Consider the following 72,089-nt stretch of genomic DNA (forward strand, 5'->3'; position numbering starts at 1 on the left):
GTGCGCATCTGTGTGGACATGCGTCTCCCTAATGCTGCCATCAAGAGAGAAAGACACCTGACCCCTACGATTGATGACATTTTGGGAGAGCTCAGTGACTCTAGGTGGTTCTCAAAACTGGATCTCCGATCGGGATACCACCAACTGGTATTGGCCAAGGAATCCCGTTATAACACGACTTTCTCTACACATGTGGGGCTCCGAAGATATAAACGTCTGAGCTTTGGGGTATCCAGCGCTGCAGAAGTGTTCCAGAATGTTATCCAGGAGCTGTTGGTGGGGTTACCTGGAACCATCAATGTCAGTGACGACATTCTCGTCCATGCGCCTACCATTGCAGAACACCACTCCCGGCTACAGAGGGTCCTACAACGCATTCAGGATTCTGGACTCACACTGCATCGCCAAAAGTGTGAATTTCTAAGCAATAGAATACAATTTTTCGGCTACGCATTTTCGGCTAGTGGGGTAGCCCCTGATCCAGCAAAGGTAAACGACATTAAGGAGGTGCCCCCTCCTACCACCATCACCGAGGTCAGAAGTTTCCTATGGATGGTAAGCTACTGTGGCCGATTTATCAAGGATTTGTCCAACCTGACACAGCCTGTAAGAAATCTCACCAAAGCCTCTGAGCCGTGGAAGTGGGGGTCTACTGAACAAACGGCTTTTGACAATATCAAAGAAGCATTATCCAGCGAGACTGTGTTGAGATATTGCGATCCAAAAAAAAATACCAAGGTTGCTGTTAACGCTGGGCCAAAAGGTCTAGGTGCTGTTTTGCTGCAGGAACAAGGAGAAGGAATGTGGGCTCCTGTTGCTTATGCCAGCCGGTCACTCACTGAAACAGAACAGCGTTATTCTCAAATAGAAAAAGAAGCGATCGCTGTACACTGGGGTTGTAAGCACTTTCATATTTACGTGTATGGTCGCCCATTTATTGTGACCACCGACCATAAGCCGTTGCTTCCTCTGTTCAATGGAACCGCTTCCAAGCCACTGCCGAGAATTGAGAAATGGATGCTACAATTGCAAGACTATCGGTGCCAGTTAGAATATCGCCCGGGATCTGAAAACCCTGCTGACTATTTGTCGAGACATCCCAGAATTGCCTCCGATGTGGAGGTTGAAGAAGCGCAAGAGACTGAGGAGTATGTCAGATATGTCACAGATCGATCCCAGCCTATGCCCATGACTATGGGTGAAATCGTACAAGTGACCAAGACGGATGAGTGTTTGCAGAAAGTTCTGGTAGCCATCCAGAATAATCAGTGGCACCGTATCAAGGGGCAATTGCCTTTGTTGAACACTGAGTCTCAATGCGTCATCAGGAGTCTTTATCATGTGAAGGACGAACTCACCACTGATTCTCAAGGGTGTCTGTTGAGGGGAAGTCGGTTGGTTATTCCATCCTCCCTCACCACCAAAGCTGTTGAATTGGCCCACAATGGCCACCAAGGGATGGTCAAAACGAAAAGCCGCCTCAGGTCCAAGGTGTGGTTTCCCCTTATGGACGAAAAGGTTGAGCGCCTGGTAAGGTTGTGTCGTTGGTGTCAGGCTACTGGTGAGTCGAACAGGCCTGCTCCCATCGAAACTGAACCGTCCCCAACAGGTCCCTGGGTCTCAGCTAGTCTGGATTTTGGCAGTTTGCCCGATGGTCGCCATACTATGGTCATCATTGATGATTTCTCGAAGTATCCCGAAGTAGAAATCATTCCTGCCCTCACGGCCGACGTGGTGATTTCCGGGCTCGAGAAAACGATGGCCACTCAGGGTCTCATAGCCGAGATTAAGATCGACAATGGGCCACCTTTTCAAAGTAAGGAACTGGCTAAGTATCTGAAGATTAAAGGCACCTGTCATCGCCGGATTACCCCGCGTTGGCCTCAAGCTAACGGGGAGGTAGAGCGGTTCATGCAGACTCTGAATAAGGTGATTAGAATCGCGGTGGCAGGTGGTCAAGCTGTTGAATATGCCATTTTCTCATTTCTAAGGAACTATAGACAGACGCCACATTCCACCACGAGCCGAGCGCCAAGTCATATCGCATTTGGGAGGGCGTCTATTGATGCTATTCCTCATCATTCTTCCGGGGTTCCTCCAGATATGGCCCGAGATTTGGTTCAGGAGAAAAGGCGAGTGTCTAATCAACGGGTCAGCCGTGCTCGACGAGCGACTGTGTCTGACCTGCAAGTCGGTGATCAAGTATTGCTAAAGCAGACCCTGCCTGGTAGTAAAATTCGTACGCCTTTCTCTTCGGTCCCGTGGAGAATTGTCCAAAGGAACGGATCTGCTGTTCTTGCCCAACGTGGTAGGGACACGGTGACCCGCAATGTGTCGCTGTTTAAGAGGTTCCACCTTTTAGGAGATACTCGAGAAGAAGTTTCCTGTGACACTGATGATGGTGGTCCTTTGTCTGTGGGGCCGGAAGTGGAGAGTTCAACGGTTGATTCTGAGGATCGAGGTGTTGGTGTTCCTGTTTCTGCCCCATTGGAACAAGTGAATGGTGGGCCGGCCCCCGAGTTGCTGTCACAACGCTCTGGGTCTGCCAGATATGGTTTGCGGAGTAATCCATGTCCCTCAATACGCCTACGTGATCATTTGTGCGATTGATGATCAACTGTTTTGTGTGGTATTTCAGTTTTTGTATTTTGTGGAGCAATGTAGTGTCGCTGGCCGGTGATGTAACCGGCCAGTCGACACTCTGCAGTGAAAAGGGGGGTTTGTAGTTATGTAATGGACCTAGGTGAAATCCCCGGATGTTCCGAGGGGTTTCACCTTCCATTGGTGTGTGTTTGGTTTGCTTCGTGGACTCCGGCCTGGAGCTATAAAATAAAGAGAGGCGTGGCCGGGGCAGGGACCAGCCGCGCTGTGCAACGTCGGAGACCCGTGCTGCTGGGCTCTCCTGACTAACAGGCCTCACCCGGCCACGCTGCCTCACACCACCCTATACCGGTGTCGTGTGCATTTATTTCTGAGAGCGTCCGAACGAGCGGTGAGTGTCGCAGCCCTTTTTAGGGCTTTAGACACTACAAACTCCACCAAATAGTGTCTTAAGCATTAGTAAATCTGTTCTCTTACCTCAGGCCCTTTTCCTTATCTCTCCGTTCCTCTTTTTCTCCCATATCTAACCTCTCTGCAGTCTGCTCTATGCTGGTGAGTTCAAAATTACAGGTGGTATATATATTTTTTTTCTTTAAGATTGGTTGCGTGCACTGTGGGCAGTGAATTTGCCAGACTCAGCAGGTTGACCTTGCACATCCCACGTCTCTTAAGTCCAGCACAGTACTGGTTTCCCATATGCCAAATGCTTTTTGTTAGCCAGACCCTCTTGAACGTGTTGTGTACGTGTGCACTTGTGTCTTTACTTCTACCGAATCGTGGCCCTTTTCATTGCTTTTGAGAATTGGGCCCACAGAGTGTATCAAAAGGTGGAAATTTGGGGCCTCAATTTATCGTACTTTTAAAATTTCTTCAACTAATTGAAACTCTTAAGTTGCATTTGCTATGTAGTTTTTAGCGTCTGCTCGACTCATCTATTACTGTTTCAGGGATTATTGTAATTCCTGATGTCACCTTATGCACTCCTGGTCCTTGGTCTAACAATATTTAAAACATTATCATATGGCATTGATTGCTAATGTCTACATAATTCCAGTAAGGACAGTAACTCGAGTAACTGCTCCCTCTAAATTCCATGATTCGTGGGAAGACAGCAGGGCCAGAGTTTGTCACCCAAACACTTCTACTGCTGAAACCAGCAGAAATGTCTGGGTGAAATACCTATGCGAAATGAGAAAGAACTGGATAAATTGAGAACGGAATTACTGAGTACAGTGTCGACTCTTCATGTTTTAGAGGATGCTGAGGGTCCGACACATGATATCGAATAATACCCCACTCTGCCCAGAATTATCGATGCTCTCGGCATCGGCAGCTTAGGCGAGACACTCGTAAGGAGGCCCTATGATGTCTCTCCTAGAGTAGCATGTCGCTTGATGAAGCGGAATTGCTGTTGTATTTGATTGAATTATTAATGGTATATTTTTCTATATATAACAGGAAAATTGTATTTCTGTGACAATTCTTAAGTGTACTTACTTTTGGCCTCTCTTGAGCATGATGCTGGGAAATGATGTACCAAAAGGCAAACCTGCAGAGATATCCTGCAGAACCAACTTGACTGGCACTGCCATACTTATTCTCTGTGTCACGCAGAGCCCAACATAATATACATACATAAATATAAAATATACTGTAGAGGAAACACTGCAGTATTTGTTAAATTAACTAGAAAATGCTAAAGAAAGAATTGCAGCATTCATTATCCAAAGACAGCAACCTATTTTACAAATTTAGGGAAATAAAACTACTTCTTAAAAGAGGATGCATTAGGTACTGTTTGTAAGTCTGTCGTTTTATAACAGGCTACATAAAAACGCAAATTACCATTTTTTGCATTATCAGCTTGATGTAGTCCCTATTCAGCCAAGTTTCTAATTTCTGAATATGAGGCAATGCAAATGTTGCATTTCATATTTAATCTTGCAAATAAATTAAAAATCAGCAACAACATTATGGTTCTATGTTACCTGTTCATGTGCATAGAATGTACGCAGACCATAATCAAATATTCAGGTTTTGAAAATGTGTTATTTTAATAGTCTATATTTTGCTGTTCATATTAATGACATATTCTCGGTGAAATACATCATCTTGCTGAAAAACCATCAAAATGTTTTTAAGGTTGAATGAATGCAGTCATATTCTTGATTTCCTTTTTAATACAATGACCTCTTCCTCCTTGCTTTATTGTTTTACTTACAATGAGCAACACTGCTTGATGTGAGCTAGTGCGTTTCACAATCAATTTTCCCTTGATATATCTATCTATCTATCTATCTATCTATCTATCTATCTATCTATCTATCTATCTATCTATCACAAAATCAGTAGTAACAATTGTGTATTATGATAAAATCACACTTTACAAATTTAATGACTCACCTTTCACTAACCACTGTCGCTTTCTTTCATTGGATGAAATTTAGTAGAAACTCAGTGGTGCAACTCATGTTTTCATTTCAAATCAGCTGCATGGTTATTGGTAGCGTGGGACTAGGAGTTACTTGGGTCTGGTGTTAAATCAGCTCAGTACACCAGCTGACATAAAAACTCAACACAATACAACAAAGCAACACAATACCACACAGCAGCACAATAACACCACCCAGTCAAAGCAAAATACAACTCAATAGAAAGAGTACAACACAAAATTCAATACAGAAACACACCATTTAAAATAGTATACAACACAGCAACACCTACAACAAATGGTTAACACCATATCACAAAACCTAACACCACAACAGCCAAGAACATAACAGCACACATACAGTATTCAAAACACCACAAAAATAACAAAACAAGAATTCAACTCAAGTAAATCTCCATCCGCCACCCATTCACCTCAACACTTATTGACTGGAATGAGCTGGACAACCACTAAGCAAATTTCAATTACATTATATTCACTGCCTGCATTTTTAAATGTACATATGCACTTTTTGAAGTTTTATACCTGAAATATATACTGTGCATTCTTTGGCACACTAATCACATATATTCGCATCCCAAAGCCTCAGGCTGAATAAACACTGGGACCTCTTTGAAATACCGGGGAATACTCTATGTTGAATTTTAGGCCAAATGTTATAATTATATATGAGTATGAGAAAACTATCTCTTTGACAAAATTGAGAAGAAAATTACTAAAATGGCTGCTTAATTGGAGCGACCTCATCAAGCTTCTCCACAAGTTTCAGTCTTTGGCTAGGGGTGGGTGTAACTTGCGTAGTTCTGTGTAGCGTAATCATTGGAATTACTTGGAATTCTGAGAGGTTACACCGACTTATGTGAGAAGAGTAAAGTGCCCCCTCACGCCAAAATGAACGTGAGGATGCATTTGCGCAAAGAAAGTGAGCTAAATGCAACAGAATGTAAATTAGTGCTCTTGAGGTCGGATTTTTCCCTAACTTTCTCTTGCCATTTAGCACTAGTTTCTTACACCAAAATGCACCTTAACGTCAAAAATGGATACAAGGATGCATTTCTGAGCGAAGAAATAGTGCAAAATGCAGCAGAACAGTGCTCTTGCAGAAGGGTTTTATCCCCCCATTTACTTGAGCAGAATTAATTTTGCTTTTATCAGTAATTCGGCGCCAAAGACTGAATGAAGAATTACCAGAATTACTCTGATTAATCTGGGATAATTCAAATTCGACCCAAACCTAGCTTAAACCTCTCTTCAGCCATCTTCTAAGGCCCGATTTTGGCAGTCTTTCTCCTGATGAGAACACAAAAAATGTCAGAAAACCTTTTCTGACTCTGAATATTGCATTATTATATACCAGAAATGGTCACAAATGCAGAGTATGAGCATTAAAGACTATTAAAATGTTTGCATCTCTGGCCCCCGAGAGTGCTAAACATAGCATGAACCTGACCCACTCTATACAAGTAATCTCCACATGTAATGCTCCTCCATAACCCTCTATGCTCAGTGGCAGGATCGCTACTCACATATTATTCATGGACGTATTTATACTTTTTTAGCGCCGCATATGCGCCACTTTTTAACGCAAAAGCAGCGCAAACTTACAAAATACAATTGTATTTTGTAAGTTTGCATCGCTTTTGCGTCAAAAAATGACGCAAATGCGGCGCAAAAAAAGTATAAATATGGGCCTCAGTGTCTCTGATAGTGAACCCTATCACTGACTCCTTCATCACTCCTCTCCTTCTCATTCCAAGTAACTCTCTTCGAACACCAGTACTTTTATTGCCAATCATGTACTTATTCCTCACATGATTTCCAATATCCCAACAGATCGCTCTGCTCCTGTACCTCATGTCTTCCTCACAGTACATGTATGCTCTCTCCTAATATTTTGGCTTTCCTTTAAGTGCATTTATTTACCCACCCTGTATCTCTGATCATCTGCTCAAAAACTCCCTTATCATAGTAGAGGAGAGAGTGATATGAAAATATTCTAAACTTTAAAATTTCAGATTGAAGAGTTTGATCTGGTAAAAAAAGATTGGTATGGAAACACGCCAGAATGACCCAGAGACTGTCATTTTAAAGAAATTGAATATTTATGAGCTAAATAGGCCCTATCTATTAATAAATAAATAATTAAGATTATTGTGAGTAAACGGATCCCATTCTCTCAAAACTTCTGAGGCCGAGGAAAAAATCCTTGGTATCCTTAATTTTTTTCAAAAATTCCCTCGCCTGCCTAAGTTCACTATGTTGATCCTCCATCCAACTGATCTGTGATAACTTCAACACATCTTCATCTTCCAAAGACAATTTATTGCAGAATAAAAAAAAAAAAATACCAGCTATTTGTGATAATGCTAATAAATAGATTTTACAACATACACTTTGGATCACTGATCCTTTCAGCAAGCATAATACTCATTTCAAACAACTACTTTCTACCGGATTTAAAATTTATCTTTTTTATTGCAAGTAATCTCAGAGACATAAGGTACTAGTGGTGGAATTTTGTGCAAACATGCTTTAACCAAAGGGGTATAAGATAACCCTCCTCGCATCTTATCAAATTCACAGGAGAAGCTGGCTGTAAAAGTCCTCTTGCTTTAATAACTCTAACATGTTAGTCCCAGGGTACGTTATTAGAAAAGGGCATACCTAAGTATTAATAAATTCTTACTTCTTCTAATTTTCCATTATCTAAAAAAACATGTAAAGTGTGTTACTTTTTTTTACCAAATACTAAAACTGATGTTTTTTCTCTTATTTGTTTTGACATGATTTTTATTACAATGATCTTTTAAAATAGCATTTTTTTATGAAGGCCCCTTATGTTCTTATCTATTATAACCAAATCATCTGCATTCATTATTCATCATCATCAATTACTTTATTTCGGTGAGTAAAAACAAACCATTAAAGTACAATACACAACAAAGAAAGAGAGGACTTCTAAAAACAGGGAAATACTAAAAAAAAATACGATAAAAGTACAGTTAAAAGGGACAAGACGAGTTTTAAAAACAAACAAGGAATAAGCAGTCAGATAAACATCACTTAATATAATAAAAAGCAATACCCAAAAATGAGAATAATTCTATGAATCAGCACTAGTTAAAAATATAATACACCAATATCTGTATACTATGGAGCAATCACACATCCAATTTGATAAATATAAATAGATAAATCTAAAAATTAATTCCCCACTCTTGTGCCTTGAAATTGCTGATCTCAGAGTTCAAATAATGCAAGAATTTTACCCTTTTTCCCCCCATTAAAAAACTGTCTGGGTGGGTGATTTTCGCTTTCAAATTCTCACAACATAAAATAAGGGAACAGTTCCGTAGGTCTATGAGTAATCCATAAGGAACCAAATCAAGTTCCATGTCCTGTACAAAAAAAAGCAAGCTACAATAATACATCCAAGACAAATAAATATTCATAGATAAAACTAAACAGTAACTACACCATTTTGTCCCTGAAACTTGCTAATCTCAACCTCCAGATAGACTCAAGAAAACTTGCCACTGGTAGAGCTATCTGGACAGATGGGTCGCATTTTAAAATTCTCTCAGCATGGAGACAGGATCTAAGAGCGGGATGAGCCAAAGTGCTCTTTGTTTGTGATATGCTTGACAGAGGAAGAAAATGTGTGGAACAGTTTCTTCACTTTTGCAACCCATCGGGCAACCTTTAGATCTATTAGTTGAACTGGACCATTTGTATGTAAGGCAGCACAGAGGGAGAGACCCAATCCTAAACCTAATAAAGAGGGCACGAGCAAATGGAGATAACTTTGCATCCAAAAAGGGCTCAAATTCGTAATGGCATTGAACAAGTAAGGAATTGTCGGACATAGATGATGGAATAGAACCAGCAAATTGTCCAACCTGAACATTATGCCAGTAAGCATCCTTTAACAGCTGTGCAGCATTTTTAGGAATAGAAATAGGATCATGCCAATAGGAACCTAACCCAGACGGGAAAAAGATTGTTCAACAAAAACACACCATTTAGGTTTAATACTAGAATCACGGCCCACCACATTTAGGAGGCCACACTGAAAAGGGGTTAGGGCATCAGTTGTCCACAGCCGAATCCAAAACAGCAGGGGCCTTAGGGCAGCAATCTGTGAGATTGAAAAGAGATTTAGGTCCAGGTGAATGGGCAAGGATGGGGTACTCGATGGAACCTTTAGCATCATTTTTAAAAACTGGTTTTCCGCCCTAGCCAGACTCGCCAGTTTACAATGGCCCCAAAGTTCGGCACCATATAAGGCGGCCCCCCTAGCTTGAGCCTTGTATATTTCCAGTGCAGGAGATATTGGAAATTTCGGGAAACTAGAGGCAAATCTGACAATTCCACCCGCCCTCTGCTTCAGGCATAATAAAGATTTATGGCGCTGGGCATGCCAAAGATGTGAATCTTCCACTTTGATACCTAGATAATCAAAGGTACCCACCCTTTATAAAGGGACATCATCTAAGTATACAGGCCTCTTCATTTTTTTCCTACTATCTCCAAAAACCATGTATTTTGTTTTTGCTGAATTAATTGATAACCCATGGTCAGTGCAAAACTCCAGAGCAGCTTAGAAAGGCCCATAGCAGTACGTGATAGCAATAGGGTATCATCTGCAAACAGAAGACAGGGGATCTTCTGCCCGCCCAGGCTAGGGGCATCACTTTGACAGTCTAAAAGATATGGCAAACAGGCATTGATAAACAAGAGAAATAAAGTGGGCGCCAAGACACAGCCTTGCCTCACGCCCCGTGCAGTTGGGAAAGCAGGGGTCAGATCGCCAATGTTACCCCAACGGACTTTAGCACAGTTATCAGAGTAAAGATCCTTGATAATATTGATCATGGAACCCGGAACACCGGTGGTACTAAGGACCTCCCAAAGCTTGGCACGCAGGACCAGGTCAAACGCAGACCTCAAGTCAACAAAGGCCACAAATAAGTGGCCTTTATCTGCATCTACGGACTCCCACTTGATGGTGGTAAATCGGAAGATCTGATCGATAGTGCTGATCTTGTCCCTAAATCCTGCCTGGAAATGGCTTAAGACCAGATTTTTCATTATCCATTGTTTTAATCTAGTTAGCAACTGGTACGAAAAGATTTTCTGCAAGTTGTCTAATAGACTGATAGGCCTATAATTCCCAGGGGAGCTCTTGTCTCCTTTTTTATGAACGGGGACAATAATCGCCATCTTCCACGAGAGCGGATAGGATCGAGATGCTATGGCAGTGTTTGATACCCTGTTTATATAACGGGTCCACACAGATAGGTCTGATTTGTACAACTCCGAAGGAATACCATCTTGGCCAGGGGCCCTACCAGATCTTTGAGCACAAATTGCCATCTCTGTTTCTTTTAGGGTGAAGGGCGGCATTTCAGGCTGGCACAGTGCGTAATCTATGGGAGTATCATAAAGCTCCATTCGGGAGCCATACAATTCACGAAAATAAGAGAGCCAGGTTCCTGGGTCAATATGACATTCAGTAGTGGGTGACAGGCCTGGATCGCTCCGCGCAACCAAAGTCCAAAAGAGCTTGGCGTTGCGAGAGCTAGCAGCCTCCGCCAGACACTCCCATAAATGCTCCTCATATTTGAGTTTTGATAAAGTGAGAGTAGACACATAGTTCTTTCTCGCATGTGTAATGTCTTCCCAGTTCTTTGCCTTTAAGGCTTTAGATAGAAGATGCTTGGCCACCCGGCACTCTTTGTCAAACCATTTGCACCTAGGAGCAGAAGATTTTTTTGGGGATTTGGAAGGTTTAGTGAAAAGCTCCTTAAGTTCCGCAAAAAACCCCACATGGGCGGACAAAATTTCTGAAGGAGATAATGCAATGGAGTCCTCAAAAAGTTGGTGACGGGTCATCATAATGCCAAGCTTGTGGTTCAGTAAGTCAGATTTAAAAAATGAGGGCCACTTTACCGCAAGCTTATTGGCGGAAGATTTTGACAGAGCACTTCGGCCATCCAAACCAGCAGGTAGATCAAACAGAGCTACATTATATGCAATTTGCAGGGGGGCATGGTCACTAGTGCGGGGAAGACCCACCTCTACATTAGTTATGAGGTGCCAAACTCGTAAATCCAAGATGACATAATCCAAGCAACTACTATAATTACCTCTGAAAAAAGTGGGCCTAGCAGGGTTATCATTAGGAAATCGGCCATTTCCAAAACGGAGGCCATAGGTAAGTGCAAGGTCTATTATCTGAGATACCCTAGGGGAAGGAGTGAGTGGTGTAGGATGAAATTGGAGTGGGGGAATGTTCCACACTATGTCCTCATCCTGAGTGGACTCAGCAAAAGCAGAGCCAAGCTCAATTTGGGCGTTAAGATCACCAGCAATAATGACTCGATATTTAGAATGGAATTCTGAGAGAACATTATGCAAGCGATAAATGGTATCCGACTGTTGATTGGGGGAGCCTGGACGATTATACATATTAATACACATCACAGGGGTACTAGCCCTAGGCTGTATTACTATGGCTAAAATATCACAAGAATCAACAGCAATTTCCTTGACCCTAACCATCTCAGACATCTTGACCCAGATACATAGACCCCCAACCGCCCTTCCCCTAGGGGATTGAGTTGCCTTTTTTATGAAAGAACGATAACCTTGCCTGTACACACCACCCACTGCCCAAGTTTCCTGGAACATGCGGATAGAGTAAGATTCCACAAAAGCCCCCCACTCCAGATCAAGCAGTTTACTCTTAATACCCGCCACATTCCAGGACAACAAGTACCCTTCAGAAGTTGGAGTGTTGCAAGTGAACGTACCAAGATCAGTATCCGTAATTAGTTTAGAATTAACTATAGGAGTACAGAGAGAAGCACTTGTGCTGGGGCCACCTGGGCTAATTAAAGGTCTTTGGGACAGTACAAGTGAACCACAGGGTATGCAATAGTTAGGGAAGAGTAGTCAGTCCACATCAGATGTATCCCCTGTAGTAGCGGGATCATGAGTACCACTATGTTTAGGATTGTGAACCAAAGCAGCCCCATCAGCAGGGAAAGGCAACAAGCCAGACTTAGGAACAGGAACTGGAACACTGCAGGGGCTTCCCTTAGGCCTAAAAGGGTGTGCGGGCAAGATCTTGTGGCCAGTAGCAGGCAAGCGTTCGCGGAAATGTATATCAAGATCAGTTCTTAAAGTATTGCGGGCTTCCATCTGTAAAAGTCCCCTAACTAATTCGGGGTTAGTGAGGTTAATTTTGATGGAATCACGGCCACCGGGACAACCACGTACTCGAGAAGCAAAAACAATGTCAGAGTGAATAATAGAAGCACAGCCCCTGGTATGACGAATCCTATATGCCACCTTGTTGACAAGGGAGGAGGTATCTTCTCTACTATGGAATATAAGAGGAGGAACATTGCACATATAAATACAATTTGAATTAGCCACATGAGTAGAAGGGGCCACAACTTGGCCAAAGTCAAAAGAGGAGGGTGCTGAACGTACTGCTGAAGTGGCCGGTTGGATCCTATGGCCTAGCTTATTAGAGGGGCCCTTATTGTGGACCTCACTTGTTGAAGAAATAGCAGGCGGAGCAACCGGGACCAAAGGACAAGAAGATTGAACCGGCACAGGAATCAAAGTCTTCTCCTGGAGGGTCACAGGGAGTGACAACGTTTGAAGATATCGAAAGTTGATTAGCACCCACTGAGTCAGCCTGGTCTAGCGTAGAGAACCGATTAGCGCAAGGGATGCCACTGAGAATGAGATCGTAAGAGGTGGCATCAAAGTTATCCATTAGACCTGGGGGAGTCAGAGGTTTAGGCAAACCCAACTGACTAGGCGATACAGAAGCTTGCACAGGGGAATTCAAGGGCTGGGGATCAATAGAAAGGTTAGGGGCTGCTTTTAAGAACGGGAGTAAAGTCCCTGATTTCAGTCTCTTGCAAGCCTTACTCTCCTTTTCCTTAAGAATAGATTCCACCTCCTCAATCAAGTTGTCAATTTCTCTTGAGACACAGTTTGAGTGGACTTGCGCCACTCTATTAAGTTTTAGGTTTTTAGATTTAGCACCTGCAGCATCAGGACTGGTGCGCGCCTTACGCTTCCCCATGCTTAGCAAGGGAAGTGGGATAGGTAGGGCAGGGAAAAAAAGAAAAAGGCACTCACTACACTCTTGTGAGAAGCATATACAAAGAATTTGAAAGAGAAAACCAAGGGGGGTGGCCCAGCCCAGCCTCTTCCGGGCACTGACGGGCAAAGGACGGGCCCGCCCTTGGCCCGGGCGCGTCCCGCGAAGCGGGCGCGCTCTCTTCAAGTTTAAAGGGCTCTCAGCCCCGCCCCCAGGCTCCAGGGACTCCTCGGCTGACTTCTTTGCTTCGGCAAAAGGCGCGACCCGCGAAGCGGGCGCGCTCTCTTCAAGTTTAAAGGGCTCTCAGCCCCGCCCCCAGGCTCCAGGGACTCCTCGGCTGACTTCTTTGCTTCGGCAAAAGGCGCGACCCGCGAAGCGGGCGCGCTGTCTTCAAGTTTAAAGGGCTCTCAGCCCCTCCCCCAGGCTCCAGGGACTCCTCGGCTGACTTCTTTGCTTCGGCAAAAGGCGCATTCATTAAACATGGTTCATTGGACATTCACATCTTAGTAGGGAAGGATCTGGGAATATCGAATGAGTTTGGCAACTCAGCCACATATCAGCTCAAAAGAATCAGAGTGAGGGCACATCCCTCAAGGAGTCCATTTCAACTTGAGTCAACTTTGAGGTATGAAGGGCTTGTATTAAGTATAGCAAACCATGTACTACATTCTAGGCTAACAATTTTTCTCATAACCTGCCTTGATGAACAGAGTCAAAAGCTGTACTGAAGTCCACAAAACAACAACACAATTTCTTATTTATTTCTATGGACGTCTTCAAAATTGCCCCCAATGCAAAAGAGTGATATATTGTGGAGTGGTCTGCCTGAAACCCTCTTTGCTTTGCTGGCAGAAGTTTATTTACAGAAGCCCATTCCTCCAAATTTCCCAGCAGCACTTTAAAGAATACCTTTGCGGAAACATCTAAAAGGCTGATGAGCCCACAGCTGGCAGGATTGCTTCCATCCCCCTTTCTAATAAGGGTTCATAAATAGACACTCTTCAGGATTCAGGACTGTTTCCTGTTTCTACTATACACTGAAATAAAAGTATTCGATTTTCCACCCACCATTCACTATTTACCTTTATATTGGCTGCAGGTTTGTTATCAGGCCCAAGGGCCCTACTGAAATTGGATGATACAATTATGTTTTTTTAGATATTTTTTGGGGTTAAAAAAGATCAGCTAATGCAGAATCTGTTCCGTACCTCAGTTTTGAGATATAGGTGGGGGAGGGCCTTAAAGATTTTGTGAAAAGTACGTCAAAGCATCTTCTGTCATTATGTGAGATGCAGACCTACCATGTGTACCCCAGAATTTCGTTGGGCCCCACATCTGTATAACTTTCAACATCTCTTTCTGTCTCTGGTTATAAAAGGACTCCTTCATGCTTTTAATAAGGTCTCTGTACTTTTTTCAGTTTGCTTATCTGAGCAGAAATGACCAACCGTATACCTCTTCTTAGAGCTGGCTGCCTTCTACACACTTTTTTCTTAAGCTCTCTACAACCACTGCCTAACTATGCCAATGATTAATTATTCTTTGAACAGTGTGGTCCCATTATTCCTGATTGTATTAGACTGGATCTGTATGCATGCAAACACATTATCACTGAGGGAAGAGAACCATATATGTTGTTTCCTTAAAAATGAGAGGGTTGTTATATGGTTGGGAACCGACTTGTAGTTCAATCCAGGCCTTAAGTTGTCTACCCACTAAACAGGTTTTTAATCTTCTTGGGAAATTAATGTAAAACACCATGGCTTTGTCTCTTATGGCTACTTCCTCTAAAGTGCCCAATGATCACTTCTACCATAATGCTCTATATAGAAATCATTAAAAAGATTGAACATCTCAGAGGATGCAAACACATAGTCTACTGGGCCTTGATAAGGTCTTGACTCGAATCACTTTCAAGCCAGTTTATCAAAATTAAAATGCTTAATTAAACTTACTAGACCACTTCTACTAAGCCAGTCACCCATAACATTTGAATCATTACAACATAGCACTATTGGAAATACACCATTTGGGATATCATACATATCAAGCATGTCAAATAATACATGACCAATCTTCATTTGATCCATTTTCACATTGAAGTCACCTGCAATAATCAGGATTGCATCCGGGTTTTCTTCCCTGAGCTCTTGTAAATGAAATTCAAAGTCTTCCAGAAAAATGATCAACCTTTGTTTTAACTCTTTATGAATATAAACATTTACCAATATTAACTTTACATTGTCCCCTGGGGCAACTTGCACTTTAGCAATTATTTGCACCCACTCACTTTCCCAGTAAATTTTTCGCACTCAACTTATAATTCTTGTGCAAATTGATGTAAGGAGGCCCCCATATATTCCTCTTTCTACACAAGCATGGCCTAGCTTCCTAATATTAGGGCTTTCTTGTGACCACGTCTCCTGCAGAAGAATGATATTGTAGTCATATAATGCAGGCTCAAATATCCCTGTTGGTATGCAGTTCTGCAGACCATGCATGTTCAAACTGCAGAAGCTTCAGAATGATTCAGAATTTATAATTCAAACCACATTCATCATCAAAAAGGTCATTGAGGCAATGATGCTGGTAGGTTAACGCTAACCTACTTTGTTTGTCCTCATATGGAATTACATCATTTGTAAATTTCCATTATTTACTCTAGAATATGGCCCTGAATTCATGCTAATTTATTCCTCTAGAATTTAGGGCACCTATTTCAATGGGATGCCGTAAATTCACCTGATTCTTTACTAAACCACTGTAATGTAATAAAGCCTGGACCCCATTCTTTCTCTGAACATATACTTCTGGTCCCAAATCTGTTGATAAATCTATCTTATTCAGATCCTCTTCCACTTTGCATAGAAGGTTTCCAATCAAACGGGATGAACATTCCACTATTGTAACTTCCATCTCTTCCTCTGTGATCTTAAACTCGACAGCTTTTAAATCAGATGCACTTATGTCTTTTAAATTTACGATTTGCTTAAACAATGATAGCAACTTTGACTTATTCAGAGGACCTAGTTTTTTTCCTGTTTAATTTTACTGATGACAGCAGAGACCAGATTGCATTGATTACTTCCGTCTAGGACCTATTTTATAATGTTTTTACGTTCTGATGCCCAGAAACTCTAGCTAACTGCTGCTCTCCCTTTAGTTTGTGATAATTTTCCATATTGCACTTAGGTTTCTTACCTGCTTATTAATTGAGAGCTTTATTGACATCTGTGCAATGGCATTGTTGTCCTTTTCCTGATCATGCAACTTACATTGCCTTACACAAATATGCTTTGACCAAACACTTTTTTCCTTGTGTTCTTTGGGGAGCCATGGCTTTCCTTTTAATTTTCTATATGCCTGCTGGGTTTTTTGGTATCTTCCATAAAAGAGGTTTTAGTTTGATGTCAGTTTTAGAAACCCTAATGCTTTATTCTTAATTTAACTAATGTTGGGAGACGAGCTGTATAAACTGACTCCATTCACTCTCCCTGTTTTATGGATGAAGCTGGCACATCACAATTATGCTTAAGGGAAGGGTACCCATCCTCAACCAAATTTCCTAACCTATACGACTGATCCTCTACTGAGGCCACACTTACAGGTCTAATTAGTGTTGGTAGAGAAATATTCCTTTTTTTTGTAATTCCCCAGGTACATTCTGTAAGATGTGTGATTGAGTTTGTTGATTTTGATTTATTACTATCAGTGCTTCTAAAATGCCTTTAAGAGTCCCTTACATAAGCAATAAAATGTTTAACAAAGTTCAGATTCAGTGAAGATAAAGATGGTATGCTATATTTGTTTTGTGGCAATTAATAACTAGATACTTTAGATACCTAGGGCCAGATGTATGTAGCTTGGTGTTTGTGATTTCTTCTAGCAATTTTTTTTGATTTGCTATTAGGAAAACACAAACAACTATGTACAAAAGTGTCTCAAACACTGTTTGCAATTCCAAAAACGGGTCCCAAGGGACCTTCTTCATTAATATTCATGAGGCAGGTCTCAATTTGCGAGCTATTGGGAGTGGCCACAATCACAGGGATGGTGACCTGCTGGGGTCAGCAGACCACCATCTCTGTGATTGCTTTTTAAATAAAACATTGTTTTTCCTAGATGGAAAACTGAATGTATTACAAAAAAAACTGAAAAGTTTTCTTTTCATTTTGTAAGAGTATTCAGTGGTCCGTAGGAATACTACTTGCTCTTACAAAATATTTTCACCCACTTTCACAAAGAGGAAGGGGTCCCCTGGGGACCACCTCACGTTTGCGAATGGGTTACTGCAAAACATGGATACATACCAGTGTGATTCGGTATTAGGAAGGGGTACCCTAAACACGCCTCTTCCTAATACAAAATTGCAAAAGCAAAATGCGATTTGTTAACAAGTTGCCGAGTCACATTTTGCCTTTGGTACATGCCAAAATGCATTTTGTGATGGGCTGTTTGCGACCAATAAAATGGTTTCGACATCGGGCCCCTAGATTGGAGTGGAAATTGTATATTTAACCCTTCCAACATTTAACACATCCCTTACTGTTACTTTGATTGGGCTGGAAAGAGTAAATGTAACTGCCACCAAGAAAGTCAATTTTTTTCCTTATTGTTGCTTAGAGTAGAGTGGAAATAGTAAACATAGCCTCTTTGAAGTCTAACAGTTTCCCTACCATTACTTAGATTGAAGTGGATATGGCAACTCTAACCCCTCCAATGTCCAATACTTTCCCTAATGTTGCTTACACTTGAGCAGGAATAGTAAGTCTAAACCCTTTGTACTCCAAGACTTTTCCTACTGTTGCTTAAATTGGAGTGGAAATAGCTAATCTAATCCCTCATAAATCCAACACCTTCCCTTATATTGCTTAGTTTAAAGTGGAAATTTTAAACCTACTCCCCCTAAAGTCCAATTTTTTCCCTGCTGTTACATAGATTTGAGTGAGAATAGTAAATCCACCCACTCCGAAGTTCAACACTTTCCCTATTATTGCTTAGACTGGAGTGGGAATAGTAGATCTAGCCTCTCTGAGGTCCACCACATTTCCTACTGTTAATAAAATGATAGTGAGGATAGTAAATTTAACCACTCCGAGGTCCAACACTTTCCCTACTGTTGCTCAGACTGGTGTGGACGTAGTAAATACAACCCCTGCTGAATCCAATACTTACCCTGCTGTTGCTTAGAACAGAATGGGAGTAGTGCATTTAATCCCTCTAAGGTCCAACACCTTCTCTATTGTTGCTTGGACTGGAGGTCCAACAGAAAATATAGGCCTTCCAAAGCCCAACACATTAACTGCTGTTGCTTAGACCTGAATTGGAACAGTACATATGTTGCTTAGACTTGAATGGAAATAGTACATATAACCCTTCCTAAATCAAACAGTTTCCCTATAGTAGCTTAGACTAGAGTAGGCAGTAATAAATCTAACCCCTCTGAAGTCCAACTCCTTCTCTATTGTTGCTTAGATTAGGGTGGGAATAGTAAATCTAAGCAATTATGTCATCAATTATGTCATTTGAGATGTCACCAGTAATGTCATAAATGATTTCATAAAACATGTCATGAGTGATGTATTATGTGAAGTCATAAACAGTGCATGATGGGGCGCAAGTTATAATTCGCTCTGCTAACTATAATTAGTAAACTTCTGTGTTTATTTAGTTCAAAACGTTAATATTGTCAGTGACAAATTCACCAAACTATAACATTATCTTAACCTTTGTTTTTTTTCAGTGAATTTTTAATGTTTTTTAAACAGAAACATATCTTTTTATCACATCTAACTATAACAGTACTTTAACCTTTGTTTTTTTTCAATTAATTTTTAAGGTTTGTTAATGTAAAGTAATATTTAATTATCATATGTATATTCAACCCACCACCTCGGACGAACTTCAGCCTTATGTGGTGGGGGTAGGCTATATGCAGCCAACCCCATGATATGCACCGCCTTCACGCAGGCCTTGATGCCAACCCCCTCCACCAAAGCAGCCAATTCCACAGTGCACAGGGCCGTAGGTTGTGAATGGTGGGGTTTGGTCACAGAGCAACATGCAGCCAACCATATGCTGAGTAAAGCCTTGGGCTGAGTGGGTTGGCCACAAGGTCTAGCCTGTAGCCAGGCCCTGTGACCCACCCAGGCAGCAAACCCCATACTGACATTGGCCATTGCGCTGCAGGGGGTGGTTGGCGAGAGGGTCTAGCCCTGAGACCCCCTTCGCCCAGGGCCTTTTTTTTGAAGGGCCATGTGTCCCCCCTCCTCAAACCTTTTATGGTCTTGGGGACTCCAGGGCCATGTATATTTCAAAGGGGAGAGTGGGCATGTGGTCCCCAGCACTGGGCTTCATTGGGCCCCAGGGACTCCATTCCCCAGGGCTATATTTGTTTTAAGGAGGGGGAGCATGCTCAACTTCCTGAACCTTATGAGGCCCTGAAGACCCCATTCCCAAGGCCTTTTTCTTTATTAAGGCAGAGGGGGCCAAGTGAACCCCCTTCCCAAGCCTTTAAGGCCCTGGGGACACCATCATACATAAATATGTATATATATATATGTAATATATTTTTTATATATATGTGTTTATAGATATATATATATATACACATATATATATTTATATATTTATATATATATATATATATATATATACACGCAAACACACCTTTCCACCCAAAAACCCCACCTATCTTAAACGCTAAAAATTATCTTAGCACCCCAAAACCCATACCCACCCTAAAACCTAAACACCCCTTACCACCCCAAATCCAATACCCATCGTAAAACCTAAATATGTCCTTACCACCTAAAAACCCATACCCACCCTAAAATACAAAAATCCCCTTACCACCCCAAAACCCATACCCACCATAAAAACTAAAAATGCCCTTACCACCCCAAAACCCATAACCACCCTAAAACCTAAAAAGGCCCTTATCACCCCAAAATTCATACCTACACTAAACCTAAAAATGCCCATTCCACCCCAAAACTCATGCCCACCCTAAAACCTAAACATGCCCTTCCTGCCCCAAAACCCATAACCACCCTAATGCCTGAAAATGCCCTTACCACCTCAAAACCCATACCCACCCTGAAACCTACAAATGCCCTTATCACCCCAAAACCCATACCCACCCTAAAACCTAAAAATGCCCTTGCCACCCGAAAACCCATGCCCATCCTAAAACCTAAAAATTCCCTTACCACCCTAAAACCCATGCCCACCTTAAAAACAAAAAAACACCCTTACCACCCCTAAATCCATAACCACTCTAAACCCTAAAAATGCCCTTACCACCATAAACCCCTTAACCACCATAAAACCTACCAATTTCCTTACCACCCCAAACCCCATACCACCCTAAATCCTAAAAATGCCATTCCCAGCCCAAAACCCATGCCCGACCTAAAACCTAAAATTCCCTTACCACCCCAAAAATCCATATCCACCCTAAAATCTAAAAATGCCCTTACCACCCCAAAACCAATACCCACCCTAAAACCTAAAAATAACCTTACCACGCCAAAACCATGCCCACCCTAAAACCTAAAAATGCCCTTAACACCCCAAAACTCATACCCACACTAAAACATAAAAATGCCCTTACCATCCCAAAACCCATATCCACCCTAAAACCTAAAAATGCCCTTACACCCCAAAACCCATACCCACCCTAAAACCTAAAAATAACCTTACCACCCTAAAACCATGCCCATCCTAAAACCTAAAAATGCCCTTACCATCCCAAAACCCATACCCACCCTAAAACCTAAAAATGCCCTTGCCACACAAAAATCCATACCCACCCTAAAACCTAAAAATGCCTTTACCACCCAAAACACATACCCACACAAAAACCTAAAAATGCCTTTAACACCTAAAAGCGATATCCACCCTAAAACCTAAAAATACCCTCACCACCCCAAATTCCATACCCACTCTAAAACTAAAAATACATTTACTACCAATAACCGTTACTCACCCTAAGCACTATCTACATATATATATATATATATATATACATATATATATGTAGATAGATAGATAGATAGATAGATAGATAGATAGATAGATAGATAGATAGATAGATAGATAGATAGATAGCTACATATAGGCCCTCATAACAACCCTGGTGGTAAATCCCACTTAACGCCGTGCAGAAGACCGCTAACATACCGCTGTGGCTGCAGAATTCCGCTACAGGTATTACGACCCACAGCCTGGAATCTGCCACAATACAGACACCCACACCAGTCCGCCACACCAAAGGTCGTAGATAAACTGGTGATAAAAAAACCGACACCGTCACGCCAACAAGAATACGCCCACAGTATCACGACCCATGAATCAACGTAGCGGTCTTTCAACCGTGGTAAACCATTGGTGGTACACACCGCCGCTCTCAAAATACACACACATTTACAAAACACAACCACATTGGACAATTCAAAATAAACACACCTGATACACATACACACACCACACCCACACACCCAATCCAATATAAAGCACACACCCACATGACCCACAAACCCTTACTACCAGAATTTTGAAACCACGCCAGAGAGATACACTACCAAAAAAAACACCGGCATCCACAGACACACAACACCATCACTTACACAACATCCATGCACCTCAAACAACACACACCAACACCCCCCTCACACATCACAACAGACACAACCTCACACATCACCCACACCACATCATGGCACCTCATCGACACCCCAGGTTCTCTGAGGAGGAGCTCAGGGTCATGGTGGAGGAAATCGTCCTGGTAGAGCCACAGCTATTTGGATCACATGTGCAGCAGACGTCCATTGCAAGGAAGATGGAGCTATGGCGCAGAATCGTCGACAGGATCAACGCAGTGGGACAGCATCCAAGAACTAGGGATGACATCAGAAAGAGGTGGAACGACCTATCGGGAAAGGTGCGTTCCGTGGTCTCCAGACACCAGATTGCTGTACAGAGGACTGGCGGTGGACCCCCACCTCCTCCCCCACAACTAACAACACGGGAGGAGCAAGTCTTGGCAATACTGCATCCTGAGGGCCTCGCAGGAGTAGCAGGAGGACTGGATTCTGCCATCACATACTCCCACCCTTACCCTCACACCCATCACCCCGACAACCCACAGATACCCCACCAACACAACCCACACAATCCAAAACCAAGCCCTGCATGTAACACCAATGCATGGACACCCATCACCCAAGCATGTCCACTACAGAGACTCACTCATGCCCCAAAATCACCAATCACATCAGGACCAAGACAATAATGCAAGCACTGGAGTACAGGGTCAACCACCCATTGCACACCATGGCACATACAATAATTATGCATTTACACCCCAACAGGCCCCCTACCCAACGTCACTGGACAGGAGGTGCCAGACATATTCAGTCCCCCCACAGAAGAGGCCCACAGTGATGACAGCAGCTCTGCACAACTGGATCCAGATGACCAGCCCGGCCCATATGGGAGCTCGGGACAGTCGGATCCCCTGACACTGTCACAAGCCACCACAGAGCCTCACCCCTCAGGAAACACCAGCACAGCACCCACCCAGCGGGCCCATCCCTCTGCAGACAGGACACGTCAATCAGCAGTGTGTCCACCACTACAGGGAACCCAGGCAAACACACCAACCCAAGAAAATCACGGACCTGGGGGCAGAGGCAGTGGGCACACAGTTCAGGGGACAGAGGCACAGGATAAAAGGAAACTGGGAGGACTGCTGTGCAACAGGGGGAGGTCAGGCCCAGGGAATCCACCCTCCACAAGGCACTCTCCAACATCATGGGAGCTTACCATCATTCCCAGGAGACGTTGGCAACGGTACTGGCCAAGTTTCAGGAGACCCAGCGGCTGCAGGAGGAACACTACCTTGGGATCAGGGAGGACTTGAAGTCCATTAAAACCACCCTGGTCACCAATGCAGGGGTGCTGGCAGACTTCGCCAACACGAGGAGGGACGCAGTGGCACAACAAGGGGCCCTTGACACTAGCCTGGATGATGAACAGCCCTCCACCTCCGCCGGCGCTAGTGGACAGGAGGCACTGCCACAGGAACAACAGGACACCAGCACCCCACCCCCTGCAGATAGAGAACCACCCTGCAAACGGTCCCTGAGATCCAGGAACAAGACAGAGAACATTGCCAAGACCCCCGCCTGGAAATGAGACCCCCCTGAATGTCACCCTTCTGTCCCACTATGTCACCCTGTCCATCCTTAAAATGCCATTGCTCCACTTCCTATGCCCCTTTGGACAATGCACCTGTGAAACAAATAGACTGGACTCTGCCATGGACATTCCTCCACCATCACCCCAGCCCATTTTACAACCCCCTCCACTTATTAGCACAAAAATAAACACACTTCAATCACAAAACAATCTGGAGTCAGTCTGTGCTTTCACAAATGTGTAATTGCAATAACTGTGGAATATAGCAATGTCAATTTAATTGTTCACATACCAATGTAACACAGCTGTAGGCCAGCAGTAAACATAGCAGAGGGTACAAAGTGGGACCCAAATCTCTGAAATGGAAAGTCAAAGTGACAAGTCAGGGTCCATACACTAAATGAAAATGACACACTTATGCTAGTTCCAACAATAGAATGAGATGTGGGAAGCAGTGGCATCTTCTTACCTGTGTCTCACTGGAAGTATTGCCTGATGATGTTGTTTCGGTTGTCAATATCCTCTTCTTCTCCCTCCTCTTCTTCACTGTCCACAGGCTCTACAGCTGCCACAAGACCACCATCCGGCCCATCCTCCTGCAGAAAATGCACCTGCCGTCGCAAAGCCAGGTTGTGCAGCATACAGCAGGCCACGATTATCTGGCACACCTTCTTCTGTGAGTAGTAGAGGGATCCACCTGTCAGATGGAGGCACCGGAATCTGGCCTTCAGGAGGCCGAAGGTGCGTTCAGTCACCCTCCTAGTTCGCCCATGGGCCTCATTGTAGCGTTCCTCTGACCTTGTCCTGGGATTCCTCACTGGGGTCAGTAGCAATGACAGGTTGGGGTAACCTGAGACACCTGCAAATGGCGAGGGACAACTGTAAGACACACACTAACCCTCAGGGACAACCCCATACCCAGACACCTATGTCAACTGTATTGGAACCTTGACCTCACCTATTAGCCACACATGGTGCCTCTGGAGTTGGCCCATCACATAAGGGATGCAGCTATTACTCAAAATGTAAGCGTCATGCACAGAGCCAGGATACTTGGCATTGACATGGGAGATGTACTTGTCTGCCAAACACACAATCTGCACATTCATCGAATGGTAGCTCTTCCGATTTCTGTAAACCTGTTCATTTCTGTGGGGTGGGACAAATGCCACATGTGTCCCATCAATGGCACCAATGATGTTGGGGATATGTCCCAGAGCATAGAAGTCACCTTTCACTGTGGGCAAATCCTCCACCTGAGGGAAACCGATGTAGCTATGCATGTGTTCCAGCAGGGCAGATAACACTCTGGACAACACATTTGAGAACATTGGCTGGGACAACCCTGATGCAATAGCCACTGTTGTTTGAAAAGACCCACTGGCCAGGAAATGGAGTACAGACAGGACCTGCACTAGAGGGGGGATTCCTGTGGGATGGCGGATAGCTGACATCAGGTCCGGCTCCAACTGGGCACACAGTTCCTGGATTGTTGCACGATCAAGTCTGTATGTGACCAGGATGTGTCTCTTTTCCATTGTCGACAGGTCCACCACGGGTCTGTACACCGGAGGATGCCGCCATATCATCACCTGCCCCAGCGGACGTGCCCTATGGAGGAGAATAGCGAGCAGAGAGTCATCCAACACTGAGGTATCACAATGTTTTATTATCAGAAACGTAATTCATCCGCAATGTGCCGGTATCGGTCTATATTCCCTGCCTAGATAGGTGTGACACAGTTAACATCCATTCCCATGTGGCCTCCTGAAATGGCGGCTGCCTGACCTGTAAGGTGGGACAAGGGGATATGAGGTAACTGCGCTGGTGTTCTACACCGTCGCGTTGGGAGGTCGAAGATCGCGGCACAATTCAGCATTGGTTAACATTGGGCCCTATGGGTCCCAGGAGCCAATAATGATGTACGCCGGCAGTGACGGTACACACCGCCGCAGATGTGACCGCCATTTTCTGTCTGTTCACTCACTTGATACCTTACCTTCAACAGGAGAGGACCTACACTGCAAGTGCTGCTGTGACATCAGTCTGGAAGCGATGATGGCTCATGTGCCTGGGGAAAGGGCCCTTGCCTTCACTTCGGAGGAGTTGGAGAAACTAGTGGATGGGGTCCTCACCCAGTACACGCAACTGTACGGTCCTCCAGACAAACAGGTGAGTACACTGTGAGCATGCTGCATGGGCAATGCCTGTTTTGAGTGGCGTGGATGGAAGATACATGGGGGGCTGAGGCCTGCATGTGTGGATGGGGAGTGTATGTGCGTCAGGGCAAGGGTGGGAATTGGTGGGCAATGAGTATGATGGTCCGGACGGGTAAGTAATTTTCTTTTCCTCCTGTACCATTCCTCTAGGTCAGCACCCATCAGAAGAAGGGTATTTGGTGTGCCATCGCCAAGGACGTCTGAACCCTGGGGGTCTACCACAGACGGAGCACCCACTCCCGTAAAAGATGGGAGGACCTGCGCCACTGGAGCAAGAAGACGGCGGAGGCCCAGCTGGGGATGGCCTCCCAATGTTGGAGGGGTGCCTGTCGCACCATGACACCCCTGATGATCGGGATCCTGGCGGTGGCGTATCCGGAGTTGGATGGGCGCTTGAGGGCATCACAGCAGCCACAAGGGGGTGAGTACACTCTCATTCAACTGACTCAGCGCGCATTACGAGGTGTCTGAGTGGGGGAGGTGGGCAGTGGGTTCCCCTAGGCCAGGGCGAAGTTTGTAGGCAAGGTCCCTTGTGAGGCAGGCTATGTGGCACCCCAACCCCACCAGTGGTAAGAGCCATCTACATCTAGTCAGGCTCCTGTGACTTCCATGTGTGCAGGAATTGGTCTTAGGCCTCGTACCCCATGGTCAGCTGAAATTGCTAGGAACTGTTAGTGCATGGCGTAGTGCAGAGGGCTGCTCCATGTGTGTTGTGTCTGCCAACGGTAGTGGTGTTGCATGCACTGAGCATCTCTTTCTTCTGTCTTCCCCCCTTATTTGTGGTCTCCCTGTTCTTGTGTGCAATAACATCATCAGGCGGAGGAGCATTGGCACCGGAGCAGGAGGGAGCTGCAACCCACTTGGCCCTGGAGGGCGAAACAACAAAGTCTGAAGCCACCAGTGGGACGGAGGGCGACGGGAGCTCCACGGCGGGGACAGGAGCAGACAGCAGTGACAGCAACTCCTCCTCTGATGGGAGTTCCCTTGCGGTGGCAGGCACCTCTGTGCCCACCTCATCAACAGGTACAGCCGCCACCACCCTACCAGCACTGCCCTCCCAGCAGCCCCTCAGCGTGTGTACCATGCCCGCTCACCCAGGAGGGTGGGCATCTCCTTCGCCTCAGGCAAATCAGGCCCTACCCCAGTCAGCCCTGCTGCCATCAGTGAGGAGGCTGTTGACCTCCTGAGATCTCTCACTGTTGGGCAAGCTACCATTGTGAATGCCATCCAGGGTGTCAAGAGGCATTTGCAACAAACAAATGCATACCTGGAGGGCATTCATTCTGGGCAGGCAGCCCAACAGAGAGCATTTCAGGCTCTGGCCTCAGCATTGATGGCTGCCATTGTCCCTGTGTCCAGCCTCCCCCCCTCCAACTTCCTCCACCCAGACCCAATCCCCTGTACCTCAGCCTATCCCAAGCACACCATCAGACCAGCATGCACACTCATCAACACACAAGAGTGGCTCAGGCAAACGTAAGCACCATACATCCCACAGGCACTCACACAAGCACCATCCCCATACCGACACAGCAACATCCACAGCCTCCTTTGTGTCCCCCTCCTCCACGTCCGCCTCCTCCCTCCCTGTCTCATCTCCACTCACACCTGCATGCACTACATCCTCAGCCACTGCCTCCATCACCAGCATGTCCATCACCACACACCGCTCACGTGCACTCACCACCCTCACTACCATGCACACATCCCCAGTGTCATCTCCCAGTGTGTCTGTGAGCCCTCCTCCCAAAGAACATAAATGCAGGCACACACCCACCCAACAGCTATCCACCTCACAACAGCCTCCGGCCCATGCACCTTCACCCAAATTCAGCAGACGTACACCTCCTACAACCACTACCTCTTCCTCCGCTCCCAGACCTTCTCCCTCTTCCCGTCCCAGTGTGTCTAAGAAACTCTTCCTTGCTAACATTGACCTCTTCCCTACACCTCCCCCCTCGTCCTTCTCCTAGGGCCAGGCTTTCCAGGTCCCAGCACAGCACCCCAGCCACCAAATCCCCAGCCACAGTGGTGCCAGCAACTGCGGGGTCATAGAGTGCGCCACACATCAGGGCTGCCAGTGTGCCACGTAGCGAGGGCAAGGACATTCCGCCACCTGCAAAGGTGAAAAAGGTGCCCACATCCCGGAGGGAGAAGCTGAAAGTACCAGCCACCAAGGTCTCAGCAAAAACCAAAGGGGATAGTGGCAAGACAACTGCGGCACCACCAAAGCTGGGGAAGGGCTAAAAGCTGAAGAGCAGGTCAGGATAGGGCACAGTGGCACTGACTGAGGGACCAGTGTCACACTTTCTATCCACGACCAGGCCAACCTGTATGGCGGCGAACACCGCTAGCTGCCCCGCCACCACAACCGCCACCACAACCGCCACCTGCACCATCACCTGCACCGACCCCGGCATATCTACAGCCTCAGCGACAGTCCCCAGCATCTTCCCCAGTGGGTAGCCATCCGAGGCTGCAGGAAACGTCCTGCTGTGTCCCTCTGCAGGTGCTGACCCATGGACCCCCGCCAGCACCGCTGCAAGCACCGCCGCAACAGACACCGCTGCAAGCACCGCCACCGGCCCCGCGGCATCCTCAGATACAGGCACCCCCGCTGACATGGCTACCATCCCCAGTGGTCAGTCGTCTGAGGCTGGAGGAGAGTTCCTGGACCCTGGGCAGCTTCCATTAGGCATTTCTTCCATCACTGTTTACACCTGCAGGTGGAAGGCGCAGCGGCAGCAGTGTGGGGTATGCCGCTGTCTCCGTGGCGTGTCATGCTACCTGAACCTCGGAAATCTCGTGGCACGCAAATGCAGGTGAAGGAATTGAACCGGTCACACTGCACGTTGTGCACTCTCCAGAACCAGTGGAGAGATACATCCACTACCTCTGTCCTTGGCAGGATGAAGCACTCTGGGCACCAGGCCCCCTCCAGAACCATTGGAGAATGACATCCACTACCTCTGTCCTTAGCAGGATGAAGCACTCTGGGTACCAGGCCTCCTCCAGAACCAGTGGAGAATGACATCCACTACCTCTGTCCTTGGCAGGATGAAGCACTCTGGGCACGAAGCCCCCTCCAGAACCAGTGGAGACTGTTATCCACTTGAAAGACTGTGGCTTTCCACTCCCCAGGATAAAGCAGTGGGCAAATCACCCACTGGAAAGACTTGTGAGACTATGGCTTTGCACTCCCCAGGATAATGCAGTGGGCAACCCACCTACTGGAGAGACTTGAGAGACTGTGGCTTTGCACTCCCCAGGATAATGCAGTGGGCAACCCACCCACTGGAGAGACTTGAGAGACTGTGGCTTTGCACCCCCCAGGATACATCAATGGGCAGGAGCCTCCTCGTGCAGCAGTGCCCATGCATTTTTGGCCCAGTGGTCCATGGACAATGATTAGTACACTATCCGGACTTGTGTAGTTGGCGTACATATTTGTATATACTGAATTTTGACTTTTGAATACTGGATTTTTCTTGTTTACAATTGTTACAATCATTTCCTTTTGTCCTTGCGTTCTTTCATGGGGTGGGGGGGTGTATATGTAATGTTGCTGAATGTATTTGTGTGTCTGTTGTAGTGTGTGGTGGTGAGGGTGGGTGTGTTGCGTGTGTGTGTCACTCTGTTTCCTCCCCCCTCCCCTGTGTTGTAGGCGCAGTACTCACCGTGGTCGCCGCCGCTGCCGTTCGTACTCCTCATAGAAGAGGAGGTAAACCAACATGGGCAACACATGAAGTTCGGGCTCCATGGCGTCCTGGTTCCTCATTGGGTGTCGAGAGGTGAGTGTTTTCCCTTCTGTGTACTGTTTCCGCCGTGCTTTTGATAGCGTTGGTTCTGCCCCGGAAAAGGTGGCGGATAGGTCTCTTGTAATAGCGTGGGCGGTACTTTGTCTCACGTCTGTCTGTTGGCGGTGACCGCCGCGCTGTTTGTTTCTACTGCTGTGGCGGTCGGAGTGTTAAAGTGGCTGTCTATGTTGGCGGTTTCCGCCACGGTTGTAATCCCATTTTGTTTTCCGCCAGCCTGTTTGCGGTATTACCGCCGCTTTAACTACAACCGTCAGGGTTGTAATGAGGGCCATAGTGTTATATATATATATACATTTAAATGATAGATAGATAGATAGATAGATAGATAGATAGATAGATAGATAGATAGATAGATAGATAGATAGATAGATAGATAGATATTTAAACCTTTAAAACCTTTACCACACATAGACCTTTACCTTTCATGCCTTTACAACATAATTCATTGTAAAGGCAAGCGGAGTAAAGGTATATTTGTGGTAAAGGCATGTGTGGTAAACGCATATGCGTTGTAAAGGCATCGTGGTAAATGAATCTCATTGCATTTACTGCATTGTAAGTGATGTTTTCCCCAATATTGGTGTACACACAAGATTATATAGCAAGAAACAAGCAATAAAAAAGCACTAGCCAGGGTCACAAGACACCTGCAAACAGCATTCTCATGTGTGGTACTGATAATCTAGCAGCTGAATGTTCCCTTTATGTGGGACCATAATGATGACCAGTGCCATTTTTAGGAAAGTCTTCATGCCAGTAAATTACTTCACACACTGGTTGGTGCTATGGACTGCAAGAAATATCACTTCTCATGGGCAGACCTCTTACTGTACTCTGCACAAACTTTCCAGGGAAGCAGGCAAGACATCGACATCCAATGCACCCTCTTCACTGCGACAAACCCTCCTAACACCCTGTGCCTATTTGCTGTTTCTCTGGCAGCCTTGTTTCTTTCATAAGCTCCTTTTTGTGCACAATTCATACTTATATTGCTGACTTCCAGCCAGTCACTATAGAAACCATGGAACAGAAAACAGTTAAAAAAGACGCAGAAGGGCTCCATGATGAAGTGCATTAAAATCCCATCACAAGAAATGAGTAGCAGTATAACAATCTATGTCTGCATTTGGGTTGGGCTTAAGTGACAGGACCATTCAAGGTCTTTTCTCTAGACTGCTGCCCGTGGGATTTCGTAAAGTCCTGATGGGAATAAATAAGTGGTGGTGGAGACCACCTGCAACGAGTTACACAAAGTAACCCATGATGAAAGGTAATGTTGGAAAAAAGATTTCTACAATACAAGCATTACTATTAGATCTCGGCATAATGGAAATTGGCCTTATGGCCTGGGCTGTGCGCATGTCACGAGAAAGGACATCTATTAAGTTTTGAGGATAGCTTTTTGATGGTATTTTACACTGTGCACTTTGACACTCCCAATCAGAATTAAAGTGTGGATGCTCTGTTCATATAACATAAAGTAAAATTGGCTACAATCAATTTGGTTTCTTTCTTTTCCAGTAAGGCTCTGGTACATTGGTACAGGAAATGCACTGGTATCATGGCTCATGGAAGATGACTGTCACATATGGACTGGAACCTATGTCTGCAAGACCTACGTGAATGATTGAAAAAGTATTGTTCAAGGTACACTGAGATGTAGTTGGCTGCAACCTTAAATCTGTGCAGCATAAAATGAGAAGAGAGCTTTATACATTAGATAAGTGATTCACAAGTATGCTCCGTAACCCACAGGTTGAGTGGTTAAAGTATAAAAGTGTATATAATGAATAAAAGTATGTTCTTAGAATGATCAGCTACAAACTACACTGTTCACTGTGTAGGTAACACAGTATTTTTAAATGGGGAGTCATGACTGGCAACAAAAGCCTATTAATCCAATTTCAGCCAGAGAAATGACAGAAACGTGTTTAAAATGTCATTTTTCTGAGTATTAATAAATGGGTTCAGCATTAAGCAGGGGTTAGGCATTAAGTAGGGAGTTGACATTGCCACCACCCACAAGCTAGTGCCAGACATAAATGTGGCATTCCTGGGTACTTTCTCCAGAACACTACTCAACCTATAAAAGATAGAAGAAAGATTCCACCTGCTACTGATACTTCTGAGGAGAACATAAAAGCTGGACCTGCTCTCACTTCCCAGGACAAAGAAGTTGACTCCAAGGGTCAGTTGATACACCTCCTGCAGTCGCGTAGGCTCTCATTATCCTAGTGAGACTACTGGATTTTGAGCGGCAAGATCGTTCACAGTGTGGGGGACTAAGTCTGACCCACGGTGAAGGACCCTTGTCACTCTGAATCCGGGTTTTGCTCCGGCTAACTAGCAGTGCCTCATCCCTCCCAAAGGGAAGAGACAATTGGGCAGCCGAGCGCATGACATCTTTAGTACTTCCCAGGGAAGTCGTGGTCACTCAGGTCACAACCGGTTCTCTCATACACAGTATGGTCTCATATAGAAATGACAAAGGCAGTTTAAGTTTTAAAGATTGGTTTAATAAAACAACTGCATTTTAGATAGCAAAGCGTGAGCTGCAATAACCAGAACTAGACAACACAGTAGGATTGAAAAAGTAACGATGAGAGTGAAGCACAAGAATAAGGCTATCATAGTGCAACTAGATTATGTTCTCTCTAAGTTATGTTCTGAGCATAGCATGTGAAGCTCTAAGCCTACCTTTAAGGTTCCCCCGGGCGGACATCAACCCTCATACCTGAGCAAAGGCCTGTAATCTGCATTAGCATCTGCAACGGGGCAGTCAGCATCTAGTTGTAGGTTCCTGGTCGCAATCTCCCTCTGACCTGTACTAGAACTAAGAAGTGTTTTTATAACTAACACGCAGATGTTGTAAGAAAATGTCCCTACGTACGAATGTGTATCTTCTACGAATACTGGAGACTAAGGGCCAGATGCAGGAAACACTTTGCGACTCGTAAACGGCAAAATCTGCCGTTTGCGACTCGCAAATGCATGTTTCCAATGCAGAAATGCATTCTGCGAGTCTGAACCGACTCGCAAAATGCATTTCAGAATCGCAAATAGGAAGGGGTGTTCCCTTCCTATTTGCGATTCCTAGTGGTATGCAATACCATTTGCGACCGCATATGCGGTCGCAAAAGGTGTCGCAGTTACCATCCACTTGAAGTGGATGGTAACCCACTCGCAAATTGGAAGGGGTCCCCATGGGACCCCTTCCTCTTTGTGAATGGACCCCAAATTATTTTTTCAGGGCAGGTAGTGGTCCAAGGGACCACTACCTACCCTGAAAAAATACCGAAACTAAAGGTTTCGGATTTTTTTTAAAGTGCAGCTCGTTTTCCTTTAAGGAAAACGGGCTACACTTAAAAAAAAAAAATGCTTTATTTAAAAGCAGTCACGAACATGGAGGTCTGCTGACTACAGCAGGCCTCCATGTTTGCGAGTGCCCATAGTCGGTATGGGGACGCAATTTACGACCCACCTCATTAATATTAATGAGGTGGGTCATTGCGACCCCATACCGACTCGCAGACGGTGTCTGAGACACCGTACTGCATAACATTTTGCAAGTTGCAAATAGTGAGTCGCTTTGACTCGCTATTTGCAAGTCGCAAAATGTTTCTTTGCTACATCTGGCCCAGACTTCTACCACGTTTACCGGCAATGTACCAGACTGTAGCCTTGACTGAAGCACAGGGCGATCAAGAATGCATTATTTGAGAACAAAGTGCTGAACTAAGCTAAACAGTGAGATAGAAGGAAATGAAAACAAGACCGTAAAACTGGTTATTGTAAAATAACAGTGCAAGGTTGAATAAAATGTATCTAGGGCAAAGTGCACAGCGGCCTAGTATGTTAAACTAACGTGCATGAAGCTATATTAAAAATGGCTACACTACACTGCTACAGGGACACAACAAGCTGCAAGAAGACCTTTTTCCTGAAGAGCCCATCCGGACCAGCCATGGACCCTGATGTTGGCTTCTGCTGGCATGAGGCTTGGTTTCTAAGTTCTGTTCCTTGGTTCCTAGGACCATTGGCTTGGTCAACGTGTACTCCTCCTTACATCCAGTGAAACCTGGGACTTAAAAACATTTTTTAGCTCCAGAGACTTCAGGAGGAGGGGGACAAACCTATCAAGTCATTCTGACTATGGTATGCTGCAGCTGGGCCAAAGCACCTGGTTGATTCTGCTCAGATATTTTTGGCAGCAGCAAATCCATTTCACCGGTAAGTTGCAGGCACTGTATCTGTCCTTGTGGAGCCCTGCTCAGCTACAGCTTGCAGCCTTGCTCCTTGAAGGAATTTGAGTGCCAAAAAATTCTGTCTGTCTGAATGTAGAAATCTTCATCGGGCAAAGACAGCAAAAGTGTCCAGGCACAGAGGGACCTTCCTTTGTCTCGAATTTTGAAAAAGTCAATGGCTTCACTGGAACTTCATTCAATGGCTATCCAGTCTAGTGGTGCCCTTCTCAACTACTCTTTCCAACAACTATGCTTCTGAAAACAAAGGATATGCTCTCTCTCTCTCTCACACACTCTCTCTCTCTCTGCGGACAGTCCCTACTTCTCAGACTGTCTTAAGAAGTTCACCTTTCCCATAAGCAGAACATATGCTGTGCCTTAACTTTAGATACAAATCATAGAGTGCTTTAGAAGCAGCCTGTCTGAGTCAAGATCTACAACACATGTGCACTGCAGAATCGGATCAGATCTCCTACATACCCCACTGAGTTGAAGGAAACAACAAAATTAGAACATTTTTAGCCAATCACCTGACTCTTGCAATGATTTTAGCTTCAGCTTTATCTATGTGGCCCCTTCGATCACTTCAACAAGAAAGTGGCTCTGTGATTCCTGAGAAAGACACATACCTTTGAGGTTAGACTATTCTTCTGGGTGACATCTCTCACCTGTCTCACTTGCAACAACTAGTGTAACCACACAACACCCAGGAGTGGGGCAACAGATGGACGCAACCCAACAGCTGATACATGGTATATTTCTGTCAGGCTGCAAAAAATGCTCTAGCAAGACTCTTTGATATGTAAGGTAAAAGGACAATGACCGTTGCAAGAATACATGGCTAAATCTGGCCACCTTTGACATTGAGGGTATCAAGAACAGAGCTGGGTCTGAAGGCTCAATGATCTAATGCACCTGCTCCAGAAATCTGTGTTTCATCTGATGGTCACAGATTTGAATCCTGGAAGGTCCACCCTGTATTCCACTGAGCACTATGGCATTGGGCAACAAGGGCGCCGAAAAATACATGCCCAGTGGTTGAAGCTCACTTCATAAGTGAACATTATAATAAGTGCATTACAAGCAAGTCCAGTTGTAGGTTTGCCTTTGGTTTCACATATGAATCTCCTTATTTGATGCTTGTTTTATACTGCCATCACATTGTTTTTTGTGGGGGTAATTCTACACCAAATCAGGGGCAAACGATTTCTTTATTTTAAAACATAAAGCAACGTTCAAAGGCAACAGTTTCTGAACAAATTATTTGAGTCCTTCAATTCATGTCAGAGAATAGGATGCACATTGTCATTTTTATTCCATTTAAATGTCATATGCACTGTTTATAGCACATTTTATGCATATTAACAACACAGATTCAATGTAGAAAAATGTCTTTGCAAATTTAGAATCAATATCTTATTTGCTTTTTTAATGCATATTAGTGCATGTCATTAATTACTCTGATCTAACAAGTCGGGCAGTGTTAATCTTCATTTTAGAGCCATGATGTCTATTGTTTCTATGTACTAGACACTACTTCTTACAATATTGTTTACTAAACTATTTGTGAGAAGAAAGAAGCGAAATGGAAAGTGATTGCTCTCAGCCTCGGTAAGTAATTGTAGTGTCTCATTACACTGTGCCGAGCAATAGTTGATAGAATCAGACAGAATACATTATTTTACCGCTCTGCTTTGTGTCATGACACATACCAATGAGCAGTCTGTATTCTAGATGAACATACCATTCATGGCTACCAGACAAATAAGTATTCTATGAAGCATGATGTAATTTAAGGGATTGAGCAGTAAAACCGCAGTAAAACCACAAGATTTTGCTACAATAGCCTCCAGATACTTTGGTTCAAATCTTTTATTAAGCCCCGATCTTTGATTTTCATGTTACACATGACACACACTATAAGTTCATATTTGCTGTGAGAATAGTGTAATATTGTGGGTGATGACTATATGTTATCTCTACTATAGGTAATTAGAAAGCTGAAAAATTAGTGCTATCACATGCCAAAATTAATCTTCATAGCTCCCCTTTTCCGAACAAGACAGCTAACATCTACCCGGGAAATCCGAAATGTAAGTTGATGTGACCTTCGATTCCAGGATGTTGGATACTTTAAAATTTCCTTTGTTTGAATAATGGATGATTCATCATTTATTTGGAAAAGTTGCTACTACTAATGGGATTTGTGTTAAGCAAAACCCTCTCTGGTTTGTTGTGGTCTAGTGTCGGGTCATAGAATGTTTGGCAACATGAAGAGCTAGTGGTGCTTGTTTATCTTTTGGATACTAAAGAGTATATTTTTGAGACCCTTACACCACAGTTGCGCCAAACTTTTTCACGCGTTGGTAGCCCAAGTACTACTCCAAATCTATGAGATGATGTACTTGCCCAAATGGGATTTTTCTTTAGCTTTGGTAATCTAAAAGCTGCACCACAACTAGCTGCAAAATGCAGAAATTAATATTTTCCCGTTCACTCACAAAAAGTCAAAGAAAACTAATGCAGTGATATTTTTGGCTTTGGCAATGTGTGCTGCATTGTATTGATGCGGCACCCAAAATCCAAATGTGCCAGTATTTCTTCGCATCGGTAACCCTGGCGTAGGAAGTGACGCAGCAGCTGTGCTATATAAACCTGAACATTCAGAAACACGTTAGCAAGCTCAACTATGCCATGGAGACCATAATCCTGCAACTAAGAGTACTGAGGAGACCACCACCACATAGGCAGCAAAGGAGGAAGGAACATGTCTTCCACCAGCGAATCTCCTTCATCAGCCTCAGGAAGAATGAAGTGATCACATTTGTTAGGTTCAGGAGGGAGTCCATAATAGAGCTGCTGCAGAAGATTGGGCTAGGTCCGCTGCTCAAACTGCCAGTCCACCAACATTCCTCCCAAGTTGAAAATTATGGCTGTGCTATAGATGCTTACCTCTGGGTCCTTCCAAGTCACAACAGCAAGAGTGGCTGGAATATCACAGGCATCTTTTTCTGCCTCCTTGCCCACTGCCGAGATGCTATCATTCGCATCACACTACAGTACCTCCTCTTCCCCAAGACACAACAATAACAGCTGGAGACCAAGCGAGGCTTCAATGCTATGTACTGCACACGTGCAATTGGTTCCCCCAGCTGAAACAGCACACCTGTTCTGCAATTGGAAACACATATATTTCATCAACGTCCAGGCCATCATGGATCATCTGGGGAGGTTCACCATTTTGCCAACCAAAAACCTGGGGAGCACACAGGATGCATATGTTTTCAGGCACAGCATCATAAATGAGCATTTCGAGAATGGTCAATATGGGAATGGCCTACTTGTTGATAAGTACATTTGAACTATATATTACAACAACTAAAATATAAAATGTAGGACCGAATAGCCATATCTATGTCTGTTGATGGAGCAAGGACCATATGTACAACAGGTGTGCCTCAACTTCAATCATGCATTGTCACGTAGGCTCTCATTATTCTGATGAGACTGCTGGATTCTGAGCAGCAGAATCTCCCACGGTGTGGGAGACTAAGTCTAACCCACTGCGGGTGACACCTGTCGCTCCAATCCGGGTTTTGCTCTGGCTAACTAGCAGTGCCTTATCTCTACCCAAGGATAGTGCTTACTGGGCAGCTGAGCGCATGACATACTTAACTTCTCAGGGACGTCGTGGTCACTCAGGTCTCATCCGGTTCTCTCATTTACAGTTCAGTCTCATATATAAATGACAAACAAAAGCAGTATATGTTTCAATAATGAGTTTAATAAAACAACTGCATCTTCGATAGCAATGTGCGAGCTGCGATAACCAGGACGACACAACATGACAGTATTAAAATTGTGAAAAGAAGAGTGAAGCATAAAAACAACGTTATCATATTGTCACTATAATCGATGGACTAATCCCTACCTAGGTTATGATCGAGCACAGCATGTTAAGCTCTAAATCTGCCCTTCATGTTCCCCTGGGAAGACATCAACCCCCATACCTGAGCAAAGGCCTGCGGTCTGTGTTAGCATCTGTAGCGAAGCATTCAGCAATCAGCATACAGTCGTGGTTCCCTGTCTGGAATCTCCCTGTAACGTCTAAGGGGCAATGAAGTGTTTTTATAACAACACAGCTGATATTCTGAGAAAATGTCCCTACGTAAGGATGTGTATTTTCTACAAATGTTGGAGACTGAACTTCTACCACATTCACCGGCAATGTACCGTGCTGCAGCCTTGGAAGAAGCACAGAGTGATTAAGAATTTCTTGTTTGAGGACAGAGTGCTGGCCTAGGCAAAAACAGTTAGATAAACGGAAAATAAAACAAGACCGTAAAAATGGTTATTGTAACAATAATAATACGACATGGCATAAAATATATCTAGGTTAAAGTGCACAGTGGCCTAGTGTGTTAAAATAACGTGCATGGAGCTATAACTAAAATGGCTACACAACAGCATCATGGTATATGCATAATGCAATTCCATAACTGACATGTCAAGGCACACAAAGCACCTTTGGGTGGATTACTATGTCAAAGCATGTAGTACAAATGCTACCCTATGCAAAATGCTGTGTTGCTTCACTGTGTGAAAGGGGATGTCCCATGTCTTGTGTGTTGTGTTGGTGTTTCCATCAAACATGTCATAACCTATCTAGGATGGACCTAATGTCTAAACCATCTGATCAATAATATGTCACTAAACACATGTAGTGAGTATATCTAACATAGAGTGAGCAAGAGCTTCTCTAACTACCCATTGCAGTATGCTACAGAAGAAGCAAGTAAGTCAGGATGTAGAAGTGTTCAAAGTATCAGGCTATGCTCATCATTTGCTATCACACAAAAAATCGGAAAAGACGTTTAAACCTATGTCTAACTGTATATGTTTTACATAATGTTAAATACTGTAACAAACGTGCATTAGTTAATCTGTACACAGATGTACAGAAATGTTGCTGAAACAAATAGCAAAATAATTTACATATGTCATGTCTTTTTCACTTCCAGCTGACCAAGGATAGGACATCCACAGACTGAACCAGAACAACACTACATTTAGACACTGGTGAAGACCTGTAATATTGTTGAGACGCTTTTGGTGTGCTCAAGTCAGGTTTAGATGCCTGGACATGTCAGAGGGCAGATTGCTATGCTCACCCCCTACGGTCTGCAAGATCATACTATCCTGTGCCATCCTCCACAACATTAGTGTAAGGACAACTGTCCAATGGGACGATCACGCAGATGATCTGGAGCCAATGGAGGATGATAAGGATGAGGATGATAGAGGGGAGATACAGCACGCAGTGGCTGGTAGTCGGCAACACAACCAAATATTTTTTTTGCCTAAGAAAGTAGAACATTTATGGAGAAAGAATTGCTAAAAAGTTAAATGTTAAACATGAAAAGTAATGTTGAATCCAATTTTTGTGTATGCTGCTATGTACCAGTCACAGTAAATATTAAGGCACCCACATCTTGTCAACTAGAACTAGGCCTCAACAGGTTACAATCATGACATCAGACCCATTCAGTAATATGGGGCCATGCCTCTCATGAATCAATTCCATCCAAACAGAAATGGAATGCGATGCAGTGTGGGGCATAAAAGGAACAGGGCAGGCATGTTACATTACCAAAACTAAACTGAATATAAGTTTCAACATGCACTTAAGCAGTGCTAAGCTTCTCAGCTAGCAGTCTTGCTGTGTTCTCCATTAGAAAAGTGTGTTACAGAAGGCACTCAGTGAAGTTTTGAACACAAACCAACAACTACAATACCTTTAAAATACCTCAGATTGTAGTGTGTTTCACCAACGTGGTAGCATGTACAATAGCTGCATTTTGCCAGAACTGATGTTGTTGCAGATACCATCAGATATAATCATTCCTCTCGAAAACTTAACTGTAGGATTCTGCTTGGTAGATTGCATTGTTGGAGGAATGACGTGAAACTGCTGGCTCACCTGCAGGCTGGGTTTAGAGACAGAATTAGCACGGTTGATCAAGTATTCCATCTACAAGTGCTTTATTGGAAATATGTTACTCAGGGGGGTCGCCGATGTGTGTTTTTTGTGTACCTTTGATCCACCTTTGATCTGGTGCCAAGAGAGGCCCTGTGGAGGCTTATGGCTGACATAGGGGACCCAAGATACCTTAATGATGTTATATGCAGGCTTCATGAAAACAACCACGCACGAGTCAGGTGTGGGCACATGGAGGAACAAAATCCTCTAAATGCGGTTACTGGGGGCGTCAGACAAGGATTTGTCTCCAACAGTGATTTTACTGTATATTAATGATCTGGTGGCTCAGTTAAAGCTTTGTAATCATGATGCCCTGATGCTGGCTAGCAGGAATGTCCTGGTCCTCTTGTTTGCCGAAGACACCTTGCTGGTCTCCAAATCCCCTATTATCATACAAAATCTGTTGAACCAGTTTGGGTTATTTTGCAAGCAGAGAGGCCTGGAGATCAACATAAGAACAAATGGTGCTCAATCCATATCCGTCATCTAGCTCCCGTCCGGGTTTAAACAGAATCTCCTTGGAGAGAGTACATAGATTTGAGTATTTGGGGTTTCTATTTACAGAAGCATTTGGCTGGACAGTGCATATCTAAAACAATAGATTAAAATTGGATCAACACAGAGGAGGGTTACTGAGAGCTCTAAGGGACTTCAGTCTTCATCCAATTTCTTCTGCTTTTCAAATGTATACCATGCGAGCATCTCTATATGGGGTAAATTTGGGGCCATGCTAATGTCAGCGAATTAGAACTTGTAGAAAACAGATTCATTCACTCCTTACTTAATCTCCCAGTTAGCAAGCCATTTATTCTATTAAGGCTTGAGTTGGGGCCTGCACCATTGGGATTAAAAACTGGCCTTAGACCCCTGTTGTATTGGGAGCGAACTTGGGCTTCCTCCAAATTCCTGACATATTGGTTGGGTCTTGAGGAAATTTTGAGTTTGCCTGGAGCCACTAGGATAGCCTTGCTCCAGTTCATAAAATGTCACTTTACTGAAATTGGCGATTAGGAGCTATGATCAGCCCCGCAGAACGCTTTTGCATTCTCACAATCTGTGCTGAAGGTGACTTACTGGCATTATATGAATGAAAGAGTTCTTAGGCACAGGAGGGGGGGTTTCACTCACTGCTGCCTTCTTGGAATTCAAAGATGATCATACAGTAGAATACTATTTGAATGAGATAGAGCCTCCATAGGCAAAGTCACTCTATGTGAAATTTCTTATTGGGTCCCTGTACCTTTGTACAGCAACAGTACACTGACATCAACCTGGTTCAGACTCTGATCTGTGATCTTCCTTTTGCACTGAATTACCTGAATCAATTGAACATGTTATTATCTTTTGTCTATCCTATCATGCATCTAGGCGAAGGGGGCTTTTGTCTTTATGTCATAATCTTGGGGCCAAAGATCCAGACATTACAAGACTGCTTTAAGGTTGTTAAGAACTGATACATCGCAATCTGTCATCTTTTCCATCTCCTGGTTTCTATTAAATACGGGGCAGATTCAATAAAGGAATCTGCACTCTTGATTGGCGCCCTGGCAACCTTGTCTCCTTTTGTGTGTCTGAACTTTTGACCTCTTCTTTTCTAATGGATTATTTATGACTAAGCCTGATTTTTAATAGATTAGGCATGCACTGTAATAACTCTTGCTGCTAATAGTTTGATTTTCTCTTTTAAATGGATTTTAATTCTTTTTTAAATGTAATCTTTTTTTAACTTTGTCTGTATGTATTTGTGATTTTATGGCAAGATGCCAAAAAAAGGATATGATGTGATGTTGTGTGATTTAAGCTGTCTTGGACAAACAGTGGCGGCCCTAAATCTGATTGACCGGGACAGCATCCTAGGCTGAAACTAAATTTGGTGTTTTTGTGGGGCTGGAGGTCATTGTGGTGTGATGGCAAAAGGTGTGAGGAAGATGGGAGGAAGGCAGCGGGTTGATGGTGTACTAATATTTAGGCTGAAGTATATCTAAGGATAATTACAAAGTATTTAACAGAATTGAGACAAAGTGGGATGGAGGAGCTGCTGTTAGCATTACATTAAGTCAGTTAGCTCCCTGTTGCATCCTTGGAATATTGGTGACCTGAGCATGGGCCCAGCTTCCCCATGGCCAAGGCTGGCCCTGTTAACAAAGGCCTATTTTCATCTGAACATGTAAAAGCTATCACTTGAAAAGAACGCATACATGCATGTGGGGTTTTCTTCAAAAACATCACAAGTGAGCCTATTCCCGGCTTCATTGTCACAGATAGCACATCATGCTACAGTAGATAATTGACAAAATAGCCATGCATTGCACAGCAACGCAATTAGGAACAGTGGCTATTTAAAAAACAATATGAGCTGATTACATTGTACAGGTAATAACTAACCAGAGCAATATGAAATTGCAGATGTTTGATGCTAACATCTGAAGACTACTAAGATGTCAATAGTTTGATTTCACTTGGATCAAAAGTCAGACAAAACTGTACGTGCACACACAGTAACAAATTGCACATGGTCAGATTGAGTGATTTGCATTTGAACTTACCATTGCATGGCAATAATTGTTTACCTCTGACATAAGTGTATAAGTCCATAGTTGAGAGGATCACAAATCTTTTATCATTCCAAAGGTGAAATCTGAGTAGAGTGTGTGCCATTACAAATGCCTGTGTGAGGGAACGCAGGACCCTTGGACCAGGAGACCCACACAAAGGACCGCACTAAAAATAAATGTACTGCTGCGAACGTTGACAGGAGTAAGACAGAGATCATGTGTGTATGGCAGCATTATATTATTTGAACATCACCAGTTACTTCAATTGACTATTTGACCATTTCATATTGCAGTGATGCCTAAGGGATCAATCACCTGTTCCATAGATCTGTTGATGTGTGACACACTCACCCATGACCAACATCATGTTTCCTGAAATATGTGTGCATGATAGTACCATGTGCAGAACATGTGTGCTTGTGCAAGACATACGCAACATAAAGTGTGCAATGTGTAACAGTGTGTTAGGGATGCATTTGCTGCTTGGGATAAATGTATATACACTTATACCATGAGGCAAGGATGCAACTGTTACATGCAGGAACGTATGTGACTGTGATGGTGTGTCTTTCTGCTAACTAATATATGTTGTGAGCTGTGCTCTATCTATGTGGGCAGCGGCACACAGGACACAATGAAATGTAAAGTAATGAGAAGATGTCGAGCTCTAACTCCATGTAATGTCACTCCTGGGAAGGTACTACTTACTGCAGCATTTGCAGGTTTGCCTGTTGTTGATTCTTTGCAAATGCATAGATTACCATCTGATGTGAATGGCTACCCACATGCAAAGGTCAAGGAAACTCTCTTTGGTGCAGAGTTAGGCTATACAGTGATATGCTATATATTGTGCCACTCGTGATTAATCACACTTTTCAGGACTATTCAAGTTGGACTTGTAATGCTAAAACTATAGGCAAACAGATTTCCAAAACACATTTAGCAAGGAGCATTGTGCTTGCACCTCACATAATATTTCCGACATATATGCCAGACTACAGCTGTGTCTGTCCCACAACATTACATGATAGAAATTGCCCAGTTTAGTGTGCAAATTAATGTATCTTGGTCAGTCACAGGTGTCATAATGGACTCATGGCATATCTATCACATTCATTCAGTTACTCAGTAAGCTTAATGTGCCACAAACACTGTAGACTTGCTGACCCAGCCAGATGGTCTAAATGTGGATATTGGCCCTAATAGGGAATACAATAGTGTTGATCATAGACATAGTAACGCTATATTTTGGACAGAAATCTGCCTACTCCACAGCTAACGTTCACCAAAGCATACTACAAACTGCCAAATAAACAAAAATTGAGAAATAGATCTTCACAATAAAATATTTATGTGTTACCCAAATATTAGTTTTGTCCATCAATATGCCAACACTAAGCAGGTAAACATTCACACATAGGCACTCTAAAGACACTGATAAATCACACATCAGAAAAAACAACCTGTCAGGTAAGATAAGAGGAGCAAGGAAAGTGAGCTCAAAGTGTTTTTCCTGCATTGCACATTTCCCTACAGTGTCTCCCAGACAATATTCCAGTTGTGGGTCAGAACCCAGACATTGACCTATTTGTGCATTGCCCCCACTGCACAGGTTGTAAGCCGCTCATCAAGACAAATGCTTTGAAAACAATGCATTGTGGCTAAAGGGTTGTGGTTTATTCTGCACTGGGAATTTTTGCACTGATACGTCAGTAAAAACGATGCGTTTGTAAAACACGTGCGCGATACACCCAGGAAGTGATGCAATGGGTGTAGCAGGCTGAAAACTAGGAAGTGTATTGTTACTTTCACTTTCTCTTACACTCAATAGGACTGTGCTTGGTGTTGGAGGTGTTTTGAGAGTGTGCCAGTGGATATTTAGGGTTTTGGTCTTGTCAGTGTGTGTTCTATCCCAATGTTGTCTCTGTGTGTTACCTATTTGGTCCAGTGTCATTGTGTTGTTGTAATACTTATCTTTGTATTGTTGGGAGCTGGTCATTTGGGGTCTTTCTTGTTGGGATAGTTAGGTTTTGTTGGGGTTTTAGTATGTGGGTATTGTGTATTTAGGAAGGTGTTGAAATATCTGGGAGGGGTCGGAAATTCAGTGAGGCTGAGTTGGGAGGCCCTATTTGGTTAATAGTGCATTATTTTCCAATGATTCTTACAGCAGGTGGCAGTGTGAGCAAGGTCTACACTGCCAAAAAGAAGAAGGACAGGTAGGAGCCTGTGCACTAGCACCATCAAAAGATCTTCTGAGTGTAATGTACTTCCACCAAGATGAAACACTGATGGGCAGATTGACTACCTCGTACTGGAGATCGGTGAACCCATTGGAACGCATGTATGTTTTGTCTGATTTTTGTGACATAGCTTTATCAGTGTATGGCCAACATAAACATGGAATGTACATAATTTGCGTTTTTTTCAATATGGCATTGTCATGAATTTATATATGAGGACATGATGTGAAGTGAGGGTACTTAGTGAGCCTCAGAGTACCTACATTAATGAAATGTAAAACAAGCAGCAGTTAATTTGGCCACTTCTCATACCCTGCCACAAGGGCCAACTCAGTGGTTTGTGGGTGTACTTATAACTGAAATACCAAAATGTAGGGGCATTTCCTTAGTTAACCTCCAGAAATGACCAAAGGATGCCAGCAAGTTCCCAGAACATACTATGTTGAAGGCTAAGCTGAAGATCTATTCCTGTAATGATTAAATGAGTATTCCTCAATGTGTGCTGCACATGTAAACAGATTGCTATGTCTTATGAATATCTACATGTGAAGAACTTAGTGTTTTTCAGTCCAAATAAACAACTTTATACATGCTGAGAAGCCATGCAGCCTTACACAAAGTTTGAACATACAACAGCTCACTACTACCCAGCACTGTCTGCACCATTGCCAGTACACACTTATATGTCTTCTATGATGTCATATAGGGTATGTGTCTGTCTTTTCCATCATTACTACTCTTAGGTAGTCCTATGATCAAACATGTCATCCATGTTTCATGGATGACTGGAGTCTGAATTTATGTTGTTCTATTGTAATGTGTAGTGGGCGTTAACACTTAGCTACCACCAATTAGCTGACAGTTTTTGAATCAGACCAAAGGCTGCCCACACTTCCTTTAGTAATGATCACTGAGTAAGCATTTTGATACTGCCAAGCGTATGTAAGCAGGCCCACAGTAACTAAACATCTATAACTTTTTTGAAACGTGGCACATCTACAGTCATGTGGCCTTGGGCACAGTGGTCGTCATGTGAGACAAACTCTACATGTGTTCTAATGAAACACATTATATTGTACACCAAATGGCAGAAATCCAGATATTCTGGCATCAAGGTATGTGGTAGTACAGTGATTTCTGTTTTGCTAAGCAAGTCTGGGCAGGGATCAGTTGTATATATCTAAATATATGCATGGCACGAGGCAGATGATGTGCAATATTTCTACATAGGCACTGTTACCAAACATAAGGATAGGTATCATGGAATCAGATTCACACACTCTGTGATTATGCAACATATGTACCATCAATATGCAGCATAATGGCTTCAGACATACTGCATGTTTTCACAGTCTCCAGAAATGACATTTCAATATTACTGACCATAAGGGCAGACTAACACACCTGCTTTGTTACACATATTATGTTTGTAGAAAAGACAACTGTCCCTGTAGCAGTATGAAAAAACAAAAGCAGCAAATGTGAACACATATGACAGTGGCATCAGGGTTGCCATCACAATCTAAGCACATTTGGAAATGGTAGTTGCAACATATTTTTTTAGTAATGGACCAACATATTCTTAAGTGATGCCTTTGGCCCATGACAAACACATGGTATTCCTACATGTGTGCCTGTTTATGTGTTTGTTCATTATTGTATGGACATATAGGCCCTCATTACAATCCTGGCGGTTGGTGTTAAAGCGGCGGTAACACCGCCAACAGGCCGGCAGTAACAAAGATGGAATAATGACCAATGCAGAAACCGCCAACACATACAGACACTTTAACACTCCGACTGCCACGGCGGTAGCAACAAACACCGTGGCAGTAACCGCCCACAGTCAGGCGAAAGACAATGTACCGCCCAAAGCATTACAACCCGCCCATCCGCCAGCTTTTCCGGGGCAGTACCAACACCATCAAAAGCACGGCAGAAACAGTGCTCTGAAGGGAAACGACTCACTTCTCAACACTCAAGGAAGAACCAGGACACCATGGAGGCCGAGCTGCAGGTTTTCCCCATGCTGGTGTATCTTACACCAGGAGCACCAACGCCGGCAACGCCGACCACAGTGAGTACTGCACCTAGCACACAAGGGAGAAGGGGAGTAAAAAGGGAGTGGCCCACACACTCAACATGGAACACCTCAGCCCTACCTTCACCCCGAACACCATACACACAAACACATGCAACAACATTACATATACACCCTGTAATCATCAGGAATAACGCCAAGGACAAAAGGAATGGAGTCAAATGAGTGTAATATTAGAAATACTTAGAAAAATGTTTAGAAATCAAAGACAGTATTTACAATATATACAATATATACAAAAGGCGGGACAATGCCCACTCTTAAAATGTCTGTGGCCCACTGGGCCAAAACACATAGGCCAAGCCCACACTTGACTCCTGCCTCAATACTGAGAGAACACTGCAGGGGCATCAGGTTGAAAACACACAGGCACCTCAGGGGGACGGGGAATGGGGGGGGGGGTACCTCAGCCGGAAGATGGCACAATGCCTCTGGCCTGGAATGGGCTCCATGCCCACTGCTTGGTCCTGGGGACTGCAAGGCCACAGTCTCTCAAGTGGGTGGTTTGCCCACTGCTTGGTCCTGGGGAGTGCAAGGCAACAGTCTCTCAAGTGGGTGGTTTGACCACTGCCTGGTCCTGGAAGTGCAAGGCCACAGTCTCTCAAGTGAGTGGTTTGCCCACTGCTTGGTCCTGGGGAGTGCAATGCCACAGTCTCTCAAGTGGGTGGTTTGCCCACTGCTTGGTCCTGGGGAGTGCAAGGCCACAGTCTCTCTAGTGGATGCCTTCTTCCACTGGTTCTGGAGAGGGCTTTGTGCCCAGTGTGCTTCAACCTGGCAAGGAGGGGGTGATTGGATGCCTTCTTCCACTGGTTCTGGAGGGGGCATTGCGCCCTGTGATGCATATGTTTTGGAGTGCAAGGTCACAGTCTCTCACTTGGGTGTCACAAGAACAGATTTTGCAGGGGCCAGGATGCACTGCAGCCCATGTAGTCACCACTACACACTGCTCTCCGGCGGTGACAGCTGCTTATTGAATCACAGTTGGGCTGCAGGTGGCGGTGCTGGCAGAGGTGGTAGCCTCCAGGCCTTCACCTGCAGCCTCGGACAGCTGCCCACTGGGGCTGCTGCTGTTTGCAGAGGTGCTGCTTGCGGTGGTGCAGGTGGCGGTGCTTGCTGCGGTGCTGGCCGCAGTGCAGGTGGCGGTGCTGGAGGTTGTGGTGGTAGCCTCCAGGCCTTCAACTGCAGCCTCAGATGGCTGCCCACTGGGGCTGCTGGCAGTGGTGCTGCTTGTGGCGGTGCAGGTGGCGGTGCTGGCCACGGTGCAGGTGGCAGTGCTGGCGGTTGTGGTGGTAACCTCCAGGCCTTCACCTGCAGCCTCGCACGGCTGCCCACTGGGGCTGCTGCTGCTGGCAGAGGTGCTGCTTGCTGCAGTGTAGGTGGCGGTGCTTGCGGTGGTATAGGTGGTGGTGCTGGCTGCGGTGCAGATGGTGGTGCTGGCGGTTGTGGTGGTAGCTTCCAGGCCTTCACCTGCAGCCTCAGATGGCTGCTCACTGGGGCTGCTGCTGCTGGCAGTGGTGCTGCTTGTGGCGGTGCAGGTGGCGGTGCTGGCCACGGTGCAGGTGGCGGTGCTGGCGGTTGTGGTGGTAACCTCCAGGCCTTCACCTGCAGCTTTGCACGGCTGTCCACTGGGGCTGCTGCTGCTGGCAGAGGTGCTGCTTGCTGCAGTGTAGGTGGCGGTGCTTGCGGTGGTGCAGGTGGTGGTGCTGGCTGCGGTGCAGAGGGTGGTTCTGGCGGTTGTGGTGGTAGCTTCCAGGCCTTCACCTGCAGCCTTGGATGGCGGAAGTGCCATGGCTGGTGTTCTGTGCCCCTTCCTGCCCTTGGCAGATTGTGGTGCCTCCTTGCTTCTGCCAGCTGGAGTCTTTGACTTGGCCTTGCAGGCTGGTTCTGCCTCCTTCCCCCTGCTGGATGCTGTCCCCTTCTTGCCCTTGCCAAGTGGCGAAACCTTCTTGGCCTTGGCAGGTGTTGGTGGCACACTGGCTGGGCTGACGGGTGCCTCCTTGGAGCCTCTCACAGCTGCAGAAACCACAGCGGACGTGGACTTGGTGGCTGCGGTGCTGGGCTGGGTTCTGGCCACTATGGCCTGAGATGAAGGATGGGGGGAGGGGTAGGGAAGAGGTCAATGTTGGCGATCAAAAGCTTCTTAGGTACATTGGGGTGTGAAGAGGATGAAGATGTGGTAGTGGAGGAAGAGGGAGTGCTTGTAGGAGGAGTCAGTCTGCTGTGTTTGGGTGCAGGTGCATGAACTGGATGCTGTTGTGAGGTGGATGGCTGTTGGGTGGGTGTGTTCTTGCGTTTGTGTACTTTGGGAGAAGGGGTCACAGACACAGTGGGAGTGGACACAGGGGACGTGTGCATGGATGTGGGGGTGGTGACTGCCAGTAAGGGGCGTGTAGTGATGGGCATGCTGGTGATTGAGGTAGTAGATGAGGATGTAGTGCATGCAGGTGTGAGTGGAGACGCCAATGGGAGGTTGGTGGACGAGGAGGAGTAAGTAGAGGCAGTGGATGTTGGTTTGTCTGCATGGGGATGGTGCTTGTGTGAGTGCCTGTGAGATGAAGTGCGGTGCTTGTGTTTGCCTGAGCCACTTCTGTGTGTTGATTTGGGTGATTGCTGGTCTGAAGGTGTGCTTGGGATAGGTTGGGGTTGAGGGGATTGGGACTGGATAGAGGAAGTTGGAGGGGGGAGGCTGGAGACAGGGACAATGGCTGCCATCAGTGCAGATGCCAGAGCCTAAAATGCTCTATGTTGGGCCACCACACCAGAGTGAATGACATCCAGGTATGCATTTGTTTGTTGCAAATGCCTTTCGACACCCTGGATGGCATTCAGTATGGTTGCCCAGTGGCGCAGGTCCTCTCACCGTTTGCGGCAGTGGGTGCTCCAACTGTCAAAGACTCCCAGGGTCCGCACCTCTTGGCGATGGCACGCCAAATATCCTTTTTCTAATGGGCGCAGACCTGCAGGAAAATATGCATAGAAAAAAGGGATTAGTCATACCGTTCGGACTGTTACACTCATGGCCCACAATATCCCTCCCATCCCCTTACGCACTGACATTGACCACCAGACATGCAGCACTCTGTCCAGGACCCCTCATCCCCCGCCACACGAGGCTTACATATGCAGCAATCCATACATTCATGGCCCACACATCATGCTCACAGTGTACTCACCTGTTTGTCTGGAGGACCATAGAGTAAAGTGTACTGGGGTAGGACCACATTCACCAGTCTCGCCAACTCCTCCGAAGTGAAGGCAGGGGCCCTTTCCCCTGACACTCGAGCCATTGTCGCTTCAAGACACAGGTCATAGCAGCACTTACAGTGTAGGTCCTCTACTGTTGAAGGTCAGGTAGCAAGTGAGTGAATAGATAGAAAATGGCGGTCACGTCCATAGTGGTGCGTACTGTCACCACCGGCGTACATTGCCATTGGCTCCTTGAACCCATAGGGCCCAATGATAACCAATGCAAAGTTGCACAGACGTCGTCGACCGCCGACCGCAACTGCGCACAACGCCAGAGGAATTACCTCATTTCCACTTGTCTCTCCTCACAGGTCAGGCAGCCGCCATTTCAGGGGGGCACAAGCCATGGCACCTAACTGCATCATAGCAGACATTGGCACATCAACTGACTCTCAAGTTCACATACTGTTTCTGTAAAGGAAGAAATACATTTTTATTTTCACATATGTGTGAATTTGACCCTCTGCTCACCGTTTTCCACCCTAGAGTTCAGCCGCTGAGGATGAATAGGAGATGGAGACACCCCCACCCTGTGTACAGACCCCTGGTGGACCTGGCGACAATGGAGGACAGACACATTATCCTTACCTACAGACTTGATAGGGCCACAATCCAAGAACTGTGTGCCCAGTTGGAGCCAGACCTGATTTCAGCTATCTGCCAGCCCACAGGTATCCCCCCTCTAGTGCAGGTCCTGTCAGTGCTCCATTTCCTGGCAAGTGGTTCCTTCCAAGCAACAGTGGCCATGGCATCAGGGATGTCTCAGCCAATGTTCTCCAACGTGTTGACCAGAGTGTTGTCTGCTTTGCTGAAACACATTCACAGCTACATTGTATTCCCCCAGGTGGAGGATTTGGCCACAGTGAAGGCTGACTTTTATGCCCTGGGACATATCCCCAACATCATTGATGCCATTGATGGCATTTGTCCCCCCCCCCCGGAGAAATGAACAAGTGTTCAGGAATAGAAAAAGCATTCACTCTCTGAATGTGCAGATGATGTGTTTGGTGGACCAGTACATCTCCCATGTCAATGCCAAGTATCCTGGCTCAGTGCATGATGCCTTTATCTTGAGGAATAGCAACATTCCATATGTGATGTCTCAACTCCAGAGGCACCGGGTGTGGCTAACAGGTATCCCTTGATATTTGCAGGTGTCTCTGGTTACCCCAACCTCTCATGGGTACTGACCCCAGTGCGGAATGCCAGGACAAGGGCAGAGGAACGTTACAATGAAACACATGGGCGAACAAGGAGGATAACTGAGGGAACCTTTGGCCTCCTGAAGGCCAGATTCTGGTGCCTCCATCTGACAGGTGGATCCCTGTACTACTCACCCAAGAAGGTGTGCCAGATCATCGTTGCATGCTGCATGTTGCACAACCTGGCCTTGAGACACCAGGTGCCTTTTCTGCAGGAGGATGAGCCTGGAGATGGTCTTGTGGCAGCGGTGGAGCCTGTGGACAGTGACGAAGAGGAGGCAGAGGAAGAAGATGTGGACAATAGAAGTTCACTCATTCAACAGTACTTCCAGTGACACACAGTAAGACACTGTAACTTCACTTTCCATTGCAGTTTTGTGTTAGACATTGAACATGGCAGCCTGATTTCCCTATGTCTATGGCCACTTACTGTACCCTTTGGCATCTCTATTTTCAGATCTCTGTGCCCCACTCTGGCTCCTGGTGTGTTTACTGCTGCCCACTACAGATCATACCTATGTATATATAACTGTACATTTGAATTGCAATGTTTACAGCTTGTTAAACTAATACATATTTCAATCAATTGACAGACTCCATACTTGTATTTGTTCCAAGGGTGTTTATTTAGGTGCTAATAAGTGTAGGGGTATTGCAATGGGCTGGATTGCTGATGGAGGAAAGTCATGGGTAGAGTACAGACTATTTGTATCACAGGTGCATTGTCCAAGGGGACATAGGAAGGGGAGCAATGGCAGTTGAAGGTGGACTGGGTGACAGAGTGGGACACAAGGGTGACAATCAGGAGATCGTATTTCTTGGTGGGGGTCTTGGCAATGTTCTCTGGCTTCTGCCTGGATCGCCTGGACCATTTGTGGGGTGGTTCTCCTTCTGCAGGGGGTGGGGTGCTGGTGGCCTGTTGGTCCTGTGGCGGGCCTCCTGTCCACTAGTGCCGGCGGAGATGGAGGGCTGTTCATCAGTGTGGCTAGTGTCAGGTGCCCGTTGGTGTGCCACTGCCTCCCTCATGGTGTTACCCATGCCTGCCATCACCCCTGCAATGGTGACCAGGGTGGTGTGGATGTCTTTCAGGTCCTCCCTGATCCCCAGGTACTGTCCCTCCTGCAGCCGCTGGGTCTCCTGCAACTTGTACAGTATCTGGCCCATGGTCTCCTGGGAATGGTGGTATGCTCCCAGGATCCCTGCAAGTGCCTCGTGGAAAGTGGGTTCCCTGGGCCTGTCCTCCCCCTGTCGCACAGCAGTCCTCCCAGCTTCCCTGTTGTCCTGTGCCTCTGTCCGCTGAACCGTGTGCCCACTGCCACTGACCCCAGGTCTCTGACTGTCTTCGGTTTGTGGGGTTGCCTGGGGTCCCTGTTGTGGTGGACACACTGCTGATTTACGTGTCTTGGGGACTGAGGTGTGGGCCCGCTGGGTGGGTGCTGTGCTGGTGTTTCCTGAAGGGGGAGGCTCTGTGGTGGGTTGGGACTGTGGCAGGGTAACCGACTGTCCAAAGAGGTCCCTGTTGGGCCAGGTTGGACATCGTGATCCAGGCATGCAGAGCTGCTGCCATCACTGAGGGCCTCTTCTGGGTGGGATGTTGGTGGCACTTCCTCTCCGGTGACGTTGAGTGGGGGTCCTGTGTGGATGTAAATGCAGTGCCATTGTATCGGCGTGTGCCGTCTTGTGCATGGATATGTTTCCCTCTATGGTTGTTATTAGCAAGGCACCTTTGGGTTGTGTGAGATGTTATTGGTTTGCCTAAGTGATTGTCACTAGTGTGCATGCTGTGGTGATGGGTGTCCATGCAGGTCTGTGATGGGTGTCCATGGATTGGTGTTGCATGCAGGGCTTGGTATTGGGATGGGTGGGTTGTGATAATGGGGTATATGTGAGGTGGTGGAGTGATGGGGGTGAGGGTAGGGGTAGGAGTTTGTGATGACATGCAGGTAGGGTGGGGGATATAGTAGTAAAGATTTGACTTACCAGAGTCCAGTACTCTTGCTACTCCTGCAAGGCCCTCAGGATGCATGATGCCCAAGACTTGCTCCTCCCATGTTGTTAGTTGTGGGGGAGGAGGTGGGGGTCTACCACCAGTCCTATGTACAGCTACCTGGTGTCTTGCTACCACGGAATGCACCTTCCCCCGTAGGTCGTTCCACCTCTTCCTGATGTCATCCCTTGTTCTGGGGTGCTGTCCCACGGCGTTGACCCTGTCCACAACTCTCTGCCATAGCTCCATCTTCCTATCAATGAACGTCTGCTGCACCTGTGATCCGAATAACTGTGGCTCTACCCTGATGATTTCCTCCACCATGACCTTTAGCTCCTCCTCTGAGAACCTGGGGTGTCTTTTTGGTGCCATGGGTGTAGTGTGAGTGGTATGTGTGAGGGTGTTTGGGGTGATGTGTTGGGGGTGTGCTGTGAGGTGCGTGGATGGTGTATGGGTGATGGTGTTATGTGGCTCTGATTCAGTGGGTGCTCCGGGCTTGTCTCACTTTCAGTTGGCAATATTTGTTTTTGTTGTAAGGGGTTGTGGGTATTGTAGGTGTGTGTTTTATATTGGATTGGGTGTGTGGGTATGGTGTGTGTATGTGTGTCAGGTGTGTGTAGTTTGAATTGTCCAATGTGGTGTAGTTTTGTTAGTGTGTGTGTATTTTGAGTGCGGCGGTGTGTACCGCCAATGGTTTACCGCAGTTGAATGACCGTTGCAGTGATTCATGGGTCATGATGCTATGGGCGTATTTCTGTTGGCGTAACGGTGTAGGTTTGGGTACCCCCAGTTTATCACTGACCTTCGGGCTGGCGGACTTGTGTGTGTGTCTGTATAGTGGCGGATTTCTCCGTGTGGGTCATAATACCCGTAACGGTATACCGCTGCGGTCATGGTATGTTTGCGGCCATCAGCACGGCGGTCGGCTGCATTTACCGCCAGGGTTGTAATGAGGGCCATAGTTATTTGATATGGTAGCCCATCAATAAGGTATGTCTGTTTTAATCCAGCCACAGTGGTACTTGAGCCTCCCTCAAAGCTATGGTGCAAGGGTCCATGCATCATTTCAAACATTTTTTTAGGCCAAATGAGTAGTCCGACAAGCATAGACACACAATTGAGATGCTATGTAGACTTAATGATGTATGCATCCAAATGCAGCCTTTGGAGAGTGTGTGTACATAACAATGTTTAAGTATGACTCCTAATGATATTCCCTACAAATCTGAAGCTGAAGATACTTGTTACTTTTCTGTGCAATTGCCTGAGCCTCAATGTAAGAAATGTTCCCCAATCATGGTCTACAAGAGGTGAATGACAACCCCCTATCTATTTTTTAAATATTGGACACAGAGTAAGTGAAGGCAGAAATGTGTTCAGGCTTCTGATACTCCACATGGGGTCTGCAAGGCCAAGCCACAGTGTCCCGACTGCATCTCCTTATCCACTTACACTTATGTGGATTCTCAATGATCAACACATTTGCATGTCAGAACTCTAAGTCCCAAATTTGGTGAAACAGGCCCATGAGTCCAATTTTAAATATGGACATCAACATAAGTGTGATTTTTAGTTCTGTACGATATAGTTTTTGTGTTATTGTGACTATTGTTACATTTCACACACACAGAGATAGCACCTGACTCAGTTTCTCTGGCTCAAGTAGTGGATGTCTATGTAGTGAGAATGTATTGTCCATATATCTATTGCTGGTATTGGTTTGGTCAGGGACATATAATTGTGTTACATTGTCAGATTATTTCTCACACACATCATGTACATGTACATCATTAGCTAGCTAATTTTCACATTTTCACCCTTGGCAACATGACAGCTGATGAAACCTGTACTTTTCAGATGGGCCGTAATTGTTTCCGCCATGTAAGAAATATTTCAAAGACATACAGGAAGATGCACAAACTCTATGAACGCGCAAAGGCAGCTTGGTTTAGGGACATCCAAGACCAACAACACCTGCAATGCTCACATCTGCCAGTGTCCAGGACAGAGCAGGTTCAAGCCAACAACGGGCATGCCAGCCACCAGTTCTACTGGCTATCCCTTCAGCCACACAGTAGACATCCACATGGGCCAGGAGGCCTCGCAGACATAAATGGGTATTCTGCTACACCATAATGAAGGAACTACAAAAGGTCAACAAAAAACTGGATGGTATTTGGGAGGAGCAAACCAGCTTGCGTATGCACATGACCAACCTTGAGGAAGCAATGGAGCAGCTCTTCCAACTTGTTTGCACATTTGTTTTTCACATATTGTTATATATTTTTATTGTAGTATTTTAATAGTTAACATGTTAGTTAGTTGATAGAATAGGTTTAGATAAGGTAGGTTTTAGATTCTTATGATATTTTATAGGTTCTTGTTTTTATACATTTCTATGTTTATAATGTTTTACTGGGTAGGGATAATGTTTAGGTTTTCTTTAAAAAAATAGAAATACGAAAAAATATATATTAGCTAAGTTGCTGTAGGATAAGTTAAGTTAGTGTTAGGTAGGGTTTAGGATAGTTAGTTTAGGATACATAGATGCAATTAGATGAGGATAAGTGTAGGTATTTTTAGGTCATGTTTAGATAGTGTTTTAGGTAGTGTAGTTTAGGTAGGTTTCGTTTTTTTTTACATTGAGATGTATATAGTAAATATGTTTCTACTTTCACAACCTCATAATTATTGTATTATTAGGAGTTTCTAACATTGACTATGTTGAGTTGAGTACACAATGCTGTTATTGCCCTGCTGTCTTTAAATGTGTATGTGATTTTGTAAGAGGACTGTGGTCAGCAGGTTGTGCATATCACACAAGAGTCACTGACAGACTATTTGGCAATCTTAATAAATTTTAAGTGGTTGGCTTAGTGTGATTTCACATAAAGCACAACACAGATACTCACCCACTGTAGCACCGTAGCAGTGTGTGTGAAAGATAAACACCATGTATCATTTGGATCGTTCTGTGACAACATATTACAGGATATGGGCTGTGCTGGGAAACACACTGGTGCATGCCATTGACACACACCCTTGCTCAATTTAGCATGTAGGTACTTGTTGGCTAGATATAACTCATGTATGTGGCCCCATCTGCCCAAAGAACCTCAATAATTCTTGGCATTGTATCCATGCTATGTGTGGCACTACACGCATGTAACTTTGTGCAACTACTTGCAATGTTTTTAAAACACGAGTCTCCCTTTTGACACTTAACACTCAGGTATATAGGAGTGAATGCATTTACATGTATGGGTTGTTCACCATGAGCATTTATACTTTGAGGCAACAACACAGAAACTGATAGTCAGCAAAGGATGTCCAGACAGAGTCAATTTGGGATACATGCCATGTTCCACGTAGAAGAGTTGAGAATTTCCGTGAGGAAATACAAATTGCCACTAGGGAACGTAGGCCACTTCCCATGTCCACAGGTGGATTCGATTAACAGGTGCACAAACAAAAAGTGACAGTTCTGAGTAACACAAGAGGTAGCATGATGATGGATACAGGACTGATGGGGAACTGAGAAATGTTACCTGGCAGTTCTCTGATGGAAATTGGAGAAATCCACATCTTCATCCTCTGATAGGTGCCTCCCCTGCAGTTGGTGGCTTTTGTGTAAGGGTAATCTGAGGCACACACACACCAGAGGCACAAGATATGGCTCCCCTGTCCCCAGCAGCATTTGTCTGAGCCATTTAGGCAGCCAGCAAATCTCTAACCAGGGTCTAGTGGCTGGCCCACAAAGCAACAACGTTGCGATTGAGGTCATGCATTGATGTTATATAGGATTTCAACTTGCACTCCGTGGATTCCATGATGTTATAAATGGCCCCCAGCTGCATAGCTACTTCAGTGGTGTCCAAAGTAGAGGGCTGATGTTGTTCCCTCTGCTTCATGACATTAGTAATGTCAGTTAGGGACTGCCCCATACTATGGAAGCAAGTGTAGGTGCCTTTTATTGCCTCAGATGTATCCTTTATTTGGATTGAGGCACCTACGGACTCCTTTTAGGGTGCCCGCTATGATCTCCATCCCCACATACACTTCATCAACCATCTGCTGCTGAACTTCTACCATCCACCTTTGGAAGACAACTTGAGGTCCTCGGAGTTCACAGCTATGCTTGGACTGGCAGATGGGGCATTTTTGGTGGTTTGTGCTTCTTTTGGAGACCCTGCAGCACTGTCATCCCTTGTCAGGTCAGGAGAAGGAGATTCTATAGAACCCAGGAGTGTCTGTAAGGTGTCATCATCCATGGGGGGGCAGGAGCTCATCCCTAACAGGTGGGCCACCCATGACAGGCTGCTGTACAGGAAGTATTGATTGTTCCTCTGCAATTAATGATATTCTAATCTAATATGGATGTTGTCTATAGTATCTTAAAAGCCAAACATACCTAATTGACATTACACATACATGTGTTGAACATGTGTTACTATGGATGAATGAACCAACACAATGAACACAGCCAACATTACATACAAAATACATTTGGTCAACATGCCTATCCTGTATGTCAGAACTAGGGTTCATGTCAAACTTCACAAGGGAGTAGTGAAGATAATCTGTTGCATTTACTGACCCTGGTTGCCAACACGATTAGGCCCAGACAATTCACCCTCCAATCATCCCCAATTCTGGCACATCACCCTGGATGAGTGACTCATCCTGTCACTTCACACTTCCCTGCTTAACAGCCTCCTGCTTTGACATATGTAGCATAGTCAGACTTGTGTGCTCACACCTGCCTCCTAACACCTTCTGCCAGGCCCACAGCAAATCTCAAGTGGTGTGCACTAATGCCCTCTTCTACAGCATTCCTTCCCAGCTCCTACACATGTGCAACACTATCAAAAAGAAGCAGTGCATGAATTTGAGTAAGGCTACTTTGCCACACATACAACATTCCTCTCCTCTTTGTGATCCAATGGCTCCCCATTCGGACACAATGCCAGTTCCATGTGCTCTGCCATGTCTACAAGGCACTATACTAACAGGAATGCACCAAGGCCTCACACCATCTATGCTTCCAAAAAACAACCATGGACCTCTGTTGTGCATCACTTGGATTAACCCTCATCCCAATGTTAATTTGTACAAGACAAGAGGTAGTGCTGTTTCTAACATGGCAGATCTGACCCAGCACATCAGGACAGTTGTATGCATTGTGGTTTCATGTTAGTGATTGCACACATGGCTGTTCACATGATCCTACTTGGAGATACTCCACATACTGAACCCCCAGGATCCCCTCTAGGTAAAATGTTGATACCCTGGCAACCCTATTCTATTCCATTAGTTGACACTACACTTTTGGTTGCATAGCCTTAAGTCAAACACATTTGCCTCAGGGGCCTCCATTGCAACAGTCAGGTTGGGCAGGTTTTTAGGGTCCATGCATGATGTGCTGCTCCATTCCAAATGTGTTGCTTTGTATTGTGTGACGTCTAGTCCTGGTCACTCATGAAAAACATTTGAATACAAGTTGCATTGTTCAAAGAACAACCTGGACTGGCGCAGCACAACATGTATGGTCATGAGAAACTTGGCTGAGCTGAGCTGAACTGGACAAATTGCCAGTTGCAAACTGACTAACGTTTCGCTAATGTATGGGTTGACTTGTTATACATTCATGTCTTTTCCCTTGGACACAGTGAAGTGCAGCGCAGCGCAGCAAAGTGTGTTGTTGCGCTGCAGAACATGACATGTTTAACCATATTGTTTATTGATGGCACTCACCATATAAATCACCCTGGTCCTCAACAGCAGCACTCCTCTGTCTGGCAACTCGAGCCACCAACTCTGTTGAGATGAGTGATGCCACCTGGTCTTCCAATGGGTCCAGCTCCTCCTGTTGGTCTGGTCCTCCTTCGGTCTGCATGGCTGCCCTCACATTCTTGGCCATTTTCTCCCTTGGTCCTGCACTTATAATCATGCCACTATTTTTTTTAGCTCAGAAACAGTTGTTTTGTTTTTGTTTGGCTAACACCACTGATCTTTCCCACCTTGGACTGCCAAATGGCTTCCTTCTTCCCTACTGTCAACTTGGAGGTGAACAAAGAGAAGGTATTCATTTTTTGTCACTTCAGCTATAAATGCCTGGTTCTCCTCCTCACTGAAATTGCTCTTCCTGTTTGCTGGATGTCTGTGTGATAAAAAAATACTTTATTAATTTAATAAAAACCATAAAACGCATTGAAAAAATAAGCCAAGTTAGCAATACCAGGGGTGATTTTGCCCATTCCCCAAAAACCCTCTTCTGTAACATACAAAAGCTCTTATACTCAGTAAAATGCAGGTGCAAAGACGTTGAGTAAACATACACATACTAAAAGAAACACCCAGAAACAATTCTCAGGCAAAAAAATCCTACTGTCCCTTTTGACATGGCGTATCACATTTAGGCCCTCATTGTGTCCATGGCGGTTCAGACCGCCATACCGGCGATGGCGGAAAAGACCGCCACCGGCATGGCGGTCTGAACCGCCATTTAAACAAATCAGGGAGGGCCACCTGTGGCAGCCCTCCTCCACCACCAGGCTGCCGCCGACAGGAAGCCTGATGGTGGGGGAAATCATTTTCCAACAGGGCAACGCTGCAAGCAGCTCTGCCCCTTGGATAACGATCCCTTCTGCCACTAGCCTTTCCCTGGTGGGTTCCCCCTTAAGGTAAAGGCTGGCGAAAGGGGTGCTCTGGGGCCCCCCTGGGGGCCCTGCATTGCCCATGCACTTGGCATGGGCCCCTGTGCAGTGCCCCATCGCGCAGGTCACTGCCCGATTTACGGGCAGTGATCTGCGCGACGGGTTCAGCTGCACCCGCCGCACAGCGCCCGCCGGCAATGTCCTGGCCATGCATTCTGCTGGGCCAGCGGGCGGAAATACTGTTTCCGCCCGCCGGCCCAGCAGAATGTTCATTATGCGGCCGGCGGGGTCCCAGCGGGGCTGGCGGTCAGTGAATTGACCACCAGCATGAAAACAGTGGTAAAACTGTGTGTTCATAATGATCCCCTTAGTCTTCGCAAGCCGAGCTATTGTACTCACAATCCAAGAGTGCAGTTCCCCATATTAGGAACACCTAAATCCCGGGGGCGATTCCTAGACTGTGATCCTAGTGTTCATTACGACCTTACATATCACATTTAGGCTTTACAGACAGAACTTCCCGATGTTAAAACAATAATCAAAACAATAATCCGTCAAAATAAAACAACATAATCATCAAAACATTTCTATCCCTCACACTCCGTGAAGACAGCCCCTGCTCATTGTTAGCAGGAGCGAAGGGGTAGAGACAAGGGAAATAAAGATTCTCAGGAATTGGACTACCTGATGTTTAACATTCCATTACTTGGGTCCAATGCTGACATGACCGCTGGTCTACAGGACAGAACTCCTAGAGCATTAAATTCCCTTCTCAGTAGGTCCCTTCTCTGTCTTTGGAGAACTGGACATATACAGACCACATGGATCAATGTCTCCCTCGTCTGGTGGCATAATCTGCAATCCTGTGTTTGTATCTCAGCCTCCTTTTTCCATTTAGGTAAAAAATCAAGGGTTGGAAGAACTACCAATCTGTGCCATAAAAGGCTCTGTTTATATTTCAGGGGTAAAGGAGCAGACAGAATGGGTTGTTCCGTACCTAGTCTATACGAGTTTAAAATCAACCATCCATGAGATCTTTAGGATAGCTATTCCATATCTCCTAGCCAGCTTAAACTTTTAGCTGATTTATTGACTTCTTTATTAAAGGCAAAGGACGGCAGTGATTTACCCCATAATTCCCCCAGCTCCAACTGTGCAATACTTTTTTCCAAATGCTCCTTCAAATTACAATTAACCCTTTCCAAATTAATTTCCTCCCAGACTAGGCTAGCTAGCATTCCCTTATTAGCATGACTTAGTTTATAGCAAACCTTAGTAAAAAAGTGGCCAACCTATCCAGGGACTGCTTTACTAGGGAAAATTCCAATCTAATTTGGACCGGCAAAGCCGATCTGGGTAACTGAAAGTCTTGCTTATACGATTTAATTAATAGCCTATTGAACAGGGCCACCTCCTCTCCGCTCATTATTTCAGTACCATTGGAGAGAGTAGGTAGCAATTTTGCTCTCAGAACTATGGTCATCAGCTTGAGAGGGCGCCCCAGGATTGATTTTGCTAAGTTCCCAAAAGCACAATTTAGCGCTTGGGCCTTCTCCCTAATTAGTTCTCTGTGGCCCGCGAATGTACCTTTTGAGTCAAACCTGACCCCCAGGTATGTATATGCTGCCACTTCCTCTATTTGACACCCATTCAAGTACCATATAGAGGGTTTACGGTTAAGGGGGAATATTTTAGTATTACCTTGATTTATTTCCACATCGTTGGCCTGCACATATCCTCCTAAACTGACTAGGAGCTTCTGTAGACCTACTCTGGAGTTGCTAAACAGAACCAGGTTGTCTGCGTAAAGCAGATTAGATATTTGGTGACCGCCAACGGAGGGGAAGTGAGCTGGCTGGTTGTCTAAAACTGTAGACACATCTGATATATATAAATTAAAAAGGAGTGGAGCTAAAACACAACCCTGCTTCAATACGGGTGAGGTCCTAATAGACTTAGATAGGTGGGAGCCGCCCCCAAGTTTAATTTTTACCCATGTGTTTGAATAGAGCATAACAATGGCGTTCAATAAATTTGCTGGAAGACCCCATTGCTGTAATTTTGCCCAAAGTTTGTTTCAAGGAACACAATCAAACACTTCTTTAAAATCCACAAAGCACATATAAAGGGGTGTCCCTGTAGCCTTTGCTTTGTTAACTATTAAACTAAGAGCCATAAGATTAGTAAGGGTGCCCTGTTTTTTAGAAAAGCCTGTTTGGTTAATGGGGAGCATACCATTGTCCAAGGCCGACAGTTCTAAGAGCTGCAGGAGACCTGTGGAAAAATATTTAAGGTCCACATCCAGTAGGGCAATTAGACGATAGTTGGAAGGTTGGGATGCTTCCCACCCTTATAAACAGGATGGCTTATCGAGCCCCTCCAGCTGTACGGGATTATACCTGTGGCCACAATGTAATTAAACATAACAGTAAAGAAGACCACCTATCTTGCTGTCAACTGTTTAAACAGGGCCTGGGGTAGACTGTCAGGGCCCGGTGCACAGTCTGTACATGATTTTTCTATTATTTCTGTTAGTTCAAATGGGGTGAACATGATGGATTCCTGGGCCTCTGACCCACCGGAGTCCTTCTCCCATCGAGCTGGGCCAGCATATGCCGAGGATGCTTCCTTCAGGTGGGATTTCAGGTATCCCACCCATAACTCCTCATTGATATTTGTGTTGTTGGCTGCACTGGGGCCCTTTTCAATACTATTAACTAATCTCCAGAAACGTCTGGAATTTGCAGATGCCGATGCATAATGTACTTTTGCGCATAGGGTTTCTTGTTTTGATTTTTTTGAAAGCCAAATGTGCCATTTTAGGAGCTTCCTTTCCTCCGGTAGAAAATTTTAAGATAGATCTGTCTTCCAGGTATTTCCACAGTTGCCTCAGAAGCCTATTCACAACCGATTTCCTCAACCGTATTGAACGAGGCATATGCGTGTTGTTGCTATGTCCCAAATATGCACCTCTAGACCTGCCCTTTGCCAGAGATTGACTAACAAGGTTTTTTGAGAGAGTTTCCCATATGGCAACTACATTCCAAGGTCCGTTCACCGAACTTTCCAGGATCACGAGTGCTTCATTCACTTGTGCTTTAACCGAACGGTAACTCCATTTTATTCTCTTTAAATTTTCAGAACGGGGGGCCCCGGAGCACCCCTTTCACCAGCCTTTACCTTAAGGGGGAACCCACCAGGGAAAGGCTAGTGGCAGAAGGGATCGTTATCCAAGGGGCAGCGCTGCTTGCAGCGTTGCCCTGTTGGAAAATGATTCCCCCCACCGTCAGGCTTCCTGTCGGCGGCAGCCTGGTGGTGGAGGAGGGCTGCCACAGGCGGCCCTCCCTGATTTGTTTGTATGGCGGTTCAGACCGCCATGCCGGTGGCGGTCTTTTCCGCCATCGCCGGTATGGCGGTCTGAACCGCCATGTACACAATGAGGGCCTAAATGTGATACGCCATGTCAAAAGGGACAGTAGGATTTTTCGATTCTTCCTGGATAGGTACTTTGATCTGAACTGTGGTTATTTGTGGGTTATGGTCGCTGCCTGGATAATCTTGTATTCTGAAATCACTCACAAAATGAAATAAGGTAGTGCTTACCAGGGTATTGTCTAGGTGTGAGACCACCTTTTCCGAGGTTCTTGTCCAGGCAGGCGGAATGTCCGACGGTAGCCACCCATTCAGCGCAAAGCGACCTGCTAACTTACAGCTCTCAATGTACTTTTCACCAGTTTTATCTTTCTTCCTCTGAGGAGGCAGAGTTTGAGTAGGCAGTGGGACTGCTATTTGCATGTGATCCTCACTTGGTGAATGAAATAGATTAAGATTAAAATCACCTGAGACAAGCCAGTGGACAACGTTGAATTAGTTTTTTATATTAAGCAGGTGATCTAGAAGTTTATTGGCTTCCACCTTTTTCTCTTTGGGATTAACATAAACGTTAATTAAGATCACAGGATCATGTATGTCTTTCGCCCAGTCGTCCAAGCACACCATCAAGAATGGCTGATCTCCTTTCTCCAGGTCTTGCACCTTGCCTTAAGTCTAGTGCTAATATAAGTTGCTAATCCTCCATTAGCCCTTCCAAAAGTATTAGGCTTTACTGCAGGCTTACTAAATTCCATATACCCGATTAAAGGGAGACTCATTTGTGCCCATGTTTCCTGCAGCATTACAATATCAAAGGAACCCCAAAATTGAATAACCTCTAGGTCTTGCAGCTTGGACTCGAGGCCCCCTATGTTCCAAGAGCAAATACTCAATGGGCTTTGCAGTTCGGGCGGTCGTGGATCTATCGTTTAGCTTCTTAGTGATGGCCTGGGAGCCAATGCCGTCGGAAACCAAGACCATTTGTCTTGGGACTGGCCTTTTATCCATGATTGTCTGGATATAACCCTTCTTTGGGGATCATCTTCCCTTGACTCTATTTCCAGATCTAGTAGTACTGTCATCCCTTCTCCAGTTACCTCTTTGACAGACTCACCAGTGTTAGACTTCCCCTTTGCTCCTCGCAGAACCGACAAGGGCATTACTTCCTTCTTTTTAAAGAGGCAGTCCTACAATAGTGGAAATGGGTGTATTTCCCCTAAATAGGGAACAATCTCCTTTCCCCAGTCTTTTAGGATGTTTTTCTTTTCCAAAGTTTGCAATGGGAGGTCTGGTGATGCCAATACTACTACTGTAGGGTCTGATTGTTGGCAGACCTAGGCTTGTATGAATTTTATAGCTGCAATATCTTTAGAAGACACCCAGTCTAGGCCCGGAAGAGCATTTGTTAATTTGAGGATGGTAGATCGATTAAGCGTATCTTGGGGACCCCCTAGACTTATATCCTGTGATCCATAACAACTGAGGACCATGTGTCGTCATGGACTGGTTTGTATTGTTTGCAGGGCTTAATTGCTCTGTAGGGGTTCGTGATGCATCTGATCTAGATGCCATCTCTACTTGTCTCCCCGCGGGGCGCCCAGTCTCATCCTGGTTGCCCTCTCAGGTCTGTGTTAGAATAATAACTTGCCTATCTGGGGAAGGCCTGGCAGTATCTTTGGATTTCGGCCCTGCCGATGCTGGGACGGGAATTGACGGTCCACAGGGGGAAATTGGGTTTTCTGGTGGACTTGAGGGAATTCCCCCCATATCTTCATCCTCCATTTTTTGAATTGACACTTCTGTGGTGTCTCTGGGGGTCACCTGTATGTTCTTCCTACCCTCCCTTGCACATTTACGCTCTCTCTTTTTCAAGTGTTGGTGGGTCTGCCCTTCCTATTCCGAAGGGTGTGTCGGTTTGGTAGACTGTTCCAGAGTGCCTTCTTGGTTAACTGAGGCTGTTGGAGTGGTGGTGCATCCCTCTCTTTTACAAATTCTTCTGGCTGGAGATCTGGGCAGGCTATGTCGGTTCACCTCCATGAACTCTTGAGCTGAGCGGGGAGGCAGGCAGGCCCGAAGGCAAGGGCACGACTGCCTCCTCCTTGTTACCTGAGATGCAAAGCTCTTTCAGGATTCCTTCGATGTATCCTGGGAGTTGTGCCAAACGATCTACTACCTCCTTACAGGAGCAGATAGCAAAGTCCTTCAGTTGATTTTTTTTCACCCTAGTGAACAGTGAGTTTAGTTCCTGTAGCTTGCCATCAGTTCCTGCCACAAACACAGCCAATCTGTTTAGCAAATCCACCTGAACATCCATTTTATGAGAAAGAAACTGTAGGGCTATTACTGTTGTTTGCATTGAATTCAAGATTGCGGCCCATATGTCTATTGCTGGCACATCGGTAGCTGAAAACTCATTATTCTTGTTACTTCTGAATACCCCAGAAGTTTCCTGTGGGCTACCATGAGGCTGAGGTGCGGTCCCTAGGTCCCAACCTTACTCAGATGCGCTTAAGGGAGCGAGTGTCCCCTCTGGTTCTACATTTCCTGGTCTGAGGGCAGGAAAATTGTGATTTCTAAATTGGGGGCTTCTTGGGAGTACCTGGGGGTCCTCTTTTTCTGCAAAGGTCAAGACCTTGACCTCTTTACTGTTTGAGTTTGAGTTGTTTAAACTACCTCGACGTTGAATGAGTTGCTGATTATTCTGGCTGCTCATCATCTGTGATTGGGCTGACTGGGGTGAGACTAGTCACTGACAGCTTGGCAGGGACGGGAGTACAGATCTCTCTCTTGCCCCCCTACTAACTGCCTCCTTGGTCTCCCTCACTAACGAGCTTGTAACTTTACTTCCCAAGATGTTAATGATGTTGATGATGGGGGAGAGTGGTTCCGGCGGGGGGTGGGCTCCTTCATCCACAGTTGATCCTCTCAGATCCGAAACCTGGGTCAAGATTGGTGGAAGGGTGAATGTGGGGGCTTGGATCTTGGCTGTCCTCTTCATCACTCCAAAATAGTCTGTTATTTTGCGAGAATTTGTTGAAGCTGAGGAGGCTGAGGTTTGACCAATATAGTTGACCTTCCTAAATGAAGGGACTTCCCTCTTGTGCTGAAGCCCCTCAGTTGTGAACATATTCATTACTTTTGTATTTTCCAATTCCTTTTCAGGGTTTTTATTAGAGCTTCTCTTTATTGGGACCACGATGGGTGAGTTACTTATGTCACTGTCTATAGGTTGGGCTATGCTGCTGGCTCTCCTTTTCACCTGGATTCCAGTTAGTACTGATTCCTTTTTTCTCTTTCTCTTGTTTGGAGTTGAGGACTTGCCTCTTACTTTACCAGATCTAATTTCTCAATAATCGGCAGTCCAAGATGCTTCAGTAACTTCTATAGGGGCCAGGTGTCCGGGTAGCCTCCGTGATCAGAGGTAGGGCTAGGCAGCTGTCTCAATCCTTGATCCGTGACACAGTAGTTCTACTCCCAATATATTTGACGGAAGGAGATGGAACTGACGGTTGCAAATGTGGTCGAATGGCCAAGGTGTTATAGATGCCTACTTGCTTGCTTGGGTTAGCTTGGCGCTTGATGCTGAACTTTTATTAGGCGTGGCTTAGTGTGATGTAGTATGGCTGAGCCTGAGATGAGTTACACTTGAAGGAGGACTGCGGGCTGGTGCAAGTGTGGTTCACCACACTCCTTGCAAGCCGCACCCAGACCTAGCTGGGCCGCTTCTGCAGGGGAGTCGGGACACACACTCTGCGGTGGGCACCTAGGCCCACTGCGCTCACAAGCTCACAAACTAGCAGACGCCTACCTCACCTCAAGATCGTGATTTCCTTGTGTCTTCCTTGTGTCTTCTTTTTGTCCTTTTGTCATTATGTCCTTGTGTTCTTATTCCGTAGTATCTGATGGTCTCCTGTGCCACCTTATATGTCCTTGAGTGCAGCCGGGGTCGACGGAGCCTCCCACTCACTGGAACCACCAGCAGAAAGGAAGGAGAGAGAAGGGAAAGCAGGCAAGACGGACGCACCTGCAACCGGCTCCAGCAGCTCCTGCTCAAAGGCAGCTCAAGAGCAAATACTGCTTAGAAATCGCCCCCCCCCCACTTCCTCCGGGGGATCGCAGTGGTCGTGGTGGAACAGGCAAATGGATGGCAGCACAGGCAGGCAGTTTTCCTCTTTTCCACCACAATCTGTGGCCTGCTCCTTGGCTCTGTGGCTCTCTGCCCCGGCAGCACTATGGCTCCCAAAGCACTCTGAAGCGGTGCCCCCCCTCGTCCTCCGGGGGGGTCGCAGAGGTTACAGGAGGTTGCAGTGGGGTGGTATCCTCCTACACTGCGTCTGCGTCCGTGTCTCGGACTCTGGCCACACCTCCACAACCTCCTCCTGCGCCCTCACTCACCCCTCTCTGTCGCACTCTAAAGTGGATATTTTCCGCAGCTGGACCTTCAGTCACCGGGCAGAAGACCTAAAAAACCCAACTACCTCTACCTTGCTTTCTAGCGTAAGTAACTTCAAAACGAGAGAAACGCAGGGAGGTAACCAAAATTGCTAGTCTGTCTGGACATCTTGGGTGGTGTTGGGGCTGTTGCTCTCCCTGCTTGTGCTTGCTGCTCCCTCCATAACTTCCATTTATTATTTGCAGAACTTTTTTTTTTTTATTTGTCTTTGTATGCAAATCACCTACCCTTTTCTTATGTTCATATGTGTACAAAACAACCTGCGACATTTGCACAAGTAAAAGTATGCAAAGAGGGATACAACTGAAAACTATGCACTCATAGTAAAGTAGATTTAGGTTTACACATTTTACCCATTTCGTTCCATGCATTTGTAAATAACATTCGACTGTGTGATTATATTATCAAAATATCTACCAATCTCTACTATTCAAATCTGTACAAATCCCACAATTCTTCATTCACAACCACGCTGCTTCGGACCCAGTAATAAATTGAACCATGGCAGTTTAAACCACAAGTGTATCTTAAAATGTTTAAACTACGACCACAAAGGTCCTTAAATGGGGTTTTAATTGACATTAAATTGAAACCAGTTTCTGCAGCTAAGAAAGAAATGCGTGTGTCTTCAAAAAGATTTTAACTTAATGATCGGGCAAACAAGTGGAAACACATTGCACTATGTTAAGGATCAGACATGAACTGTTTTATTTTCATCACTCCCACGTTTCTGATAAAATAAAATAATGTTTTGCTATGTGTTTTGCGTGCACAGCGTCCGATTAGCTCGCGATCTGACACATAGTATTGGTTGTTTTTTGTTAATGTCTAGGGCATATTCTTTCCATTTTCTAAACTATGGATTTCATGTAAACATTCTTCATATGATGTCTGAGTCGGTTGTGAAAAAGCACCCCCCAAAAGTTTTTTTTCCTTGAATCACAAAAGATTTCTGTGCTGAGCCAAAAAATGGAAAGAAGCAACGCTTTTCTTTTTGACCTAGAGAAAATATTCAAGGACGGTTGGCTTTTGGCTGGCCAAAACTCAACCTTTCATGGGCTCATTTCAGGTTTATTTGGCATCATGAGCTCGAGCTTTGCAGTTGGGCACACAACACCTAAATGAAACACCTGATAAAAGATGTATGATTAGGTCGGCAGTGCGTATTTTATGAAAGAATGAGCTCTGCTACCCAAAGCTCTGCTCAGAAGCCTGTGGCCGTTGGAATCAATTGTCCGTGAGCCGAACATCAAGGCTGCGTGGTCCTGAATCCACCTCAGGCCTCTTGAGACAGTGTGCTGCTTTAAGCAGCATAATTTGCCTTATCTTACTGCATAACATAGTCAAGCATGCCGCATAATTCAATCCTTCTAGTGGCCTTGCCTACAATGCACAAATATAGAGGCACCATTGATTAACTTGGGAGAAGATTTACTAAAGTGTCACCCAACACATCAGAACAGTCAAAAATGCTGCACTGCATTGTGTGATATGGAGGGAGCAGGAGAGTGGCATATCTATAGAAATATGGCACTCTCCTCCCCTCCCCCTAGCGCTAGTGCACAATTTTGCAGCTGAGCGCAACACACACCCCATTCCGCTATAGTTTTAAACCTTGTCCTACTTTGTATGTGTACTATATAGTGCAGCACACATGCAAAGTCAGAAAAGAAAGAAGAAATTAAAACATTTCTCCTTCAGTGAGGTAGCTTGGCCAGTAAAATTGCTGTGGTGTAAGCTTCAGATTTCCCAACAATCACACTAGCACTTAATGTTAAAATATATTATAAGACAAGCAGGGTGCCCAAGAGAGGCTTAAGGGGCTGCGGAAAGGGAGAGGAATTCGGATTGGTAGGGGTACTAAGTGGGAGAAAGCACATTATTTTGAGAAATAGCCAACATATTTAAGCCTTTCCAAACAGAGAGAGGGAGAGTGTGTGTGTGTGCCCTTTTTTCTGTGTGTTTAAAATTCCTGGTGAAATCCTACGGACAACTCACCATACCTAACCAAAAGCACCTGCACCCTACTATTTATCACAAAACACATTTGTTAGTGAGGGTGTAACACCCCAAACACCCCACCCCCTGTAGCTATATCCCTGTTCTACTTCTAATGCCTGCTTTCAAGTGGCATTAATTTTTAATGCAAAACCCTGTCTCACATTTTTGGTAGATAGGGTTTTGCATCAAAAAGCTTGGCTAGGTGCATAGGAACGCCTATGTAACGAGTGGCGGCTTCTCCTCTATGGTGGAGGAGCGACGCTACCCATAAGCAGCAACCGCTGCAAATCCTTTAACAATGAAAGGATAATAAACTAAGGACCATATTTATACTTTTTGACGCAAAACTGCGCTAACGCAGTTTTGCGTCAAAAAAATTAGCGCCGGCTAACGCCATTCTGAAGCGCCATGCGGGCGCCGTATTTATTCAATGACGTTAGCCGGCATTAGCCGCCGGCGCTGCCTGGTGTGCGTGAAAAAAAACGACGTACACCAGGCAGCGCCGGCGTAGGGGGATATGGAGCTTGGGCGTCAAAAAATGGGGCAAGTCAGGCTGAGGCAAATTTTTTGCCTCAACCCGATTTGCGCCATTTTTTTCGACTCCCAACCCCCATAGAAATGACTCCTGTCTTAGCAAAGACAGGAGTCATGCCCCCTTGCCCAATGGCCATGCCCAGGGGACTTCTGTCCCCTGGGCATGGTCATTGGGCATAGTGGCATGTAGGGGGGCACAAATCAGGCCCCCCTATGCCACAAAAAAAAAAAAAAGTACTTATCTGAACTTACCTTAATGTCCCTGGGATGGGTCCCTCCAGCCTTGGGTGTCCTCCTGGGGTGGGCAAGGGTGATAGGGGGTGTCCCTGGGGGCATGGGAGGGCACCTCTGGGCTCTTTCCGAGCCCACAGGTCCCTTAACGCCTGCCTTGTCCAGGCGCTAAAAAACTGCGCAAAAGCGGCCGTACATCATTTTTTTGGACCCGCCAACTCCCGGGCGTGAATTTTGCCCAGGAGTGTAAATACGGCGCACATGCCGCGGAGTCAATTTTTTAGACGGAACGCCTACCTTGCATCTCATTAACGCAAAGTAGGTGTCCACGCTAAAAAATGACGCAAACTCCATGGACTTTGGCGCTAGACGCGTCTAACGCCAAAGTATAAATATGGAGTTAGTTTTGCGTCGGAATTGCGTAAAAAAAACGACGCAATTCCGGCGCAAACGGAGTATAAATATGCCCCTAAATTTATCATCCTTTTATTGTTAAAGGGGTGGTGCTTTGGGGATGACATGGATGAGGGGAGTGCACTGTGCACTCCCCTCATTGCACATGTGTGCTTGGCCGGCCGTCTCGGGCCAGCCAAACACACATGCGCAGTTGGCTCTTTCCAGCCCAGCACACTGCTGCCGGGCTGGAGAGAGCTGGCACAGGCTCCCAGTCTGCCTGGGAGCACCCTGGCTGGGCAAGCCCAGCCAAACCTAACGCTGCTCTGAGCAGCCTCAGGATTGGCTTCAGGGCAGGCTGGGAGCCTGTGCTTGCAGCCTGCTGAGGAGAAGACGGTGGGGCGGTGGAGAACGACGTGCAGGTATTTTTATTTTGTATCTTTTAAAACATGTTATTAATATTTTTCCCTCTGCAACCCACACCCCAGCGCACTGCACAGCCCCCTGTAACACCACGAGCTGCGACTGCATGTAACGCTGCCTTGACTTTAAGTAATGCAAAGCCGTGCTCCTTGCTACTTTGCGTTACTTTTAGGCAATCTGTATAGTAAATTAAAAACGTATATTTGTGCTGGTTTGCATCACTTTTGTGACACAAATGCAATGCAAAATGTTGGTAAATTAGCCCCCTTGTGTGCTCATTTTATTGTATTGATGATCATCAAAAAATTAAAAAAAATTACATGCCATCCGAACGCAACAACTACAAGTGATGTTGCCATGAATGTGTCCAGAAATAGTTCAGTTTGTGGTGTACGCTATTAAAACAATCAGTATTATTTCTTTATAAATTCACATATGAATGAGGCTTTTCTTTGAAGTGCACAATCTGTGAACTGTATCCTTTATATTCCCTATTATGTTTAGGGCTAAATGGTACAGAGAGGTAAATTGATGTGCCCAAGAAATAACAGTTTGATGACATGAGGAAAAGTGGAATTTCAGGCCAGAATTAATGGCTCTACAATCGGCAAGGTAGACACTTTAAGAAATGCCCCCTTTTCTTTACTTTGATCAAATGCACAAGTAGTTGTCTAAATGTATTACAAAAATAGGTAGGATGTAAAATATCCTATTTGCATAGAATGTACTTCTGTAACATACAGAATGTTTACACTGGTGCCATCTTTAGGTATTGACTGGACGTTATCCATTTCACAATTCCACAAAGTTAAGATAAAAAAAAAAAAAGACAACCTAATATTTTTCTATTTGCCGCAAGTTGCCTTTCTACTAATTCTAAAGGCTGGAACTTTATTTCTCTATAACTTGTGAGACTAGTCTTGAGCCAGCATAAAAAGTGGACAGATGCATCTTTACCATGGATCATCTCTGAGTACACTGTCGATATAATGA

The sequence above is a fragment of the Pleurodeles waltl genome, chromosome 12 (genome assembly GCF_031143425.1).
Source record: "Pleurodeles waltl isolate 20211129_DDA chromosome 12, aPleWal1.hap1.20221129, whole genome shotgun sequence".
NCBI classification, from domain to species: Eukaryota; Metazoa; Chordata; class Amphibia; order Caudata; family Salamandridae; genus Pleurodeles; species Pleurodeles waltl.